This window comes from Glycine max, chromosome 6, assembly GCF_000004515.6.
Source record: "Glycine max cultivar Williams 82 chromosome 6, Glycine_max_v4.0, whole genome shotgun sequence".
Taxonomy (NCBI): domain Eukaryota; kingdom Viridiplantae; phylum Streptophyta; class Magnoliopsida; order Fabales; family Fabaceae; genus Glycine; species Glycine max.
This window is the reverse complement of record NC_038242.2, coordinates 15,811,114-15,874,788: the sequence shown is the minus strand read 5'-3', so window position 1 is coordinate 15,874,788 and position 63,675 is coordinate 15,811,114. Positions and strand designations below refer to the sequence as shown.

The window sequence follows — 63,675 nt, the reverse complement described above, 5'->3', positions numbered from 1 at the left end:
ACACTAGCAATGGGACGAAGAAACAATGCAATCGGATGAAGAAAGAATGCAAGCGCCCTGCATTAATGTTTGGGCACCCAGCAAAACAGTGAAGTGGCGAAACTGCCCTTCAGCAATTATTCTTCCGGAAAAACTCACAGACAACTTCCCGGAAGAACGTCATCCGGAATGTTTCCGGAAGAAGCTTCTTCCGGAAGACACTGGAATTCTTCCGGAAGAAGCTTCTTCCGGAAACATTCCGGATGACGTTCTTCCGGAAGTTGTCTGTGAGTTTTTCCGGAAGAATAATTGCTGAAGGGCAGTTTCGCCACTTCACTGTTTGCTGGGTGCCCCAGCAATAATGCTGGGTGCACGTAGCAACTCCCTACTTCACGATAGCTTAAATCTGATCCACCAATAGTTTGTGCGCTTGGGCCTATGCCAATGAAAAATATTTAATGAAGAAAAGACAAAAAAATTAAAATAAGTTGAGGCGAATAAGACTTGAGCATGTTGGGTTTATCATCTAACTTGGTGTGCACAAATTTCAAGACAAAATCCAATGGCTCTGGAAACTGAATACAAAACGAAGAGTGTAAATGTTTTTGTAGAAGTCCTTTTACTACTAACTACTCAGTTAACCGTGAGTATGCATGGGTCTGTTTTTATTTTTTATTTTTTTAATTAGATTAAAAAGTAAAATACTCTAAAAAGTATTAAAATTATAAGAAAAAGCATAAAAAGTTATTTATATTTTTTAAAATTATTTTTTGTGAATAAAAGAAGTTAGATCTTCTTCATTTCTACTACAAAGACTAACCTTCCATCATGTATAGGCTGTTAATCAATAAAATATTTCTCATCTCATGTATTTTTGTTCTATTTCTTTTTCCCGATTTTATATTTAATAGTATTTTTTTTCAAAATTCTCATTTTATCCCTGTTTATACCACATGTCAACAATATAAGATGTCTCAAAAGAGATATTAAAAGAGGATTTTCATGGTGTCCTAACAAATTGTGAGTATTTTGACACTGTTATCTTTTAATCAAGAAAATTATCATGCCATTTATCTTTTCATTGATTGATTTCTTTGTTTTTTTTTTTCAAATTAGTTCTTGATTAATCAAAATATTTTTTAAAAAATTTAAAATTACAACTATTTCAATCAAAATCTTTGATTAAATATAAATTTAAGTGATTGTTAGGCTTAAGAAAAATATTTTGTATTAATATTGGTGAAATAAGTTAGAGTTTATACTTTTAAAATTATGTTTAATCAAAGTTTTATAATTTAACATAATTGTAATTTTAATTTTAAAAAAATTAATCAAGGACTAATTTAAAAAAAATATAAAAAAAGTTAATTAATGAAAAAGACATATGATATGAAAATTTTATTGGCTAAAAAAATATAATATCCAAACCCTCATATTCTTTTGGGTACCATAAAAACTCTCGTATACAAATTGTGCTAAAAATTTATTTACCGACTAAAATTGGAAATGTTACTAGGGATTGCTTATCTTCGCTCGGTTATTTTTTTGGGTGCTTTGATTAAAAAGTAAAATATTCCAAAAAAGATAAAAACTGTAATAAAAAGTATAAAAAATTATTTGTATTTTTTTTTCAATCAACTTTTTGGTGAATAAAAGAAATTGGATAAGATGTCTCAAAAGAGATATCAAAAAAGAATTCCCACTCTGTCCTTAAAAATTTTGAGGATTTTGATACTGTTAATTATCTTCTGATTGATTGATTTTTTTTAATTAGTTTTTGATTATTTAAAATATTTTTAACGTGTCAATAATATAAGATATTTATTTTGAACTTTTTGATGCTCTATTCTTTTATATATATAGCTAGAAATTTAAAATTACAACTAAAATTTTTTAAGGGTCATTTTTTTCTTTATATTTAAGATATAAGAAAAAATTATCTTGATACAAATTTTAAAAAATTAAAATATTATTATGAGTCTAAAAAAATCGATCCAATTATGGATCAGTGATCAAACTAATAAATCAATTGACATATATATATATATATAACTGCACTCACACATGCGCAACAATATGAACAGATAGAACTGCACTAAGTGCACTTACAATATCAATTACATGTCCAAACCAATTCTAAGCAAATGGACAAAAGTGAACAACAAAATAATAATATTATATAACAGGAGATTAAATATAAATTTAAGTGAAATAAATTAGAGTTCCTACTTTTAAACTTATGTTTAATCAAAGTTTTATAATTTAAAATAGTTGTGATTTTAATTTTAAAAAAATTAATCAAGGACTAATTTGAAAAAAATGTATATAAAAAAGTTAATTAATGAAAAGACATATAATATTACAATTTTATTGGTTAAAAAAAATATAGTACCAAAACTCTCATATTTTTTTGGGTATCATAAAAACTCTCTCGTATACAAATTGTGCTGAAAATTTATTTACAGACTAAAATTGAATTTTATAGAATTGTTTAAAGATAAAAAAACATATTCAACCTTAATTTTTAATATGAATTTTAATCATTTTTTTGTTATTGATTTTTTAATTATCATTTTATTTCATATATATTTTGTGCATCTTTGTTTTATCTCTTGTGAATTTTAAACAATTGTATAAGAATAATTTTTTCAAACGAAAATAGATAAGTCAGAGATCTGTCTAAAGTACACACAATAATTTTTTAGGTGGAATCTGTGTGTTCTTGTTTTATTTTGCTGTATAGGACCGTGTCAATGCACGGTTTAAAAAAAAGTGAGAGAATGATGGAATGAGAGAGAAGGTAAAAGTGGAAGAAAAAAAATCTCACTTTTGTGTTCATAGCACGTGGCGGCAGTTGGCTGGATAAAAAGAAAGACGGATGAAAAGTTTAGATTGTTTCTGATTAAGCACTGTTAATAATATACATATATCTATAGATGTTTGTTTACAATGGTAAATCTGTTAGAACAAATCTCTTTTAACCTGTGATATTACAAACTACAAAGAAACACAGGTTATTAATAAAATGCGGAAATTACAGATCAAATCATACCTCCAGCCATTGCTATGAAGAGTTTCTTGTTTTGGTTCTTCCAAGCTCTCTCTCTTCCACTCTCTAGATGGTGTATAAGACTGAATTCGAAGGGATGAGCTCAGGGACCAAATTCATGTGCTTATATAGGCATTCTACCATCAAGAATGCATTTATCAGCCATTACCACTCATTATTGGTTGTTACAATTCTTTATTGGCCATTATCATCCATTAACAACCATTCAAAATGGCTTTCAAAACTGATGAGCGTTACAAAATTTCAAAATGTTATGACCATGAATTATTACATTCTCCCACTTGGTCCAAACATTTTGACTTAATGCTCAATCTTCTTAAGAAATGAATATATGAATCATAGTGATAGTTCCTCTTATAACGAGTAATATCATCTATGTATTACAATATACTCAATTTCCCAAGCAGTATACTTAAAGTGGTAATAAAACTTCATGAATAAACCCAATGTTTATTCTTGGTCCAAAACATAATTTTTCTCAAATAAATCAATGTGCACCAAAATATGAGAAAATATCATAATATAAAAGTTTCAATTTTTACATATATGTATACAATCATAAATTGGAACCAAGTCCCATTCTTTCTACATGATCCTTAAATTTAAACGGTGGCATGCCTTTAGTTAAAGGATCAGCGATCATCAACTCAGTGCTTATATGCTCAATGACCACTTTCTTGTCTTTTACTCTTTCTCTAATGGCTAAGTACTTAATGTCGATGTGCTTACTTCGACTTCCACTTTTGTTATTCTTAGCCATAAAGACAGCAGCTGAGTTATCGCAAAAAATTCTTAAAGGCCTTGAAATAGTATCAATTATCTTCAGCCCAGAAATGAAACTTTTAAGCCATACACCATGTGATGTAGCCTCAAAACAAGAGACAAACTCAGCTTCCATGGTAGAAGTAGCAGTCAAAGACTGCTTAACACTCCTCCATGAAATAGCTCCACCAGCCATCATGAAAATGTACCCAGATGTTGATCTACGAGAGTCAACACAACCAGCAAAGTCTGAGTCTGAATAACCAATCGCATCTAGATTGTCTGTCTGTCTATACATAAGCATGTAATCTTTGGTCCCTTGAAGGTACCTCAACACTTTCTTAGCAGCTCTCCAGTGGTCAATACCTGGATTACTCTGATATCTTCCTAACATTCCAACTGCAAAAGCAATGTCAGGCCTTGTGCATACTTGAGCATACATGAGGCTTCCAACAACTGAAGCATAAGGAATGTTTTTCATTTGTTCCCTCTCAAAGTCATTCTTTGGACATTGGTTCAAATTAAACCTATCACCCTTCACAATGGGAGCAACACTTGGTGAACAATCTTTCATCCGAAATCTCTCTAGAATTTTGTTAATATAGGTTTCCTGTGATAGACCCAAAATACCTCGAGATCTATCTCTATGAATCTTAATGCCGATGACATAAGATGCATCACCCATATCCTTCATGTCAAAATTCTTAGAGAGAAATTGTTTCACCTCATGTAGTAAACCCCGATCATTGGCTGCAAGTAAAATATCATCTACATATAAAACAAGAAAGCATATTTTACTCCCACTAACCTTGTGGTATATGCATTGATCCATGGGGTTTTCATCAAAACCAAATGAAGAAATTATCCCATGAAACTTAAGGTACCACTGACGGGAAGCTTGTTTTAAACCATATATAGATTTATTAAGCTTGCAAACCAAATGCTCACCACTATTAGAGGAGAAACCTTCAGGTTGTTTCATATAAACCTCCTCCTCTAAATCACCATTAAGAAAAGCTGTTTTCACATCCATTTGTTGCAACTCAAGGTCAAAATGAGCAACTAATGCCAAGATTATACGAAGAGAATCTTTCTTAGATACTGGAGAAAAAGTCTCTTTGTAATCTATTCCTTCCTTTTGAGTAAATCCCTTAGCAACAAGTCTTGCCTTGTATCTCTCAATGTTGCCTAATGAATCCTTTTTGGTTTTAAAGACCCATTTACATCCAATGGCCTTCGCCCCATTAGGCAACTCTACAAGGTTCCAAACTTTGTTACTCTGCATGGAACTCATCTCATCCTTCATGGCATCATACCATAAATTTGACTCTTTACAACTCATGGCTTGATCAAAAGTTTCAGGATCATTTTCAGCTCTAATATTATAGTCAGATTCTTGCAAATATACAATATAATCACTAGGAATAACTGATTTTCTTACTCTAGTAGACCTCCTTAATGTTGCATCAACATTTTCTTGGGAATCATGTTGTTCAACTGGTTGTTCATCATTTTCATGAATTTGATGATCAACTTGATCTACTGGATTATCAACAACAGTTTGTGGAATGCCAATCATGTGTTGTTCATCATCCATTTGGACTTGAGGGGTATGAATTACAACCAATCTTTCATTTGATGTGGAAGGTTGAGATTCTATATAATCAATTTCAGAACCTAAGTCCCTCAATTGATCACTCCCACTGATCAAATCATTTTCAATAAATTTGGCATTTCTTGATTCCACAATCCTAGTAATATGATGTGGACAATAAAACCTATAACCTTTAGACCTTTCGGCATATCCAATGAAATACCCACTAATGGTCCTCGGGTCAAGTTTCTTCTCTTGTGGGTTATATATTCTCACCTCAGACGGACAACCCCAAACGCGCATATGTTTCAAACTCGGTTTCCAACCTTTAAATAACTCAAAAGGTGTCTTTGGGACAGCCTTGGTTGGAACACGATTTAATATATACGCTGCCGTCTTTAGTGCTTCAGCCCACAAGGATTTAGGAAGATTGGAGTTGCTAAGCATACTCCGCACCATGTCCAATAATGTTCGGTTCCTTCTTTCTGCCACACCATTCTGATTCGGAGAACCAGGCATAGTGTATTGGGCAACAATCCCATGTTCTTGAAGGAACTTTGCAAAGGGACCAGGTGCTTGTCCATTCTCAGTATACCTGCCATAGTATTCTCCACCTCTATCTGATCTCACTATTTTTATTTGCTTGCCACATTGGTTCTCAACTTCAGCCTTAAAGACTTTGAAGGCATCCAATGCTTCGTATTTGTTATGAAGCAAATAAACATTCATATATCGTGAATAATCATCTATAAAGGTGATAAAATATTTCTGACCATGTGCATCCATATCTGGACAACAAATATCAGTATGAATTATTTCTAATATGCTTGAACTCCTATTAGCACCTTTCTTAGACATGTTGGTCTGCTTACCCTTAATGCAGTCCATACAAGTCTTAAAGTCAGCAAAATCTAGAGTATTGAGTACCCCATCTTTCACTAACCTTTTAATCCTCTCAATGGAGATATGTCCTAATCTCCGGTGCCATAACATAGAGGAATTCTCATTAATATTACACCTTTTAATACCAGTTTGAACATGCATAGAACTATAAGTGGCATTATTTTGTAAACCAAGAAGATAAAGACCATCAGACAATATACCATTCCCAACACATTCAGAATTATAAAATAACTCAAATGATGTGTCTTTGAAATTAAAGGAATATCCAAACGGTACAAGCCTTGAAATAGAAATCAAGTTTCGGGAAAAACTTGGTACATAAAAAGTCCTTTCTAATTTTAAAATAAAGCCACTACTTAAAGTCAAAATGCAAGTTCCAATGGCCTCCACATGTGAGCCTAGCTTATTGCCTGATAAAATGCTTTGCTCACTTCCCACTGGTTTCCTTAGGTTTTCCATACCCTGTAAAGAATTTGCAATATGAATAGTAGATCCAGAATCAATCCACCAGGTGTTAATATTAACACTAACCATATTAGATTCATAACATACTAATGAGATTGATTTACCTTTCTTCTCAAGCCATTTCTGGAATCCGGGGCAATTCTTTTTCATGTGTCCCTTCTTCTTGCAAAAGAAACACTTTGCCACCTTCTTAATATCAGCTTGAGGTGGTATTTTACCATTCCCCTTCTGATAAGCTTGAGACTTAATTGCTTTGTTCTTCCCATAAGCAGTAGTCAGTAGTGCATTCTCACCCATCTCCATTACAAGCCTTTCTTCTTCCTGAACACACATGGTCATTAATTCATTGATAGACCATTTATCTTTATGTGTGTTGTAGGAAATCTTAAATGGCCCATATTCATGCGGAAGGGTGTTCAAAATGAAATGCACTAGGAAGGACTCAGACATATCAACCTCTAGTTTCTTAAGTTGAGCTGAAATATCTCGCATTTTCATGATGTACTCACGCACACCTTTCACACTGGTGAGCCGAAGAGAAGAAAACTTCATGATCAAGGTGCTTGCTAAAGTCTTATCTGAAGTGATGAACTGGTCATCAATGGCCTTAAGCAAGTCTCGGACCTTTTCATGCTGGTCAACAGAACCACGTATCCCAGCCGAGATTTTAGTCTTAATGAACATCACGCTGAGCCGGTTGGATCGTTCCCACCGCTCATATAGCGCAACGTCAGCTGGGCTACTTTCATTTGTGATTGCAGGTGGTTCGTCTTTCCTTATAGCATAATCTATGTCCATCCACCCCAATTGTAAAAGAATTCTCTCCTTCCATATCTTATAGTTATCTCCTTTGAGTTCGGGAACATCACATTGAATATCAGAAAAACTAATAGTTTGAGAAGCTGCAAAATTCAAAGGCTTATGTCAAAATTTGAGGCATACTAATCTTAATTGTATCTTTTACCAATGTAAACATACCATAAAATTGAATCTTGTGACATAAAAATTGCCTGTGGGCTAAATTTTTAATTCAATAAGAAACAATTAAACCTTATGATAGAATAATCAAATTATTTGCTTAATATTCATGCTTTACGGGTACAATATGAAAATAATTTAATTTCTATCGTAAATTTTTACTTTATGATAAAATCGACAAATTATACATACATCATGATGCCTGTGGGTAAATCATGAAAAATAATACGTCATTTTATCCCAATTAATTATACAGATATAATAAAAATTCTTGTGAGATAAAATTCATTATATAAGTATAATTAATTACAATATTATGTCTAATTCCTTATATGATCTTTAACCAACTTAATATATAATTTTAATCAAATATAGATGCTGTGGCTAATCCATAATTAATCAAAATCATAAAGATCACTTAGACATAAAAATTTATTATATGAGAATAAATAGTATTTTGCATTTCAAAATCAAGATACAATATAATTATGAATAAGATTCTCATATAATTTTATAATTGAAATATAATATTATGCATTTGATTTCATATATATATGCATAGAATAAAATGTTCTAGAATATATTCATGCATAAATTAAATCAAAATTCAAAAAACTGTAAAGCACAATGTGTATATAACGTATTAAAAACGACAACATATCAAAAAAGCTTTACTGGTTTAGTGGTCTGCACATACATTAGTGTTCTCAGAGTCAAGGGTTCGACACCCAGCTAGCACAAAACGTAGGAGTTTTTGTCTTTTTTTTTTTTTTTTTTTTTTTAAACACTGTTCATCATCTTCAACCTTTAGCGGGTCAAACCCGACCCATACGCAGACCCGTTCGTTTTTCATTCATTCGGACACCATTTTTCACGATTCAAAAGCCAAAATTAAGGAAATCAAACGAAATACATATTTCTAATTTTATTTTTTAAGAAACAAGGCCCTTCATACCATAAACAAAATCAAATCGAAAAATACCGAAAAACGAAAATGGACAAGGCAGAGGCAATTCTTGCTCTGATACCAAATGTTAGAACAAATCTCTTTTAACCTGTGATATTACAAACTACAAAGAAACACAGGTTATTAATAAAATGCGGAAATTACAGATCAAATCATACCTCCAGCCATTGCTATGAAGAGTTTCTTGTTTTGGTTCTTCCAAGCTCTCTCTCTTCCACTCTCTAGATGGTGTATAAGACTGAATTCGAAGGGATGGGCTCAGGGACCAAATTCATGTGCTTATATAGGCATTCTACCATCAAGAATGCATTTATCAGCCATTACCACTCATTATTGGTTGTTACAATTCTTTATTGGCCATTATCATCCATTAACAACCATTCAAAATGGCTTTCAAAACTGATGAGCGTTACAAAATTTCAAAATGTTATGACCATGAATTATTACAAAATCAACACATGCATGCGTAGGTCTAATTTTTTAAAAAGAAATTCAAAATCCAAGCCTAATCTTTCATGGGTCGTAGGCTTTTCTTATATGCATAATTGACAAATGTTATTAACATATTTTTTAATACATTTTTTTAACATATTCTTTTCATTGATAACATAATTTTTAATAAATTTAATTAATAATAAGTGTGTATTAAGAAAAATTTGTTACAAAGTATACTACTAGCACTTCTCTACATAATATTACTATAATAATTTATATTCATGACAACGTTTGACTTTGTAATGAATAGAAAACAATTGTCTTGTTACAATGAATTGTGATTTTTATTATGTTAATTTTTTAGGTTAAATTATAATTTTTGTTCTCTTAAGACTTGTTTGGAGTGACTTTCAATTTTGAATTTCAAAATTTTAAAAAATAACAACCAAATTTTAGTTTTAATTTCAAAAAAATTTTAAACCAGTTTAAAAAATATAATTAGTTTTAAATAAACTCATTTTAAAAATTGCATATCCTATTAAAATTAGTTTAAGAGTTTTTTTTTATGTGGTGATGACGAAAATGGTGATGGTAGTGATGTCAACAACAATGACAGTGATAGAGATATCAGTGGTGATCACAGTGACAATGACGGCGGTGGTGGTAGAGGTGATATTGGTAGTGGTGGCAATGACGATGTGGTGGTGGTAACAGTGTTAGTGGTGACAACCAATGGTTGTGGTGGAAGCAACGTCGGTGGTGTTGGTGACGATAATGGTGGCAATGACGGTGGTGGGGTGGTAGTGGAAGCGGTGTTGGTGGTGGTTGTGGTGACAGTGATAATGGTGATGTGGGTGGTATTGTTGGTAGTGGTGGTGGTAACAGAGGTGGTATTATTGGTAGTGGTGATGGTGACAAAGGTGATCTAGTTGGTAGTGGTGGCTGATTGAACATTTGTAGTTTAATATTTTTCTATTTTTCTTAGCTCAATTGACATCTCTTTGACCCTTATTTTCTCATCTTAACTTAGTTTGGTATAAGGCAAATGATTAAGCTTAATTGAGAATTGTAGTTAATTTTTAGATTTCGTGCTTACTTGATCTATCAGTCTTGTGCAAGGCCTAGAGGACTCTATAGAACTACAAATGGAACATGTGAGTAGTCCCTCAAAGATGAGAAAAAGATCTTCAATTTTGTCATAAATAAGCTTTGGTCAATTCTTCCATCTCGAGGGTCAAATTAAGTTTGGAAGTTAGAATCTTTGCATTTGAATAATTGGGCTGCGAGTTGGGCTTTTGTTTGGTGTAATTAGTTTAATTAGATAGATTAGATGGACCTAATCAAGGCTCATCCATTCCTTCTGGTTAATGTTAGTTAGTAAGTTAGTTACTAGTCACTCTATATATTAGTGTTAGTTAATTAGTTAGTTAGAGGGGAGTGACTTCATTTTGTACAAAACTTATTGTGCAAACTTTCTCTTTTCTCTCTTTTTTTCTCAATTGTTCTTCATTCTTCTTCATCTTTTCAATTATGTTTTTCCATGCTGAATTTGAGTTCTGGTTTGACATCTCTAATCTTTGTGAATGTTCATCTTTCTCTTAAATCCTATTTTCATTTTTCATGATTATGATTAGGATTGAAAACATATTAGGTTATGGATTCATTTCCTAATTTTAAAATTTAATCACATAAGATAATTATATTAGTTATTTATCATTAATGAGTTTTATTTTATGTGATCAAATTAAGTGAGTCCGTTAGACAACTAAATTAGATGATATGGACTTAAATGAACAAATGTCAGTGTTGTCCCATTAGGGAATAATAAGAACCCTGTTAGGTTAACACACTATAAGAAGATTATGATCTCCAATATATCGAGTCGTTACATATAGTTTTTCTTTTTCCCATCTGAAGAGTTACGAATGTCCTATTAGGGAATAAAGAGGTTCCGATCGAGGAAGAACCATGAAGCCACCGGTTACGCTATTAGCCGGTTATCCATTCCGTAACAGATCCTAAGAAAAGTACATAGATCAGAAATCACTTATGGATTCAGATTTCACTGCGTTTGTTTGATCAATCATTATGGATCCAGGTATTCCTAAAACTCCTTTTGATAATCTAACGTAATGTGTTCCTGATGGTTATATTGATATTTTATAAGGATCCTTTAAAATTTCAACACGAACAACTTGCGTTGAGTTCATTTTCATATATAATGGTTGTTTCATTTTTGATTTGTTTTCGTTCACAAATCTAGTGATGGTGCTTGATGTTCAATGGTAAAAAAGAAGGAAGCTTTGTCTTCCTCCGTTGAATAGTGACAACGATGGTGAAATAAAAGTTACAGTGGTGGTGGTAGTGGTAATGGGTGTTGGAGAAAAAAGGTAGTTGGAGACTGAAGGGAGAAGTTCCAACGAGAGAGAAAAAAGAAAAAAAAATCTTATTTTTTTATTTTATCTAGTGTGGATAATTCCATCTTAGTCCATATTTATTTTAACAGTTAATTTTAATGCCAATATATCTAATGACTAAAATATCCTTTTGCATGATCCGTAAAAAGTTTAACTCACGCATCGTAGCCTTCCTCTTAGATGGGTGTCAAAGAAAGGAATTAACAAACGAACAAAGATAAGGACAATAATGGCAATGTAAAAAAGAATGAATTATTTTAAATGATGTAACATTATATTAGTGATGGGACAGGATAAAACACATGTTATTTGAACTCATCAGGAGAGAAAAAAGGCAATGTAATAATCGTATATTATATTGACTTAAATATATTTTTTTTTGCTGTAAATTAATGTTTTTTTTTATTTTTGTTCTTGTAAATTTATTTTTTTAGCTTTAGTTCTTGTAAAATATGTTTGTTATGTTTTTTTGTCTTTAAAAAATTTTAAATAATATTTTTTTACCGTTCAAAATATTTTTTCTATTTAAAATATTATCTAAAATTCCTTAAAGATAAAAAATAAAATAAATATATTTTGTAAGGAGTTAAAAGCGCTAAATTACAGGAAAAGATATATTTAAGCCAATATATTTAAGGAGAGGAGATCTAGTGTAATTAATTGTTAATTTTTTCATCCAACTATTTTATTATTTTTGAATGTAGATGTACCCAGTCCCTAGGCTGTATAAATAATTAACTCGTGTAACAAAAAAAAAAGTCGAAAAATAATAAACATACGGAGAGAGCTGCCCTATGCACTATCTGATGTATAGTCAACGATGGTCATTTAGATGTGGTGGTCAATCTCGAACACAAAATTGGGGAGTTGATTCCACGTTGTGTAATCATTGAGTGTTCCATAGTTTCAACTTTCAACCACTGAGAACATGTCATGCAAACCAACCTTAAAAAAGTTCAACATTTTCTCGTGAAAAGGAAGGAAAATCTTCCAGGAACATGCATTTCCGTTTGGGTTGAATTGTGTTTCCAAATTGCTGACTTTCATGGAGACAAACTAGCCATGATCGATGTGCTTATACTAATTTGAGCTAATTTTAGATATAGACACACACCAACCTCCCATGGGTTTAGGATTAATTGGGGGCATGCACATAGGTTGCAAATTCAGAGTGATTGACGTCAGCCCTAGTTGAAGTTCAAGTGTTCAGTAGCATACATACCTGTCGAATTCTGGGTTGGTTCTAATCTGAGGAGAAGCAGCCCTCACTGGTGAGAAGTTGGAGTTATACAGACCCGACATCGCTCAACCTAAACCAGACCAGCCGTTGTAGGTTTAGTTTAGTGTCTGTGTCGTCAAATGCAACCACTATCTCAAATTTACACCCAACAAAACAAATCCTTATTTATTTATTTATTTATTTCCCTTTTAATTAATTAGTATTACTTGTTTGTCCACAAGCTGCGTTGTATTACTGAAAAGGAAAATATAGTAGTGAGAAAATTGGAAACTAATGCTTGAATGAATTAAAGCGGTAAAAGATAGATGATGGATATTTGTGGTGCAGAGGATTATGACAGTTGTTGGAGAGAGGTAAGTAACGAAGCGAGGTGAAGAAGAAGATTTGACCGTGAAGCATGTGGAGACACTTGTTGGGCATGCAGAGAAACAACACCACAACACAAGGGGTTGTGGGTTGTGTTGAGAAATAATAAAAATGAAAAAAGACAAAGCAAAGGAAACTCCAATGGGCAACTATTATGATGTTTGCCAAAGATCCACCCTCTCTTTTATCCCATCCCCACCATGTCCTTTCTTTTATCCCTTCCCCACCATGTCCTTTCCCTCCCGTAAATATGCATTTTTCTACCTAATGTCTACATGATTAGTCTTACATGATAACTGCAGGAAAAGTTGTAAATAAGGTAATTAAATGCTACAATATAATGATTGACAAAAACATTATCTGTTTAGGAACAAATGGATTATATTTTATGAGACTTAAACATTGATGAAAAAAATGGTCAAGCATCAAAAGTTGTTATCAGTCAATATCTCTGTCAATAAATATCCAGGACAAGAGTTGTGAGCCAACAATGACCATTCGTTTTGTAATCTGTTATTATAGCATATTATTTTGCCCTCTCTATAAGAGGGATTAACTCTTTGACTGAAAATACAGAGAAATATTTTACAAGCCATAAATGCATTTATTTGGCCTAAAAAACTTAACACTTTCTTTTTGGCCATACTTGTCCGTGAAAAACGAAATTTGTTGGAATTTTTCAGGGCCAAAACTGAAAATTAAAAATTAAATTGAAAAAATGAAAATAGCAGATAAAACGATTTGAATGAAAGTAAAAATTTGTGAGGGAATTAGAGAATGTTGAGTAGAGTGAAAATGGATCACGTACCGAATAGGAATGAGGAACAAGAGAGAGCTCCGAGAATAACGAGGATCCCTTCGCCAAGAAACCCTTCAGGCTTCAGCCTTCACCGAGAAGCCGATCGAGGAACAGGAACCCTAGCTGTCGTGAACGAGAGAGAGTCCGCAGTGCAGTTCACTGAATATTCAGCTCACAACTTTTTTTTCCCGAAACGGGTCGGGTCGAACCAAACCGGTTACAAAACGGAGCGGTTTTTAACCCGTTTCACTGAATATTCGGTTCACTGAATTTGATTAGTTTGATCCCTAAAATTAAAGATTAAATTAATCACTAGTAATAATTGTACCAAACTTGACAGACACACACCCTATCAGTAAGAGCTAGTCTACCTCGGCCTAGAATACAGACTAATTACCCAAAGGTTCCAGAGAACAAATGAAGTACTGCAGTCCACAGAAGGATCAAATTACAAGGTAAATTCAATACAGCTTGGAACAGGGAAGTGCATCTCTGTACTTAGGGAGTAAACTAATAGCATATTACTTCTAAATAGATAAAAACTTCTCAATAGAGGCTTTTTGGACCTAAACAATCGATCTCAACGACTTCTCGATATCCTTATAATATAAATAGATTATTGTCGTGTTAGATAGGTATTTATTGAGAAATTATAAGGTTGATTTGATGGTAAAGAATGAAAAGAAAGAAAGATAGGTCGGTAATAAAGAATGAAGAAAAAGAAAAATAAGTGGTGGATTTAAATTTTTTACTAACAAAAATAAGTGGTTGATTTTTAATAATATAAAATCAAACAATTTAAAGCCTGAATTTGATTACTATTAATTAGTTTGATCCCTAAAATTAAAGATTAAATTAATAACATATTACTTCTAATAGCATATTACTTGAGAAATTATTGTCGTGTTAGATAGGTATTTATTGAGAAATTATAAGGTTGATTTGATGGTAAAGAATGAAGAGAAAGAAAGATAGGTCGATGATAAAGAATGAAGAAATAGATTATTGTCGTGTTAGATAGGTATTTATTGAGAAATTATAAGGTTGATTTGATGGTAAAGAATGAAGAGAAAGAAAGATAGGTCGTTAATAAAAAATGAAGAAAATGTTACTCTAAGATGAGGAGAAAATTAACTCATTTTATTTAATAATCAATCAGTCAATAAATAGGCAAGATACATCAAAACTGCAAAGCTACAAACTAGGAAAAATAAGTGTAACGTGCAGAGTGCTGCAACAACCTCCTAAAGACTTGATAAACTCAGTTAATATCTAAAACCAATCAAATAAAACAAATACATAACTGCCAGCTAATTAATTAATTTCAACAGTCTCCCTTACACTTAATGTTTCAAACATAAGTTTAATATACATACCTGTCAGCTAATTAATTAATTTCAACAGTCTCCCTTAAACTTAATGTTTCAAACATAAGTTTAATGAACTCAAATCTAAAACACATTCAAGTCCCTTGCACGACTTCTTCCATTGTGCATACTCCAAGCAAGGCTCTAAGTTTCTAGAATGACGCTAATTTGAGAGGCTTTGTGAACAAATTCAGCTACTTGATCTTCACTTTTGCTGTGAATAAGCTCAACAATTTTCTCCTTTGTTAGTTCACGCAAGAAATAGTATCTCACGTCAATATGCTTGCTCCTTCCATGTAGCACTGGATTTTTTGAGAGTTTGATAGATGAGTTGTTGTCACAAAAAACTTGTGTAGCTTCTAATTGTTTGAACTGCAATTCCTCCAAAATTCTTCTTAGCCATATTGCCTGACAAGTGCAAGCAGTTGCAGCAACAAGTTCAGCTTCTGTGCTAGACAAAGTGACTATCGGTTGCTTCTTGGAGGACCATGTAATAGCACCTGTTCTAAACATGAATGCATAACCCGAAGTGCTTCTCCTATCATCTTGATTTTCTGCAAAATCACTATCAGTAAATCCCAACAAATTTGACTTCGTACCCTTCCTGTAAAACAACCCGAAATCTCTTGTTCCTTGCAAGTAACGAATGATTCTTTTGGCAGCTAGCATGTTCTTCTGTAGGATACTTCATGTACCTGCTAACTAAGCACACAGAATACATTATGTCTGGTCTTGTTGCAGTTAGATACATCAAACTGCCAACAATTTGTTTGAAAAATGTGTTGTCAACCTTTTTCCCTTCATGATCTTTGTGCAACTTGCAACCAAATGCTGCTGGAGTTGTTGCAGAATTGCAATTCTGCATGTGGAATCTGTACAAGATTTCTCCCACATATTTCTTTTGGGAAATAAAAATACCAGCATTTGATTGTACCACTTCTATGCCAAGAAAATAATGCATCATTCCAAGATCAGACATTTCAAACTCATCCATCATAGACTTCTTAAATTCTTTAAACATGGCATCACAATTTCCAGTAAAAATAAGGTCATCAACATATAAGCAAATGATGAGAATTTTCCCTTCATCCCTAGTTTTAATAAAAAGAGGGCATTTTGAAAAACAGATTGAATGAAATAAGATTCAATTCGACTATACCAAGTCCGAGGGGCTTGTTTTAGTCCATAAAGGGCTTTCTTCAATTTGTAAACTTTTTCCTCAGTTCCAATCTTAACATAACCAGGGGGTTGATCAACATATACCTATTCTTCCAAGTATCCGTGCAAGAATGCGGGGAAAATTTGCCAGGATTGTTGTGCTGTCAACGTGACCACCAATCTAATTGTGTCATGTCTTGCAACCGGGGAAAACACTTTTGTGTAATCAGTCCCATATTGTTGCTTGTATCCCTTAGCAACCAAACGAGCCTTGTACTTGTCAACTTCACCGTTCTCATTCAACTTTGTTTTGAAGACCCATTTCACACCAATTGTTTTTTGTCCTCTTGGAAGATCACACAACTCCCATGTGTCATTTCTTTCAATAGCATCAATCTCATCGTTCATGGCTTTGCCCCATTTTTCTTCTTTGACAGCACTCTCAAAAGTTGTAGGATCGCAATCTGCAAACAAAGAAAAGTGAGTAATTGGATTTTGAATTTCAGTTACCTCGTAATCTTTCATCCACACTGGCCTTCTTCTAACACGGGAATGAGATTGAGCTTCTTCTTCGTTGATGCTAGTGGTTGTTGGTGAAGTTACAGCTGCTATAGGAGTTGAATTTATGGAGTTTTCGGGCATGTAAGGTGCTGATATTTGCTCGTGTTCAGTATCGTTGTCGTAAATGACTTGACTAGGCTGCTGCCTTTCCCATTCCCAAGTGTTTTCTTCATAAAAAACAACATCCCTGCTGGTCACAATCTTCTTTGTTAATGGGTTAAACAATTTATATGCTTTTGAGACCTCACTTACACCAAGGAAGACACATTTTTCAGCTTTGTCATCCAGTTTCTTTCTTTTTACCTCTGGTACATGAGCATATGCTATGCATCCAAAGATTCTGAAATGATCTACCGCTGGCCTCCTCCCTTTCCAAGCTTCTCCTGGTGTCATATTTTGAACAGAAAAGGTTGGACTTCTATTCAAAACATGAATGCTCCAATTTACTGCTTTCGGCCAAAATGATTTTGGGACATTTCCTCTTGCTAGCAAGCTTCTCACCATGTTGAAAATGGTCCTGTTTTTCCTCTGTGAGACACCATTTTGTTGTGGTGTATATGCAGTTGTAAGCTCTCTTCGAATGTCATGTTCTGCACAAAAAAAATTCAAATTCTTTGGAGCAATATTCACCACCTCGATCTGTGCGAAGAGTCTTTATAGACTTTCTTGCTTCATTTTCAACACTTGCTTTGAAGCTTTTAAATGTAGAAAACGTTTCTGATTTTTCCTGTAAAAAATAACCCAAGTTTTTCTTGAAAAATCATCAATGAAGCAAATTAAGTATCTTTTACCTCCATTAGAAGATGGGTTTATTGGACCACAAATATCAGAATGCACCAGTTCCAAGACATCTTTTGCTCTCCATGACTTTCCTTTGGGAAATTGAGATCGATGTTGTTTGCCAACAGCACATTCTTCACAAACTTGGGAAGGAATAGTAATTTGAGGAAGGCCTGTCACCATGTTTTTCTGTTGCAGGGTCTTTAGTCCACTAAAATTCAAGTGACCATAACGAAAGTGCCACAACCATGATGGATCTTCCATGTCAGTCTTGAAGCAAGGCTGAATACTTTCAATTTTCAATGGGAACAATCTGTTTGAACTCATTTGAACAATTGCAATGGCACCTCTAACAGGATCATAAATTTCACATACTCCCTTCTGAATTGTAATGACATAACCTTTCTCTTGTAATTGACCCGCGCTTAATCAATTGCTTTTTAAATCAGGAGCATACAACACATTTGAGATTGTTTCCACAAAGCCATTCTTGGTTTTTATCTTGACATCACCTTTTCCCATTACTTTTATAGAAGAACAATCACCAAAACTCACAGTAGAATGAAAATCTTCATTTAAATAAGAAAAAGAAGACTTACATCCACTCATGTGGTTACTGCAACCTGTATCCACATACCATATATCTGACTCAATTTTTCCTCTTTCTTGAATAGCCATTAGTAGAGTTTCAACTTCCTTATTTTCAGTAAAATTTGAACTCTCTCCCTTTTCTCTATCATTAGGCAGCCTAGAATAACATTCAGAAGCATAGTGGCCAAATTTGTGACATCTAAAGCACTCTAGCTTGGATCTGTTAGAGTATTGTCCTCTGCCTTTGCTTGTAGTATTAGCTCTGGGATTCTTGTTATCTTCTCTGCTTCCACGTTCTCCTTTTCCTCTACCCCTACCTCTACCTCTCCCCCTTCTCCTTCCTCTGAAATCGGAGGAATGAGTATTGGTAGCGGTAGAGGCCTTTAGTGCTCACTCCTCTGTGGTAGAGCTTCTGTGTATTTTCTGTTCATGAACCAACAAGGAGCTTTGCAATTCATCAATAGACAACACATCTATGTCTTTTGACTCTTCAATTGAGCAAACAACATAATTGAAATTTGTTGTTAGGGAGCGCAAAATCTTCTCAACCATAGTGACATCTGTCATCTTTTCGTCATGGAACCACATCTTGTTACTAATCTCCATTGTTCTTGCAAAATAGGTTGTCACAGATTCTCCATCCTTCATAGCCAGTGTCTCAAAATCTCTCCTCAAGGCTTGAAGCTGTGCACGCTTCACTCTGACAAAGCCTTCATATTTTCTCTTCATGGATTCCCAAATATCCTTGAAAGTTTCTTTGCAAAGAATAGTTTCCAAGATTGCACGATCAATTGCCTGAAAGAGGTAATTTTTTGCTTTTAGGTCCTTCAGCTTTCGAGCTTCAAACTCTGTGGTGATTCTTGAATCCCTGATTCAATAACTGACCAATATTCTTTTGATCGTAAGAAATTTTCCATGGCTGCTTGCAACTCAGTGGCCATGGGAAATGAACCAGGCTCTGATACCATTACTCCAAGATGAGGAGAAAATTAACTCATTTTATTTAATAATCAATCAGCCAATAAATAGACAAGATATATCAAAACTACAAAGAAACTACAAAGCTACAAACTAGAAAAAATAAGTGTAATGTGCATAGTGCTACAACAACCTCCTAAAGACTTGGTAAACTCAGTTAATATCTAAAACTAATTAAATAAAACAAATACATAACTGGCAGCTAATTAATTAATTTCAACAGAAAAAGAAAAATAAATGATGGGTTCAAATTTTCTACTAATAAATTAATAATTAATAATTATTATATTTACGGTTATCTATCAAAATTATTGAAGTGTCTTTCCATATATTTCAACCCATTGTCGCCAATCTCAGCCGCAATTAGAAAGAAAAACTATTGCGAGAATATCCTGAAACTTGGTCAAAGTCAAAGTTGGTCATCCGACACGAGTTCACTACCAAAGTCATGGACAAAATTAATTGATAACCAAATTCAAAGATTGAGTTGCTTTCATGTAATGCCAATAACTAAATTGATTTAGATTTGTCGAAGTTAAGGATTAAATTTAATTTTTCTTAGCATTAAGGACGCGAGGTTACAAGAACTATTGATGTTTTACTTAAAATAAATGAAATAATAAAATATCGATTCTGTCTGCATAATCTGCATAATGGCAACATATATGAAGTAATTATTTTTGAATGCATAACACACTTGAACGTTTTAAGCATAAGAAAGTACAAAATTTTCAAAAATATTGGCACAATAATGGCATCTATATGAGTTTTCAAAGATTATTGTCGGAATGGGTATGAATGAGGCATGCAGTGTTGCCGGTATCAGCACACATGCTTGGAACTATGTGAACATGTCTCTGTCCTGTTAACATTGCGGCCATTTAGCGGTGCTCTTAGCTTTGGAATTAGAGAACCTTTTGGCAAAAGATGGCAAGCAAAACGCAGCCGAATGAACCTGAAACGGATACACAACATGTAAGAGATTTAAAGAAACAAACGAAAAAACGGTGTCAATTTTAGATGGCGTATATCAACAAGTTATTAATTCAAGTATTATTGGACTTTTTAAGTAATGTGTCATATTTGAATTTTGTGAATAAAAATAACATTGAGAAATTCTACTAAAAATGATAAATCAAACTTTCTTGACAAAGATAAATCCTTCATAAAATTAATAAATACTTCGTACCATAGTATAGTAATTAATGAGAAAAAATTAGATGTAGTATGTTTGTATATGCTTACTTCTGAGTTGTAAAACTTCAAGGGTTGCTTTGATATGCCATAATTTTCGGGATCGATCGGGTTAATTGGATTTCTGAAGTCGACAAATGGACCTTCGGTGGAACATAGCAAGAAACCAATGACCCCACTAGAAGAAAGAAACCAAAGATATAACATTTGGTAGACATAATAAAACAGGAAGAAACATAACATATAATTAGTTTTAGAAATATAATAGAGTAGGATATGAGTTATAATGATACACTTTAGTTTTTATTAAAAATGGTGAACAAAAACAATGGAATATAGAACAGGATGTTCGGTCTCGTTTGTGTCTGCACATCAAATACTACCAAAGAAAAATAATGAACGATGAAACCCTTTTACAAGCATTTCTATCATTTTTCTGTCACATCAAGTACTAAAGAAAAAGGGTTTGATGAACCTATGTCAATTCATGTCATTTTGGTAGTATGTCATGTTGATTTAAGTCTTCTTATTTGAATACACTTTTCATTAAGTAATTGTAAAAAAAGAAAATTAAACGATAAAATAAAATATTTTTTTAAAAAATTAACTTATACATAAATTAATTTATTAAAACTCTCTGTTTAACTTATCTAAAAATTGAGTTTAATTTATGCATAAATCAATTTTAACTAAAAAATAATTTAGTTGTTGTAGTTTCTTATTTCCTTTTCTTACAAGTATTTATTGAAAAATTTATTCAAATACAAACGTGAAACAGAAGGATTGTTGAATGAAGCTTGCCTTGGATATGCAGGGACAGTTGTCCATGCATAATCAGAGGAGCCTTTGAAAGTTTGGCGGCATTTGGTGAGGAGTTCTTCGATATCCAAGGAATGAAACCAAATACTCTCTGCTTGGATGCACAATACTCCTCCTGGACGAAGAGCCTTTGAAACCAGTTCAAAGAACTCAGATTCAAAAAGCTCATGATCAGGCCCTGGAACCATATATAACATTAGTATAACATAATAATTAACTATCTCTGAACAAGAGTTGTCGAGATTCAAAATCAACACCTAGAAGAGATGTGACATACTTATTGGGTCGAAGGCATCCACTATTATTGCATCATACATCCCTTTTGGGACAGAATTCAAAAAAAGAGTTCCTGCTAAGAAAAAAACACATCACACATGCAACTGTAATGATTAAGAATAACAAGATAATACCAAGCTATATATTTTGGAGATAATGTACCATCTATAATATGAAGCTTGACTCGAGGGTCCTTGTATCCAACAGCCACGTCTGGGAAAAATTCTTTATAGACCTGAAGTCATTAGTTAACACCCTTTGTTAATTAAAGTCCACCAGTTCACCATGTTTTGTGTAATTCATTTCTGAATTTAATAAAAAAGCTTGAAATGGATCTAAGTTTTATCTTATACTCCAGATGGTACTTTTATAAGAGTCAAATAACTAATTCATCACAATGAAAGAAATTAAAATAGTTTATTTTTTATATTTTATATATATTATATATATATATATATATATATATATTAAATTTGTACTAAAATATTTTTTCCCCTAAGATTATCACTAATATTAATGAGGATACTTTAATTTTTTTTATTTTTATTAGTTTTAATTTTTTAAGAGTTTAATAACTATCCTCGGATACTATAAAACAATTTTACACTATCACTCAATTACAAAAATTTATTTAACTTTTAAAACAATTATTGTAAAAGTTAATAAACTTATTATATGTAATAATTTATGATTAAATGATTAAGTAAAATTATTTTATATTGTTAGTGCATGACATTTTTTCTCATTCTTTAATCTCTCTCATTATTAATATATTTATTGTTTTATTCTTTTTATTAACTATGCATGTGAATAGTCAAAATAAAGTTATCAAAAAATTCTTTATATAAGATAAAGTTAGACTCTCAAAGAACCTAAGGCATTAATGTATTTGATTTGTTGCTTATTGAACTAAAAAAATACTCAAAGTTAAGGATATTTTCATGAAAAAACAGTTATGCAAGAGACATTTTAAATTGATTCTTATAAAAAGATTAAGTCAAATTTTTAATTTGATTCTTATAAAAATGACAAAAGAGGAAGTTATATCAAAACTTAAATGTAGTTTTTTTAAGTGTTCTTCCTTAAAAATTTTAGTTTTACTTCAATAATTTGGGTAATAAATTTTATATTAAAAATAAATATAAATTATTAAATTATATTTCTAATTTTAATTAAAGAATATTACTAAAAATACATAAGAAATGAATAAAAAATTTATATCCGTTATACAAGCAGTTAGACACTTTAATTACGCGATAAGTGTACATAAAGTCAAAGTTTGACTCTTTGGTTAAGGGAAAGGAGGTCAAACATTTTGCTTACATCAATCAGCATTGTGTCTATTTCACATATGTCGATTTGTTCAACAGACGAGTGGCGGGAAATTTCCCTTAGGATACCACCATCTCCACCACCAATAAGCAGCACCTAAACATATATGAGAAGAGACGCTAATTAAATAATATCTGAGATTTCCACATATATATTATGGTTAGATCGACATAGTTATAGACTAATATGCATTTAATTAATATTGAAATGGTTTGAAATGTACGTAAAGCTATATAATTGTCTCATATGAAACCTTTTTTGGGCTAGGGATAGAGCAAAGTGGAAGGTGAGTCATCATTTCTTGGTAAGCACATTCGTCCTTCTCTGTGAGTTGGAGGGCTCCATCAAGGACAAAAACCTTACCATATGTTGATGACTGCAATGGAATTAATTAACATTTCACGTTTAATAAAGCACCAATAACCAAAAACAAGTTATATAGTTATAAATTAATATGGATCAAGAACCAAGTAATCCAGAAATTATGTTTTACAATTATTATCACCTGAAAAACTAGCATATTCTGGTATTCAGATTTCCCTTGGAAACAAATCTTTTCTACCTTCAAGAAGTGTGCTTGGCCTGCAATATATACACGTAATTTGGTTAGCTTTATTGAAATATGCATCGGTGAATATTATATATAGAAACATGATCAAACTCTCTACTTAGAATATTTTTGTTTTAGAATTTTATTTACTTTTAATATGCTTGTTAGAAAGTGTCTCAACTGGAAGCGTGACACGTTTGATCTTTTTGGTTATTTATTACATGAAAATAAATTTGTTAGGTTGATTACGTCGGCAATAATCTACACTTACTGCATTTCTTATTCCATGCGACAACATATTTAGATTGTTCTTTAAGGAAGGTCTGTGTGGGGGAGGGGAAGGATTAAAATTAATATGAAAAGTTCATTAACCTGACATGCATGTATTATAGTATTATACACAACATAATGACAAAAATATTATTACCCTTGCACTTGAAGCATGGTCGATCATATGCCCAGAAAATCTATTAAGGGGGCCGGGCATGCAAAATATTTTATAATTTTCACTTGATGGGGCAGGGAATTTTTTTTACAGTAATAATTAATTCAAGGATATCAATAAATGTATCAAATTTAAATTCTTAAAAAAATAAAACAAGCTTGACAAAATTCAGGTAATTTAATTCAATAATTCCCCTGCATTTCCTTTTAATGAATGAAGGATACATGTATATATGTTCGTATGTAGAAGTGGATCTCAAGGGGATAGTGGATATAACGCAATATATGTCCTTGATCATCGAGCATCTGAAAAATGATTTAAAAAATATATAAATAAACTTCATTCATCTAAATCTACCTGGCCATAATGGAGAATTCTCTGAAAACCACTCTGGAATTTGTGGATGTACACGAATTTCAGGTTCCTCATCATCTCGTTCATGTGTGCAATTTGGAGTAGAGAAACCAATTTTACCATTGCTGATCACACGGCCTGAAGGATGATTCTCCATCTTCTAGGATGATTATACTAGGACTATTAATGGTTGGCTTGTCCTTTAACACGATCACTATGAGACAACCAAAAACGTGAGAAAACTATTAGAAAGCCGGGGAGATATATATGGAGATCCAAGTGTGTATACTTTGTACTAAAAGTTAAAGCATTTTGATTATGTTCGCATATATATACATGCTTTTGAAATAATACAACAAGGCAAGACAAGGATCAAGATTTGATAGGAAATTAGGATTCAACGTATCAAAGAAGAAGAAAACTAATAATTGGCTGACAGCTTTAATGACGAAAAAAAATTAAACATGTCGATAAAGACCACATGGCGTTGCTTGGTTGTTAGAAGTTTTGATAATATAGCCTTTGCCTATGTCTTGCACCATGAAGAATATTTAAGGATTTACTCTTTTTTTTCCAAAACTTTTTTAGACTTTCACGAAGAATATTTAAGTATTTACTCTTTTTTATTCCAAAACTTTTTTAGATTTTCACTGTTAATGCCTAGTCTAAATTTTGATCGGTCAAAGTTTTTTTATTTTTAGTCTATATTGTCGAGTAATAACTTTAATTGATTACGTAATAACGACGTTGACAATCTAATGATTTGTCACATCATTAAAAATGTTTGATACTATTATTACTATATGAAGCATATATTTTATGTTGTTATTATTACATCAATTTTTCAAAAACTGATGTAATAAATGGTGTAGTGGCATTTTAAAAATTAAATACAACATTAATTGTTTAAAAATAGATGTAAAAAAACATGATTCTACATTGGTTATTGTTTGAACCGATGTTGAAATAATACTCTAACATCGATTCAATTTGAAATGATGTTGAAATTGAATTCTAACATTGGTTTAAATTAGAATTGGTGTTGAATGATTTTCTTTCTTATATTAATTTGAACTCCCTCTTGCTCTTGCCTCTTATACCTGCTAACCACAAGCCTTAGTTTCTCTCTTGATCTTGCCACCACCATGAACCCAAACCCTTCACCACCACCTCGCCTCCACCATGAACCTAAACCCCTATCTCAATAATTCCCGCTCCCTCACTTTACCTTAAAATACCCTAGATCTTACAATTGCGATCACAAGCACGACCAAGCAACCAAATTGATGTCATTGTCACTATCGTTAAACCTCTAGTGTCATGTCACCACATTTACACCACCAATGCAATGGTAAGTGTCTTCTCATCCTCCTCTTCTTTTGTTCCCCCTTCTCTTTATCTCACCCTAGCTCTCTTTGTAAGTGAGTTTGTCCGTTCACACTGGAGTTGATGTTTAGTGTTGGTCATCGTGCTTGGTTCTTATAGTAAGTGATTTTTTTTTTACTTATTACTTGGGCCTAATTTCATCTATTTTGTGTAATTGTAATGTCTATTCTTGGATTTTTGTGTTATTGTATCTATATTTTGGTGTTGCTTATGTTTAAGTACCTAATATTTTAAGACCTAATTGGTGTTCTTAGTCTAAGTTTGTTGTGATTTAGAGGACTTTTAATTTAGGTTCTTATTGTGAGTCTGAATATATATATTGTGGTTTGGTGAATTTCCAATTCACCTGTGGCTTGGTTTTTTAATTAAAAAACATGATGGTTTAAGTTTGTTGTGATTTAGAGGACTTTTAATTTTGGTTCTTTTTGTGAGTTTGGATATATATTTTGGTTTGGTGCACTTTCAATTCATTCTTGGCGGCTTGTTGCACTTTGTGAGTGACGCGTAAAATATGTACTGATAGGACTATGTGTAAAAATTATGAGACCTAAGACTAAATTTATTTCAAAATTTAAATAATACACTTTGTGTTAATTTTTCTAAAAATAAATTGTTATTTTATATTTTAAATATTATTCAAATTTCAAAATGACTCTCAATTAAAGATTTTAATTAATCTCTACATACAAAATGTCAACATGAAATGAAATTTTAGCTAAATAGGCAATCTTATAATCAATATTTTTCGCCAAAATATCTTTTTTTATATATCAATCATAGACTCACTCATTAAATTTAAATTTTATACTAATTTCAATAGATTTTTTAGGTAAAGGAGAGGTTGAATCTAAAATAGATATAAAATAATTTTCTTTAACATTTTGAAATAAAATTAAATTTTTTACGATAACCATTACATTCATAACTTAAGATCATGTAGTCTTATTAACAAAAAAATAATTACAAATAATAAATCATATCTTAATAAAATTTACCACTTAATAGTTTAAATTGACAAAAAAATATTAAAAATATAAAAAAAATGAAACCCTTGGGGGTCTAAGGGAAAGGCCTCATTGGCCTTATGGTTTCCACGACCTTGTGTACTCACACAAGGACAAGTGAATTGTGGACTTGATAGTTTGGTGATCGGATCCTAGAGACCAATTGTGTTCTTGAATAATTCAAATTGCATAAACTAAATAAATTTTTTTTGGGAGGGGGGGGGGGGTTATCTTGAGTTTGAAAGATTTGAGTTCAATTACTTTATAGAAAACAAAACTCTAGAATGATAAGAGATAGTGCAAAGAAATTATCATATTAGAAGGCCTAGGACTATGATTGAATCTAGCAATTGAATTTCCCCAATTCTGCGTTAATTGAATTCTCAATGTTTATCAATTACTAACTTCTCTTAAGGTTGTTAAAAGGTTTTGGCCTAACACTTCCAACAATTCTTCTCTTAATTTAGTTCTAATTTAGTCAACTAAGAAATAAATTACAAGAAAGCGTAACATAAAGAATGATAATCAGAAATCTCTAAAATGTGTTTGGTCAATCGTTATTCTAAAGGATTCATTTGTTCTATGATTCTCTTATTCATAAGAAGCTAATCACAAACACACAAATAACTAAAATATAGATTGATCAAGTCTAATGAGAAATTAGGCACAATAGAACAACATAATTGTTTAAATAAAGACAATTTCAATTAAGTAAAACTGGGATTCGTCGACAGATTACATCACAATCCTAAAAAGAGGGGTCTATATAGCCAACCATAAGGACAAACAAACAAAACATTAACCTTGTATACATGAGAAATATAGGGGAATAAGAAAAATTACAATTAGAAGACCCAAAGTCTTCCTCACGTTCTTCACAATCCAAAAAAACTCTCACACTATGCCTAGATCACTCAGAGTCCAATTTCAAAAATTAAGAAAAAAGTTCTCTACAAATAAAATCTCAACTATTTATAGGCTAATGGACCTTTTCAGTCTTGTAAGGATAAGCATGGCCCATGCCTAGCTAAGCACGGGGTCATGCCTCAAGTTCGTAGCACTCCTCAATTTGCATGCCTCTGGTTCATGGGGTTGTGCTTGGGTAAACACGACCATGTACTTAATTAAGCACATAGTAGTGCTTCATGTTGGTAACATTCTCCATTCTCTATTCTACACGTCTCGTGCATGGGATTATGCTTGGGTAAACATGACCATGTGCTTAATTAAGCACAAGATAGTACTTCAAGTCACTACTTATAATTTAAAATTTCTTTGGGTCCCCTGCCCCCATTTACCATAGAAAAAGGAGTGGATATGTATTTATTTAAAATTTTAATTAGTATAACATACCATGAGCTACTTATAAGTTATAATATCTTCAGATTTTCTAAGTTTAATTGAACTTTTTAGTCTTTATTCCCAACCCTCATTTCCATTCTGGTCCTACATAAAAAGTTTTCAAATTGGTTGCAAACATGATGCAAGCTTGATGTACTTGTTTTACATGTATAATGGAAGCTGAAATGACATAGACTTGTATGGTTAAATTTTCATTTTAGTCCTTATATGTGACATTCATTTTTTATTTGAGCCTATACATAGTGTTTTTTTTTCATATGATCCCTAGACGAAAGTTTTAAATCTGTTCATATATACATAAGATAGATTTGCGGTTGAAGATGGAAGAGAACTTGTAAGTTGTTCTCCATATCTAATACCATGATGTTTTGAATGAACAGGTTATTTTTAAACTTTATGATACCAACACAATCAGAATAATTAGACGAGTTTTAACATTTTGACTCATTCATTTTTTAGACATCAAATATCTGAGTTGAAATTTGTTTTTTTGTTACTTAATTTTATGTTAATTTTATACCTTTTGTGTGTGTGTCGTGCATGCATATTAAGGTCTTCTCTAACAGTCAATCAAATTAATCTCTTTCAGAGTATGAAAAAACACTAAAATGAATTGTCTCTTTCAAAAGTTTTTCTTTCTTCCTACTTTTATACCTTGTATTATACTTGTATCATGTCATAACTATTAAAACTTGTAACATTTACTATGTCTCATGTCATGTTTATGCTTTTTAGGGTGCTATCTAGTGTAAGTTTTTATACGTGTTCACATAGGAAAGGGGAGTCATAGAACTGCAGTTATTATAGTGACAGAAGAGGAAAAGTCACCACGACTCATATGTAAAAGAAAAGATAGAAAATGATGAAAGGACAAGGGAAAAACACTACACTAATTAAGTCAATTTCATTACATCATTAGAAAAGGACATGAGGGGGGAAAAGAAAATGTTGTGAGGCAATTTACATGGGTATTTGAGGTGGGAACATAATCTTTAGTACATACCAAATTTCTGTGTATACATTATTGCATGTCCCTTTTTTTTTTCTATTCTCAAGTTGAATTGGACAGTAATAGATTAATGTTGTAGGATGCCAAGCACACAAACATTGAGAATATATTGATCTTGGCTGGAGATCATCTATACCGAATGGATTACATGGACCTTGTGCAGGTAAACATGTTAATTTTTTGTATCAGAGCTGTGTAATTATCAAGACAATTAAGGCAATTATATTAGGCTTTAAGTTCTTCTCACTACTTGTTATTGAAATTTATTACTAATTGTATTCTATGAATATTTTTCATCATTCACAAAATCAAGGCAATTAATTAACACAAAAAAAACTAGTTCTATGTTTCTTTTCTCTTACCCTTCTTATGTTCATACACCAAGTCTTTTGAATAATTTTTGCCAAAGGTTCCAAAGTTTTTAGACACACCGAGTTCATACATGGAGTGTTTCTTAATTTTATTTTCACAATTTTTGCTGATTATCTATCTTTTATAATTAATCTGCAGAGTATGTTGAAAGAAATGCAGATATTACATTATCATGTGCTGCTGTAGGTGAAAGGTGTGTTCAGTCTTCTTTTTACATGTGTTTCTTTTTATTGCACTTTTGTTTGTTTAGTATCACTGTGATGCTGGGAGAATATATTCTCTTTCATTCAGAAGAAAAGAGTCATTATAGAAAAAGAGTAGAGACACACTAACTTCCTCAACTCAAAACATTTTAAGTTTAGTCTTTCCGAGTATGGAGGCTTGTCGAGAGTACAGTCTTATTTAAGTTTCATTTCCAATTGCCTGTTTTTCAGCTATGCATCATATTATGGATTGGTCAAGGCAGATGCTAGAGGTTGCATCATCCAATTTTTAGAAAAACCCAACGGTGTTGATCTGAAAGCAATGGTAAGTCCAAAGACCAGTCAACGTTCAACAACTAAAATTGGTTATTGGTCACTATCAGAAAGAAAGAAACAAAAAAAAAAAAAAATACTCAATTTCAACAATCTTCCCTCATTTTTCTTAGAGTGAGCAATCGAGCATCCTAGCACTACAGAAATTCCTGTGAAATTCATATATTTATCCATAATGACTTATCAAGTTATAATGGATCATAGGGTAACATCACAAATTGATGTGCTAAACATATGAAGAACGTGCATATATATATATATATATATATATATATATATATATAACATACATCTTATATAGGCTAAAGTTGCGAACATCTACATTTGAATCCTAAAGTTGCCTTTTAGACTCTTATTCTATATTTTTACCTTTCTACGAGTATGAAATAGTCCTGCAAACTTGCAGGACCAAATATTTGAAATTATATGCTGTATTATGGCATGATAATGTGATTATAATATATTTATCTCTACTCTCAGGCTAAATCATGTTTTCTTGTTGCTTCTCTGTAGCAAGTAGATATCTTTGTGCTCGGGTTGTCACCCCATGAAGCAAAAAGGTCACCATATATTGCATCTATGGGAGTTTATGTATTCAAGACAGATGTTTTACTCGCTTATGAAATGGAGATATCCTACACCCAATGACTTTGGATCCGAAATCATTCCTGCAGCCGAAGGAAAATAATGTCCAAGTAAGAGAAATTGCACTAAATATATCTCCTTTCAAATGTTTGATCGATTCTAGAAGTAGTCTTATTTTACATTTACAAGGAACTAATGTGAATGGTCTTTGTATTTTGTAGGTATAGACACTATAGAAGGACCATTGACATATTATGAATGTTTTTTTATTTATATAGTATAATTAATAATTATATTTACAGTTGATAATTATTAAGCAGATCAAAATGAAAAAATAAAAAAAAATATAGCATATTTTCGTTTAGCAACCGAATTGGTGACCAATTTATTTTATTTCAAAATTCATTACTAAGTAGCGATTGAATTGTATTTTTAATTTATTTTATATTTAAAAATCAAATATTCAATAGTGACCAAATAACATTTTTAATTAAATTTATATTTTAAAAATAATTGGTAAATAGTGACTGAATTGGCCATCGATTTTTTTAATTCATTTTATATTATAAACTTAGCGACCAAATGTATTTATTTTTAATTTTGCTTAAAAATGAATTATTCGATAGCGACCGACTTCGCGATCGAGTTTTATTTAATTTATTTTATATTTAAGTTTAATTATTTATTAGCAACCGAGACTTTCAGTTGCTAATATGGTCCCAAGCAAAATAGCAACCAAACACGTAGTGACCGAATTGTAGGTACTTGCGACTGAATATCTCGGTCTCTAAAGTTCTATTTGATTGCTTAGCGACTAGGGTTTTTGCGACACAGAGTTCAATTGTTATTGTGGTCACTATCAGTTTTAGTGACCAAATATATCAGTCGCTAAATCATTTTTTTTAAGTGAGTTCATAACGCTCTTCATTCTGCATGCCTCGTGCATGAGATTGTGCTTGGGTAAGCACAACAATCCTATGCTGAATTAAGCACAAGGTAATGCTTAGTCTCTGGATGCAATTTCACTATTCTTGCTCTCTTTTTCCATTTTTTCTGCTTCCTTGCTAAACTATTCTTCCAATTTAGAAAATGTTATAATATTGCTTCCAAGCATGCTTTATATGATTGCTCCATAATTTTATGTTGGTAAAGTATAATGTGATTTGGGTACGTTTTTCACGTTCTAAATGCATGATTTAATTAGGAAATGACATGTAACTATCGGTACTCATCATTAAGATTAAAAATGGTGCTTAAAAGTATCTATTTTTTATTTAATGTCTAAATGCTTTATTTTTTTATCTTGTCTGTGAGTGAATTGTGACACATTCTATCTCGACATACATATAAATAAATAAAACATATAAAAATAAAGGTAAACAAATTCACGTGGATAAAATATTCACATTCACTTCAATATTACTAAATAAAATATATTAAAAACATATATGGCTCAGAACAAGGCCGTCAAAGTTTACAAGAGAAATTTTATTAAATCGGTGAGGTAAAATAAAATAACATCATCTAAAATGTCACATCCTATCAGAGCATTGTGTCACAACATTTTCTAGCACGAGATTCTTTAAAGTTATCAACCTAGTCATCTGTTCCCACAGACACAAGATTTGAGATCATCACAAGATCCAAACACAAATAACACACAAGGAGTGAGTTATCACATTTCTAAAAAAAAAATACAAATAAACAAAGACATAATCAAAATAAATTATAGAAGTATTTATAACATAGTTCAACTTAATACAATCCACGTCACTTTACCATTTTATCATTTAAAATTCATTTTTCAATCACCAATCACATTAGACATGAATCACACACTCGGGTCAAGACGTAATAACACTCATCAATTTCATAATAAACAATTAGCAAGCGTTATGCAACAATTATACTAAGACTCAAGCCTATATACAATGTGGTACCATGTCACTGAAAAACCATACTGGGACGCTTAGGAGTACATAACAAGATACACCATACAATGTGTATGTCAGGTCACTCTCACTAAGTAATATCATAAGGCGACCAGTCAAAATCACTCTGTTTTGCGAGAATGCTCCAACCATATGGTATCAACATAGGCTTAAAGGAGAACTCAAACCGAGTGCCTTTACCCCCAAGGCCTAGACTCCAAAGGATCTGTTAGGACCTCACCTTCCTGCTCAGGTCCAACCCTTAACACAATTTTTGCACGCAGACACTACTCATGAATTATACAATACCCACGACCTCACACTCGTGTTTCAAACACGTTTAACACTTTGCACTATCATTTAACACTTTAGTTTCCTAACTAGGAATCCTACAATTTCCTTTTAACACTGCGCATAAACACTTTTCTCAAGGTAAACACCAGTCAGGTTATTGTATAGTTCACAGCTCACAACACAAGTATTGTCACATCAAGTGTTAACCACACACTTATTCACAACCAAATCTCATGTCCACAATTTAACATCTCATAATGTCACAATTCACCATCACATATTTATGTATATCTCACAAATTAACGCATGATCAATTTTGCACTTATACTCAGTCTCAATAACAATATTATGATCTCAATGCAACATGTTATCTAACAATTAATCACATATTCAATTTATCACTTATACACAATTTCAATCACAATTTCATGATCCCAATATAACAATCTCGCAATTATAATCATACATGAAGAATTACAATACAATAAACATTCAAAAATAAACCCTCAATTTGATCCCCTAAGGATCCCTACATATGTTCATTTTAACCCAATTGCGATAAATTTATCATTTACCTCTAAGCGGGCTCACGTGTGTAGTCTGGGAAGTGATATCGGTTTCTCTAGTAGTCCCTTAAGGTTCCTCAAGTTTTTTCTATGTTTGCTCTGTTAGGATTTCCAAGCATTAGAGAGAAAGAGAAGAGATTATAGTCTCTATTTCAATAACAACGTGAGAGACTAATTTCTCTCTGTAAAAGCATTGTTTCGCAAATTCGAACGGTGACCATGTTCAAAAATGGGTTTCCAAGGTGGTGTTCAAATTTCACAATGATCCAATGGTTGACGAGTCTAGGATCATAATTTTACTTGAACAAGTTTGAATATATGCAGGAAAAGAAAAAATTCAGTGCGAGGGGCATTTATTCTACCAACGACATTGACTCAAAAATCCCAACGGTGGGTATGTGGGAAAATTAGTTCTGAATCTTTTGCTCAAATTTTACGACGATCCAACGATTAACTTGTCTGAGATCATTGTTTTACTAAGATATATTTGAGTGTATGTGGAAAAAAGAGAGTGTTTTGGGAAAGGAAGAAGGGAACTTTTGTTTGGGATCATTGTTTTACTTTTGGCCTTTTACTTATCCTATTTTTCTTTCTTTATTTATTTTATAAAAAGGAACTTTATTTTATTTCCTATCAAACCATTAATTTAATTAATAAATTTATTTTTCCTCATTTATTTAATTATAAAAATCTTATCATTTTTTTTTCTAAAACTCTATTTATTTTTAAATAAAAATAATTTTTAATTTATTTACGAAAAATAGGGTGTTACATGAATCATAAGGTCACTAGAAGAGGAGTTGAATAATGACACTTAAGTGACTATGACTTTTTTCTACAAAAGAGCACTTAGCTTCTGAAGTCTTAGGATATATCATAGTACCAATTTCAAGAAGCTTCCTTGAGAGCAAACATTACCCTTTGATAGTATTTTGTTTAAAATATTTTTTCTATAACAACCATACAAAAATACTCTCGTATATTGCTTCAAAAGCTACTAATAAATATTATATTTAGGGTAGGTAGAACATGTTTTTGTCAATTCAAAATGTTATTTAAAACACTTTAACATCAAAAAACAAAATAAACACATTTTGCAAGGATTAAAATGAAAAAAATAATAATTGTAGGTACAAAAATGAAAAAAACACTAAATTGTAGGCACCCAAAATATATTTAAGCCTAATTTTTAGGTTATTTCTATTATGTTAGGCAGGATAGATGACAAGATCATACGTGAAATCAATTGCTTGGATCATCATTCGGATTAGAGGCTTGGAGAGGGAGATCAAACAATTGTTTGGAGTACAAGATATGTTTTGAGTTTTTTTTTTATGTTGTATGTTTGTCATTTTATAATTAAGCTTTATGCTACTGCTTGGCATAATTTTGAACATTTGTATGAATTGATTGTGCACTTGGAGACTCTCTTGTATTTGTAAAATATGTGCCAATAAATACAAATCAAAATGCTATTTTTTTAATAAAAAAAACTACATTCTACATCAAATATTACTAAAATCGATGTAGTAGAAATTTTTTTCAACATAAGTCATGTTAATAATCGATGTAGGATGTGGCTTAACTCATCTAGAATATCCCATTTCCTACATCTGGTTTAAGAGTAACCTATGATGGATTTCACATCGATTTGGAATTGATGTCGGATATGTATGCATTTAATATTGTGCTGAATAACATTGGTTTTGAAACCTAAGTATCATGTGTTCTAGAATCGATGTAAAATGACTTTGTTGTGTAGTAGTGTTAGTTTTTTTTTTTCAGTGACATGGCAACCTAGAGATTTATCAAGATAAAAATTATTATTTCACAATTCAATATAAAAATTAAATTAACACGGTCACACATATATAAATATACACGTGACAATCACACGCGTGTATAATATAATATTAGTGTCCCATGTGATTTTTTTAATATTTTTTAGCTTAACACTAAGTAAAAATTCTGCTAAAAGCTTCAGACAATATTTTTTATAAAATATTAGATAAAAAAGTGTTACTAAAAGTAGTCATATGCATGGATAATAGTGTGTGGTTAATTAATTTCCTTATCTATAAGACATAATGTTAATTGTAATATATTAACCCTCCGTACATATGCATATTACTATTATTTACTTAAGTAAAACCCTTTTTCATCATAACAAGGTGATAGTATATGGTATTAAAATAAAAATCTGCACTTAATTATAATAGCTTCTTTTACATGAAATAATGTCTTTTCAAATAAAATAATTATAATTTGTCACATAAACTATTGACTATTATTCATAAAACAATAACTTTATTATAAAAAGAACATTTTTCCTTATTTTATAACAATTATAAAAGGCTTAATTATAACAATTTTTATTTTAAAATTATAAATGATAATTATATGAAAGTTGGAAAACATCAAGATATCGTAGAAACATTAAATCTTATGTTTTAAAATCCGATCCTCATACTCAAATTTTCAATTAAGTCCATAAATTATTTTTTTCATGGGTCTTTCCATCTAATTTTTTGCTATAAAAAATTAACTACAAACACCTAATTAGAAGTGCATATAGTGGATTGATGCTTTTAAAGTGTGTTATAAACACAATTAAATCAATTGGAAGAGATTTTTATAGAATTTTAATCTTTACATATCAATTCAACTCAAATATTTTTTCACAAGCCTTTCAATTATACTTACAACCCACCCTAAAAGCACCCAACATCTTGAGTCTTAACCCTTTCTTTGAATCAGCTCACTATAAGCTAAAAAGTGAAAAGGTGAAAAAATAAAATGAAAAAAGGAAAAAAGAAAAGAGAGAAAAAACTAAAAAAATTGTTGTGTTTTCTTGATGTTGGTGTTTTTGTATTGTTGAAAACAATTGGGGGCGGAAAGTTGAAAGGCAAAAATAACAATAACAATGAATGATCACAATGATGACTAACATATAACTGCATGCCACGAAATCATATATATGCATGCACATAAGATGAAGGTTCCTATATATTTTGGCATTCCCTCCTCATTTAACGTCCATCCACATTTTCTGAATCCTTTTCTCTCTCTCTATTCCTTGGTGATTTTCAAGGAACTCATTTGTATTGGTGATGAGAGAAGAAAACAAGCTAATTAAGAAGCAACGATGAGCAGCGATTTGTACCGATTCGCAGTATCATCCCACTTCAGTAGTTTTCCAAAATCGTTCTCCCTCCGTAAGAAAGTTCCATGGTGGTACCAGATCCTGGACCCGCGGTCGAGGTTCGTGGCGCGATGGAACCGCACGTTCCTCTACGTGTGCATCGTGGCTCTCTTCCTGGACCCTCTCTACTTCTACTTCCCCATCACCGGGGACAAGGCCTGCATGCAGACCGACATTGTCCTCGGCGTCTTCGTCACGTTCTCCCGCACCATCGCTGACCTCTTCTTCCTCTTCCACATGGTCCTCAAGTTCCGGACAGCTTTTGTCTCTCCCCTCTCCAGCGTCTACGGCCGCAAGGACCTCGTCACCGATCCTCGCCAGATCGCTTCGCGCTACCTCCGCTCCGATTTCGCCATTGATCTCTTCGCCACCCTTCCTCTGCCTCAGGTGTGTGTGTCAAATTTTAATTCCATTAATTTCCAATATCAAAGTGTTTAGGGTTTCTGAACAGTATGATACATAAATTATCTTTTGTTTTAAATATCTTATCAATATATCTTTTATTTATCTTTTTTTTCCTCCAACATTATAAATTCTATCATATCTTTCATTTTTTTCTTAAATATGTATAGTTATGGTTATATATGATGTGTCGATCACAGCTTTTCCTTTTGAATATATGTATAGTTATAGTTACGTTTGTCATATTTATATGAGGTAAAATTCATAAAATTTTATTATTTTTAATAAATTTTAATGAACAAGAGAGAGTTGTTAAAAAAAAAGAAGTATGTTTCTTACCATTTCTGTTAAAACTCTGTGTGCAATAATAACTCTAGGAAGATACAACTTTGTATTTCTTGTACTTGAAGCATGATGGAGCTGAATTGGTCAAAATTAATATGAAACACGTGCATTTTCGAAGGAAAAAAGATGAAATTACGCCCCATTTTTTAGATGTACTTCGTGAAGGGAGAGAATAAATATAGAAATTAAAGTGAAATTACGTGTAAGCATAACAAATAATGTGATAGGAAATAAAGAAAAAAAAAAGAATGGAAATGAGACGAAAAATAAACTTAAACAGATAGAAATCACTAGTTCATTTCTGCTGTCTCGCTTTCTCTCTAACCACTAAGAAAGTGACATGTCAATTGAAAAAATTACATATATTTATATGACTTAATGCAGTTAAAAAATACCATAAATGTGTCAATTTTTTTGTCGAGTGACAGAAAGTGAGGCCAAGTATGAGACACGTACACCAGAGACAAGTGATTTCTATCCACATTAGCTAACCAAATAGGACGAGTGATTTGAAATTTTAGAAACAGGGTGACAAAAAAATTCTTAGCGGGGTTCCTTTTTCAATTGAAATGAAGAAAACGGAAGAGAATTAGAAAAAACTAATAGGTGTGATTTGATGATTTGATTTTATAGAAACAGGGTATTAATAGAAGCTTCTCCGTTGATAATTTTTTTTTTTCATGTATGCAATTGCAGATAGTGATCTGGTTCGTGATTCCGGCAGTGAAAGATTCAACGGCGGCTCATGTAAATCATACCCTGTCCTTGATTGTTCTCATTCAGTTTATTCCTCGGTTGTTCCAGATTTTTCCTCTGCAACGGAGAATCTTGAAGACTAGTGGGCTTATTGCCAAAACTGCCTTGGCAGGGGCCTTATACAATCTTGGATCCTACATGCTAGCCAGCCATGTAATTATTCATACATAGCACTTCCAATTTCCAAATTAGAAATTAGTAAAAAAAATAATTCATTTCTTGTTATTAAAAATGAAAAGTTTTACATTAAAATAATTTACAAAAATTTTGCAACCATGAGGAAAACATGTGATAAGATAGGTATTTCAACAGAAAGAAATAGAAAAAAAATATATTTTACAAACAAGAGATGGAGATCACTTTTTCAGTTTGGTGGACAATCTTCCTTAAAGATTCATCCCTGACCCCTAAGAACTAATTGAATAGTTACAATTGGATGGAATTACTTGTGGTACAGGCTAGTGTAGCTAGTGTAATAATATTGGAAGTGTCTCCTTGTTCTACCATTTTAAATATATATATTATCTTTTAATCACAACTATTATGTATATTTGTTTTTACAATAATTATCTTAAACATTTAAGATATTTTGTAATTAGTTCACAATTTATTTCTTTAGAAAGTACATAGAAATTAATCTCAAAACATAATTAATCTCAGTTTAAAACAGGTAGAACATGTTGTGAGTGCAGGTTTTAGGAGCTTCGTGGTACGTGTCATCGATTCAGCGGCAGTACGAGTGTTGGATAATAACATGCAAGAAGGAGATGAACAGAACGCACTCTCCATCATGTAACCCTTCCTTTCTCGACTGTGGCACCCTCGCCGACCATGAAAGGCAAGCTTGGTTCAAACGCACCAGAGTTCTCACCGCATGCGATGCCCTCAATGATAAAAACGAGTTTCAGTTTGGAATGTTCGCTGATGCTTTCACTGATCACGTCTCCTCATCAAGATTCTTCCAGAAATACTTTTACTGCCTCTGGTGGGGTTTGAAGAATTTAAGGTATATTTTCCATATTTGATATCAAGTATAATTGGGTGTTTAAAGTTTGGATTGAAATTGAAAGCACAATGCACACAACATACAAAATATATTTAGTATATACCTCTGCTATTTTTTATTAGCAAGTGCAGTATAAAAATACACTAGTTATTAATTATAAAAAAGGACCGGAGAGATAGTATTTTAGTATTGATCGAGTCCTAATTATTTTAAAAATTATTTATGAATACTCATTATGCTATGAGCTAGACAATATATATGAATATTATAAAATTTATGATATGAAAAAAAATATTAATGAAGAGTTTAAAATAAATGAATGTTTATGTATCATTATTAACTTTTTAAGGTTTTCTAATTCGTTTTGAACTTTTGTTTTTCTATGTGTAGTTCGTATGGACAAAATCTTCAGACAAGCACTTACAGTGGTGAAACATTGTTTTCAAGTTTCATATGCATCGCAGGTCTAATCCTGTTTGCGCATCTCATTGGTAACATGCAGGTAAAATATTAAAAACCCTACTCTATCAATGTATTGTAGTCATTGAATTGGAACATAAAAAAAAAAACACAAAATAAAATGCTAACAACATATTCCGTCTTACATATTATTCTGATTAAAATTTATTAGAAATTACAAAATCTTATAATTTCAATAAACTCCTGTCAATGACAAAAAAGTGTATTAAAAAAAACTATTTTAGACTAACATTTTGAAAAAGAAAAGGTTGGCAAATTTTTGTAACAATGTGTCTTGATTTTTTCCTTTTTAATCTTTGGAAAAAAAGAATTATCTGCAATCTTCAACTGCAAAAGTTGAAGAGTGGAGACTTAAACAGAAAGATACAGAAGAGTGGATGAATCACCGGCAGCTTCCACCAGAACTGCAACAACGTGTTCGACGGTTCGTTCAATATAAATGGCTTGCCACCAGAGGAGTGGACGAAGAAGCCATTTTGCGCGCTTTGCCTTTGGACCTTCGCCGCCAGATTCAGAGGCATCTCTGTCTCGACATTGTTCGCCGAGTAAGTATATATCATCTTCTTATCAGATGAAAATAATGTGTAAATATACCTTAAATTACAAGGGGTCAAGGAAATTTGGTTGAACATTATGGTTATAATTTCTCTAGTACTTCTCTTTAATTCTTAAGATAAAAATTAATGATAGTACATATCAAATGATTTTACATACGTCCTAAATTTAACTTAGTTGGCACTCAAATCACCTGTCTAGTTTCCAATTATGTTTTCTTTAATAAAAAATATTATGAACATAAAGGTGTATGATTTTTTAATTCTTGGGTGTCCAGGTTCCATTTTTCGGCCAAATGGATGACCAGCTTCTAGATGCAATATGCGAACGTCTTGTGTCATCGTTAAACACAAAAGACACATACATCGTTCGCGAAGGCGATCCGGTGAGAGAAATGCTCTTCATCATCAGAGGGCAAGTAGAGAGTTCCACAACCGATGGTGGAAGAACAGGTTTTTTCAACTCCATCACCCTCAGACCCGGCGACTTTTGCGGCGAAGAATTGCTAACATGGGCCTTGATGCCCTCTTCAACTCTCAATCTCCCATCTTCCACTCAGACAGTGAAGACCCTCACCGAAGTGGAAGCATTTGCCTTAAGAGCCGAAGATCTCAAATTCGTGGCCAGCCAGTTCAAGCGCCTACACAGCAAGAAACTGCAACACGCTTTTAGGTACGACTAATGATATTTGAACACTTTATTATTTTGAACACTGCATCAATATTTTTTATTTATCTTTATGTGTATCTCTTTTTCTATTAGATCATATATCACCTTGAATGTTAGATTTAATCTTAAAACTAATTGGCTTTAAGTGAAGTTGTTTAACAGATATATAAACTGTACTCCAAGGATTGAGGTAGCCGATGTGAAAATTGATATCTGTTGGGCAACTTCACTTAAAGTCAATTGGTTTTAAGATGAAATCTAACATGGTATCAGAATCCTGGGACCTCGTCTTTGCTTTCGTTGCGACGAGCACCCACCATCTGTGGTTCATGCACCAAGCCCAATAAGTGTTGGACATGAAGGGGGCGTATTGGAAAATACCCAAGTCCCACATCGACTACCTCAATCCTTGGAGTGCAACTTATATATCTGTTGGACAACTTCACTTAATGTCAATTGATTTTAAGATAAAATCTAACATGCACTTCATTATTTTGAAAACTACATCAATATTTTTCATTTATCTTTATGTGTATCTCTTTTTCATATATCACCTTGAACACTTCATTATTTTGAAAACTACATCAATATTTTTCATTTATCTTTATGTGTATCTCTTTTTCTATTAGGTCATATAACCTAATTGTCGATCGTACTTGTATTTTTTTTTTCTCTCGTGTTAAGTAACAAATATGTTTTTCGGTTTAGGTACTATTCACATCAGTGGAGGGCTTGGGGGGCACATTTTATACAAGCTGCGTGGAGACGGCACCGCAAGAGGAAATTGGCGATGGAGTTGTTGAAGGAGAACTTGTACTACACGAATGTGGTGGAAGATGATGATGATGAAGAAGAAGGTAGTGCAGGAGAGAGTTCAATGGCGGGGCATACTCAGAATTTTGGGGCCACATTTTTGGCTTCGAAATTTGCTGCAAACACTAAGAAAGGGGCAATTAAAAAGGTGGCTATTAAACTTCCTGATGCTGATAGTTTGAAGATGCCCAAGATGTTCAAACCCACGGAACCTGATTTCTCAACATTCCATGATTAGTGGAGTCTATTGATCAGGATGGAATTAATTAATACTGGGGATATTAACCAATCTTTATTCCCTTTCTTCGTATCTATCTAGTTGTACAGAAACAAAGAATTTTCTTAGTAGTTTAAGTTATGTTCGTAATTAGTAAATTGTTGAAAAGCACTAATTTTCTAGCTTGGCAAATTTAGTTTGAGTAAGACGGAGTAATTCTAATTAAGGACTAATTATGTGGGCTATATATTGGGATATAGGCTAGCACAAGTTGAATTCTACATGGAATTAAGTTGCCCAAAAATTTGAAAAATTAGAATTCGGTCAGTTCGAAATATATTCCTATAGTGTGTCTTTGTTTGCCTACTGTTCAATTAATTAATTCCTTTTTAGTTTTTTTTCCCATTGTTTTTGTGTAAGTTGAAATCAACTGATTTATAATCCCAACTCCCAAGAGATTCTAGGAAGAATGAAAGGAAAATATAAATAAAGCATCCTTTTGCTGCTGCATCCAGCATCATTTCATGTTTGCTTCTCTACTGCCCATATCTTTTCGAGTTATGAAATTTACACACTTATTTAACTAATTATTGTTTGCATATGTATATGTACACAATAATAATAAACTAGTAAATGTTCTTGTACGATGCAGAGGACAAATTATTCATGGGATAATCTTTTTTATAATTTAAAAGAAAAATAAAACTTGAAAAAAAATAAAAATATATATAACTTTATATGGTGCGACAATATCAATTAATTAATTTTAGTTTATCATATTCAAACAACCTCTAAGTTATAATTTTATTGAAAACACTGACGAACTCTTAAATCTAGCATGTTCGAGAAAATATTTTTGTGAAATTTATTATTTATTAAAATTTAATATTTAAATAATTGTATATAAAAAAAATCAACCCCTTTTATTGCATTTCTAGATCCATTCCTGATTTAAATTATATGTTTTCCTTAATAAAAGGATAAAAAATGGCTTCTGAACAAAAAGTAATTTTTAGGCCTATGAAATGAAATAAGAGCATATTCTTGAACTGAAGAATTAACGATAATATAGTGTCACCAATGGATGTATATAATTATTCAACTCTTTTTGTGATGGGTTAATACCGTGAACGAGGAAAGATACATACTGTACATAAAAGAAAGTAGTGAAGACAGTCGAGAGGGTAATAACGGAACTTTTGAATTCCAAAAAACATCCTTTTTTATGTGATATTAAAATCAAGTAAATATTAATGAGTATTTTAAAAGTAATAGAGAAGAATTTAAAAATAAATAAAAGTTTGAATATATTTAACTTCAATATTAAATGCTATTGTTGAATAGCACTAAACATACATGTAAGTTAACTTCATGAAATTATTTCAATTTAATCTTAAATCAAATTTGATACTTGAGTTGCAACTACATTAAATATAATATTAAAAAGAGTTTTATAAAAAAATTTATCCGTGAAAATTAAAGATAACATTAGAGGTTAAAATAATTTATGCACCATATTTAATCAATTGAACTAAATATATAATAATCCTATCTGAGTAAAAGATTTGGTTTGGAAAAAAAAGAAATTAACCTGTGTTAAAATGTTAAATTGTTGACTCATTCTCAAGAATCTAAACATATATCTTCACAATCCAAAAGTTTGGGCAGTATCATCCACAAAATGAAACGTCAAATGTTGGGCTCACTGACAGTCCATTTATTTGTTTCGTAAAATTTTGGCAAAAAGGACAGTTGACGGTTACAGACAGAACTTGAAGCATTGTTATTGTGTGAAGCTCCTAATCACAAAGTAGAAGAAATAATAAACACCCTTTGGAGATATTTGCTTAGGCCATTGGTCATGGCAACTCGAAGACTTTCATTGCTCCTCTCTCGCTCTCTATCTTCCACTTCTTTTCAAGCTGCTTCTCTACTTCACTCACTAGGTAACCAACCTATTCAGTTCTTTTTTTTATCCACAAATGTTAGTTTGTTAATTTTTGTTAAAAATGTTAGTGGTAGGAATTCGAACTCATGACCTATTCTCTTCCTCATATTCTTCAAGCTTCTTCTTCTTGCTTTTTGGTCACTATTAGTTTATGGGATTTGGCATATTTAAAGTGGTGGATATAACCAAGTGTTTTTCAGTTTGCATTTTCTGCTTCTCTGCCTTCATCAAAGTACAGCACAGGAACTGTGTGACTCTAGTACTGTTAGGCTTAGCATATGCACATATAGTTAGCTTCCATTTTTAGACCCAACTAAAGTTTTTTTTTTGGTATGTTTGAATAAGAGGAAAGAAAACACATATAATGGTATTTTTAGTTGTTTGGTTGGAGAGGAAGTGAAAAGAAGAAAGAAAAATTGACTTTTAAAAACAAAAATTCAATTTCTTTTCTCTACTTCTATTCCATCATTTCAACTTTCTATCTTAATTTTTGTCTGGCATACCAATGAAACCAGTTTTGTTGGTTAGAATATGGATAGAAAAAGAGGGAAAAGAAAGAAAAAAAGTTCAATATTTGAATTAGCTAGAGAATGAGAAGGACAAAATTTCTGAGTTGCTGTTCTTAAAAATAAATTTTCTCTCTATTTTCTTTTCACTTTTTTCCAACTAAACAAAAAAAAATATTTGGTATCTTTTTCTTCTATATTTTATTTCTCTTTCTTTCCAAACATTCCAAGTGGTTATTAACTTACCATCCCCTGCTTTTAATTTTTTTTCCTTTTTTCTTTTATAATTTATCTTAGCTTTAGTATGTTAACTTTTTTTTTTGTTCCCTAACCAACATAGGGAGTGCTTTGAAGTTACTATCACTTATCAGAATGCTATGTTCAATTCATTGCATAAAACTTCCACATGATTTTTGTTCCCACAGGGAGAAACTCTGGCAAGTGGGGAAACTTTAACAGATTCAGCACTGCAGCAGCAGTTGAGGATTTAATCACTCCACAAGTTCCAATAACATACACTAAGCATCTGATAAATGGACAATTTGTGGATGCTGCTTCAGGTTTGTCTAGTTTGAATTTAACAAGGTTTTTTTACTTTGCCACTTTACAAAATTCTACAACGGTTTCATTTGCCATTTCTTATTGTCTCAGGGAAAACTTTTCCAACATATGACCCACGCACAGGAGAAGTGATTGCTCAAGTTGCTGAAGGTGATGCAGAAGATATCAACCGTGCAGTATCGGCAGCTCGCAAGGCCTTTGATGAAGGACCTTGGCCAAAATTGACTGCTTATGTAGGCATTTAAATTTTCCAATCTTCTCCCTTTGCTTGAAGAGAAAAGAATTAGTGTAGAGTAAATAATTTATGTACTGACAATGTAAAAGGTTATTACATTATCATTAGATCACAAATTTACATGTAGGATAAAGTGATTGAGAGTAAATAATCTATATGCACTGACAATATAAAAGGTTATTGCACTCACAGATTGTCACTTACGATAAAATAGTTGACTTTTATTATAGTTACCTTAAAAGTCAAACTTACTATGATTTTTAATTGATTGATATTTTATACTGATAGTACATAAATATTAAACTGTTAAATATGACAATGATCTGTTAACAACTTCTTCAGGAAAGATGCAAGATAATACTGCGCTTTGCTGATTTGGTTGAGAAACACGGTGATGAACTTGCAGCTCTGGAGACATGGAACAATGGAAAGCCTTATGAACAGTCTGCCACTGCTGAATTACCAACGTTTGTGCGTTTGTTTCGTTACTATGCTGGTAGGTTCAGTACTAACAGCAACCAAAAGTTAAGTGTTTGTTTTATTTTTTCAAGACAACTTGCTGATATGTTGCAAGCAATTTTCTTTTGCAGGTTGGGCAGATAAAATCCATGGTCTGACAGTGCCTGCTGATGGAAATTATCATGTGGAGACATTGCATGAACCAATTGGTGTTGCAGGACAAATCATACCTTGGAACTTTCCTCTCCTCATGTTTGCTTGGAAAGTTGGACCAGCTCTTGCATGTGGAAATACTGTCATCCTTAAGACTGCTGAACAAACACCTTTAACAGCTCTCTATGTAGCAAAACTTTTTCATGAGGTAAGTTCATAAGCTTTGCTCTCTCCCCTCCTTTTTAATAGACAATTAGACACAACTAGACTGCTAAATGCTAATCATCAAGACATCAGCCATGTAGTTGCTACTAGCTAGTTTAGTCCATTGTTGCATCTATATCTCCCAAAAACATTGCTCTGGTGATACTTCATTTTATTTCTACAATTTTACCTACTTATGGAAAAATGAATAAATAAATGAAAAATTAAACGGAATTCTACTTCTTTAGTACATCTTATTGACTTAATTTGGTCAAACTATCACGAGTAATTGATAAATAATGTGTTCAAGTGTTCTTCCTCTTTAGATTCTGAAGGAATATTTCAGTTACATTTGTGTTTTCTACCTAGTTTAAACTTAATGTGAACCCTTTTGGGCAGGCTGGTCTTCCACCAGGTGTTTTGAATGTAGTTTCTGGCTATGGTCCAACTGCTGGTGCAGCTCTAGCAAGTCATATGGATGTTGACAAGGTATTTTGGAGAACCAAGCTTCTTACACTTCTCTTGCACAGTATGAGACATTGTAGAGCAACAAGAATGAACCTGGTTTGATATCTCTAGAATTTCAGTTGCTAAAAATATTTTGGAGAACCAATCTTCTTACACTTCTCTTCCATATGCATAATATTTGCCTGTATGATTGGTCAGTAAACCAACATAAGGTACTGTCCTGTTTTGACAGGGACGAGTAGTACTTATCTGTGCACTGGTGTATATAATGTATGGTCAATTTGGTGTACCCTTAAATTAGGAAAAAAAATTCGAGATAAATTTTATATGAATAAAATTGTTTGAAAAATCCTTCACCCCAATTTAAGGGAAAATGAAAAAGACTGTCTTCACCTTGAAATTGATCAATGCGAAAGAAGGTAAGACACACAATCATATTCTACCTTTTTCTTTTCACTTTTAAGATTCATAATTTGATTCATCTTCCTAAAATTCTAACTATTTAGTTCCTCTTAATAGCTTAGATATTAAGGCATCTTATGCAAGATAGTGCCGGCATGCCTTTGCTTATCATCAAATTACCTTTTCCTTTACATAATGATATTCAGATAAAATTTAACCAATTATGTCAAAATATCATATCAATATTTAACATCTTTTCTTCTTTCTTTGCAGCTAGCATTCACTGGATCTACCGAGACTGGAAAAGTTGTGCTTGGATTGGCTGCGCAAAGCAATTTGAAGCCTGTGACATTGGAACTTGGAGGGAAATCACCTTTCATAGTGTGTGAGGATGCTGATGTTGACCAGGCTGTAGAACTTGCGCACTTTGCTTTGTTCTTTAATCAGGTTTGTTCAACCAACTCTCATCAACTTTGAAGTTGAATCTTGATATGCATAGCATATGTGATGAACATGCTTATGATTTATGTTGGATTTTTTACAGGGGCAATGTTGCTGTGCTGGGTCTCGTACCTTTGTACATGAGCATATCTATGATGAGTTCTTGGAGAAAGCAAAGGCTCGTGCTTTGAAACGTGTTGTTGGGGATCCCTTCAAAAAGGGTGTCGAACAAGGACCTCAGGTGCTTTTTCTCTTCAAAGTAGACAACACACAAAATATTAGCAACATACTCTCTAATATTCTTTCAAAAACACTCTTGTTGTGTGAAATTTATAGTTACTCTACATATGTAAGTTTCATTCCCCATTGATGGGTATGATTCCCAAACTAGTGAAATTCACATGACTTTTAACCAATTAGAGATAATGTGCCAAAAGAAAACTAATTAAAGGAGTGTTTTGCTAGTACTCTTAGGCACCATATTATTGGTTGTGTTCTTTCTTATTTTGTTTGTTCCTTTTACAGTTACTAGTGAGTAGTATTTGAGTTCAATGTATTTGAAAATGAGAAATTTACGTTTGATAGAACACCTACTTTGTTGTTCATTAATCAATACATTCTTGATCTTACTCTATATAACAAACTAACATTGTATTTCTGCCTTTGGGAAAAATGCCAGATTGATGTGGAACAATTCCAGAAGGTCCTTAGGTACATAAAGTCCGGTATTGAAAGCAAGGCCACCCTTGAATGTGGGGGTGACCAAATTGGCTCAAAGGGCTTCTTTGTCCAGCCCACTGTCTTCTCAAATGTTCAGGTATTGACAAATTAGCACAAGTGATTCGCAGATATTTCAATAATTTGAAACATTTACTAACCCGTGCTAATAATCAGGATGACATGTTGATAGCAAAAGATGAAATATTTGGCCCTGTACAAACCATCTTGAAGTTCAAGTGAGTGAAACTTCAATTCTCAATGGCTTGTTTTCCATGTTAATGCACTCTATAACACTTATCATTGGGTGATATTCATGAAGATTTGATTAAGTATATGTAGCCTGTAGGTAACCTTCCTCATTTGGTGGGTCCCTTTTTCAAACTAATGAGACTCGCATGAATTTTAAACAATAAAAAAAAAAACAATGTGTTGGAAAAAGAAAATATTAGCGAATGTGTTAATGACACTTTGTTTTACTATGTTGCAACATTTGATTAAAACTTCCCTGAATCACTTGTTTAATGTAGACCAAGGCAAAATGTTACTAGACATTATTGAGGAACAACAATGAATATTTCATTTGAAAATTATTCTAATTTTGTTCAAATATTTTTTGCGTTATACTAGGGACATCGACGAAGTAATTCGAAGGTCAAACGCAACGCACTATGGTCTAGCTGCAGGAGTTTTCACTAAGAATGTGCACACAGCCAACACTTTGATGCGAGCACTGAGGGTTGGAACAGTATGGATCAATTGCTTTGATGTTTTTGATGCTGCAATTCCCTTTGGAGGGTACAAAATGAGCGGCATTGGCAGGGAGAAGGGTATCTACAGTCTCAACAATTACCTGCAAGTGAAAGCTGTGGTTTCACCAGTGAAGAAACCTGCATGGTTGTGATTTGTGAATTGCTCAAACTGCTATGACCGAAATCCTACGTGGCTATCATCTTTTTCCGCTGAGGCAATGGCATGCAATAAATAATGTGATGTTACTAAGATAAAACCTGATTAGGTACCTGAACATTATACCAGTTGAATTTATGTATTTTTCACTTGTTAATTGCTCAAACACAAACTTGGATACTGTAATGACACTGTTGCTGTAGGATATAAATTTTGCACCATTCACACTTGTGTGGATTACTGTCAAGTGAAAAAGTAATTAACATAAATTAATTAGCATAAAAAATTTGCTAATCCCTTCCTGAAAATGAACGTAATGTATAGTGGAAAGAAGGAATCATGGACTGAATTGATGAAATTGGACTTGGATAAGTGTGGAAGATTAATTTAGAAAAGTGTAGATGTATAATTGGTGGTCCATTATCTAGAGAGTTCTACACCTATGGAGATGTTGTAGTGTGTAGAAACTTCTTGATGGATATAGAAAAATATCTTATTATCTAAAGTCATAGAAGCACCTAGAACATTATAGAAATGGATGGTAGATGATGGATGAGTCTAGAAGACTCTAGGACTAAGTAGTATAGAAGTGTGTAAAATCACCTATGTAACCTATATAAAGGCATAAGTTGTAGCAAGCCATGTAATGTAAGTCAAGAAGCTAATAAGCACAATTCAAGTTAAGGTGTCAATTTTCTGAAAACTCATCCTCTTCCTACTCCCATCATTTCTATCATACATTTCTACCATATCCTTCCATAGAAAAAAGGCATAATCACGTCCCATATCCTAACAGTGGTATCAGAGCAATGTTGATCCTATGGCCTTTGCTACATCACCTAGCCCACCAACCTTCAACTATAACCAAACCTTAGTTCCCATATTTAATGGGGAAGCATATGATTATTGGAGCATCCAAATGCAAACTCTATTCATCTCACAAGACTTGTGGGATGTTATAGAGAATGACTATCTAGTCCCAGAAAGCCAAGAAGAATTGGCTACGTGGACAGCAACAAAGCAAAAGGAGTACAAGCAACATGATGCTAAGGCTCTGCTATTCATCCAACAAGGAGTTAGTAGAGAGATCTTTCCAAGAATCATGCAAGCAAAAAATGCATAGGAGGCATGGGAGACTCTGAAAAATGATTTTAAAGGCACAAACAAGGTAATTTCTATTAAACTTCAATCTTTGTGGAAGGATTTTGATACATTAATAATGCGGGAAGATGAATCTATACAATCTTTCTCCTCTCGTGTCTCTAATATCTTCAATCAAATTAGAAGTTACAGGGACACGATTGAAGACAAGAAAATAATACTAAAAATATTAAGAAGTCTTCTCATAAAATATGATCATATTGTGGCTGTCATAGAAGAATCAAAAGATTTATCTAAACTCACTCTAGTAGGATTAATGGGCTCTTTAGAAGCACATGAAGCTAGAATGAAAAGATTTGAGCAACCACTAGAGCAAGCATTCCAATCTAAAATTAATATCTCTAAAAATGATGAAGATAAGAAAAATAACCATGGTAAATTTCCTCAAAAAAGAGGAGGAGCATTTACTAATCGTGGTAAAAGGAGCGGAAAGTAATGGAGTAATAATGCTTCAAGCTCCTATTTCAAATTATGCAATAAAAATAATCATGATACAAATGATTGTCAGTACAAATGCAAAAAGTGCAAAAGGAACCTACACTACAAAAAAGATTGTTTTTACCGACAAAAAGAATAAACAAATTTTCTAGAAAATAAAGAATCCCTTGAGCATACTTTGTACTCCGCTTTATCTTCTCATGAATCAAGGGATGTATGGTATGTTGATAGTGGTTGTTCAAATAACATGACAAAAAACAAAAGTTGCTTTGTGCAACTAGATGAGACAATTAAATCCAAAGTTACACTTGGTGATGGAAATGTTCAAATAGTTGAAGGAAAAGGCACCATTGTTGTTAAAACTCAAAATGGTAGCAAAAAATATATCCATGATGTTTTTTATGTGCCAGGTCTTACTCAAAATCTTCTAAATGTTGGATTTTTTTCCTGTGAACCTCAAAAGTTTGAGGAAGCATTGAAAGAAGAAGTTTGGAGAAAAGCCATGGACGAGGAAATCAAAATGATAGAGAAAAATCATACATGGGAGCTCATGCAAAAACTAGAAGACAAGGAGATCATTGGCCTGAAATGGGTTTACAAAATTAAATATAATGAGGATGGAACAATCCAGAAACACAAAGCACGACTTGTCGCTAAAGGCTATTCACAATTGCCAGGAGTTGATTTCAATGAGACATTTTCTCCCGTGTTGCGCATGGAAACAATCAGAACTGTACTAGCCTTAGCTGCACAGTTGAAGCTACAAGTCTACCAGCTAGATGTAAAATCAGCTTTCTTGAATGGAGAGATTGAAGAAGAAGTCTATGTGGAACAACCACAAGGATACAAAGTTCAAGGAGAAGAAGACAAAGTATATCGCTTGAAAAAGGCGCTTTATGGTCTCAAACAAGCTCCCCGAGAATGGAACAACAAAATAGACAAATACCTTGTCGAGCATAGATTCTTCAATAGTCCAAGTGAGTCGTCACTATATGTGAAGATGCAAGGTAATCATTTCTTGATTTTGTGCCTATACGTAGATGATTTAATCTACACCGGCAACAACTCACACATGATGGAAGAATTCAAAAAGACTATGATGCAAAAGTATGAAATGACCGATCTTGGACTCATGAGATATTTTCTCGGCATGCAAGTCAAGCAAAGACCTGAACAAATATTTATCTCGCAAGAAAAATATGTGGATGACTTACTGAAGAAGTTCAACATGCAAGATTGCAAACCACTTGCCACACCTATGGCGATGAACGAGAAGCTTTCAAAAGATAATGGGCAAAAAAAAGTTGATGCAACAGTTTATAGAAGCTTAGTCGGTTCGCTAATCTACTTAACCAACTCAAGGCCAGACATCGTACATGCAGTTAGCATCGTGTCTAGATTCATGAGTAACCCAAGCAAAACACACTTTGCAGCAGCCAAGAGAATCCTAAGATATGTCAAAGACACAAAGGATTTTGGCATTTTGTACGAGACAGATAGAGACTTTAACTTGACAAGTTATACAGATAGCGACTGGGTAGGAAGCACAAATGATAGAAAAAAGCACAAGTGGATATGTGTTTCTTCTAGGCAACAAAGCAATATCATGGGTGTCAAAGAAGCAAACGAAAGTTGCTCTATCATCAGCAGAAGCAAAATACATGGCTGCAACAAGCGCTACGTGTGAAGCGACATGGCTCAGAAAAATTTTGCAAGACGTACAACAAGACTCCAAGACTCCAACAGTTATTCATTGTGATAATATATCAGCTATTGCAATGACTAAGAATCCAGTATTCCACAGCCGTACAAAGCACATTGAGATTAGATACCACTTCATCAGAAAGCTTGTGGAACGTGGAGAAATCAAAATGGAGTTCTGCAAGACTGAAGAACAATTAGCAGACATCTTCACCAAGCCAATTGCAACAGAGAAGTTCATCAAATTCAGAGACGTGCTTGGAGTTCAAGACTTTTCTAGATTAAGGGGGAGTGTTGAAGATTAATTTAGAAAAGTGTAAATGTATAATTGGTGGTCCATTATCTATAGAGTTCTACACCTATGGAGATGTTGTAGTGTGTAGAAACTTCTTGATGGATGTAGAAAAATATCTTATTATCTAAAGTCATAGAAGTACCTAGAACATTATAGAGATGGATGGTAGATGATAGACGAGTCTAGAAGACTCTAGGACTAAGTAGTATAGAAGTGTGTAGAAATCACCTATGTAACCTATATAAAGACATAAGTTGTAGCAAGTCATGTAATGTAAGTCAAGAAACTAATAAGCACAATTCAAATTAAGGTGTCAAATTTCTGAAAACTCATCCTCTTCCTACTCCCATCATTTCTATCATACATTTCTACCATATTCTTCCATAGAAAAAAGGCATAACCACGTCCCATATCCTAACAGATACATTAGCTTTCATCATTGCATCTGTTGAAATACTAAAAATTCTACATGTCAGAGACATAGAACTTAGGAGTGTGACAAGGAAAACATGATACAACAAACAAGAATTGTTTTTTTGCTACATATGATCCGCAAACCGGGGAAGTGATTGCTAATGTTGCTGAGGGTAGCTAAGAAGATATCAATCGTGCAGTATCTGCAGCTCAAAAGGCTTTTGACGAGGGACCATGGCCAAAAATGACCCCTTATGTATGAACTTCCCCTGCCTCCTAGTCTTTTACCCTCCTTCTTCACATCTATGGTTTCAAATTGCAATTACAATTCTAATGCATTGATAAAAAAAAAACTTCATGGTGGAAAGATTTGTATACTCTCAATCAATTAGAAAGTGTTATTGATATAATTTTAAAGTAATTATAAAAAAAATCAATGAGTTTATCATATATAACAATTCATAATTGAATAGTATAGCTGATCAAGCCACTATATACACAGTGAGCACATTCTAATTGAATTCTTATTAAAATTATAGAAAACTACAGATGACGAAGCAACTATTGCGGTTACAAACCAAAGCACAGATATTGCAAAGCCATTTGTTTTAATCAGCTGTTTGATATTTATGTGCTACCCTGCAGGAAAGATCACGAATACTAACGCGCATTGCTGATATGATTGAGAAACACTGATGAGCATGCAACACTGGAAGCATGGAATGATGGCAAGCTTTTTGAACAGGCAGACAAAGTTGAATTACCATTGGTCATGCGTCTGCTTCATTACTATGCTGGTGAGAGAGACCAGTGAGACCCATATAATATGTTTATTTATGTACTTATTTATGAGTAAATGTTGTATGCATTGACAGTGTAAAGACTTTTTACACTATAATTCAATCGTAAATCACCATGAATGATAAGTTTATTGATTTTTATAATAACTACTTAAAAAAAGTCATATCAACAAGGATTTTAGATATGTATAGAAATTAAACTTTGTTCATTCAGATATACTCAATTATGTGATTTTTATGATGATTTCCGTCCTTCATTAATTCAGGTTGGGCAGATAAAATTCATGGTCTAATGGTTCCAGCTGATGGGAATTATCATGCACAAACATTGCATAAACCAATTGGGGTTGCAGGGCAAATCATACCTTTGAACTCTCCTCTATTTATGTTGCTTTCAAAGTTGGTCCTGCACTAGCATGTGGTAATACTCTGGTAGTAAAGATTGCGGAGAACGCACCTTTGACTGGTTTATTTGCAGCACAGCTATTTCATGAGGTACCATTAATGTTGCATTGGATTTTAAGAAACATTGATAATCAATGTTGCATTGGATTTTATTCTATCTCAAATGCATATTTTGTCACTGGCTGGTCTTCCACCAGGGGTTCCAAATGTTGTGTCTGGTTTTGGTCCAACTGCAGGTTCAGCTCTTGCCAGTCATATGGATGTGGACAAGGTGATCCTTTAAATACATACATGTCCATCTGAATAACAATGAACTTGTCTTAGTTGATGAAAGATCCTTATTTTCTTACTACAACATGCTGGGAACTGTATGAACAATTAATCCCTTGTGCCACCAACTGCCATCAGGGATTTATTTTAGAACACCCAGATGACCTATAGAATCTTATACCATGTTTGATTCCACCTTAAAAATAAAATCAATTGACATTAAATGAAATTGACCAACAAGTAGGGTATAAGTTGTATCTTAGGAATTGAAACAGGTGATGTGGAACATTACAATACATCCAATGCATAACAAAAAGAAACAGAAATATTGTTTGATTGGAATGACTCTTTGTGAAGTGTTGAGAAACACCAATGCAGTTTGATTGGAATGGCTCTTTGTGAAGGTGTTGAGAATGACTTGGGTAATTTTTAGATAAAAGTTGAAAAAGTATTCATTTTGCGAATTTCAATGTACATTTTCAATTTCTAATTCACAAAAGTTATGAGAAGAACTAAATTATTGCTTTAAGAATAAAAAACTTTTCAACTTTGCCAAATGAAATCCAAGCATGTATGTACTTAATCCATTAGGAGAGGAACGAGTGAATAAGTGGAGCAATAAGAAAAAGTTGTGATATATATTTTTTTAATCACATTATCAGTTTTATATTACATTTGTCTCTCTTTCTATCCCTTGTAAAAAAAACTAAAAAATAAAACATATATATGTATATATATAAAGAATGATTTTCAAGATTCTTAGAAAAGAGATTTTGCACTTTGTTTTCTTTATCAACAAACATTATATAATTTATTAGTTTGGTTAGAAACATCAGTTAGGGATTCGTTAGAAATATCAGTTAGGAATTTCAAATCGTAACCTCTCATCTTCTTTTTCCCTTTATCTTTTTTCAATCACTGTACTACTTTTATAGCTTCTTTTTTCTTTTTTTTACTTTGGTGTGTTTGACAAAAAAAGATTTCTTTGTACCAATGAACTTTTTTGCAAAATGATCAGACCATGCTGATTAGGGCGATCGACAAATAATCATTTGTGGATCTTTGTAGCTCGCTTTCACTGCATCAACCGAAACATGAAAAATCATATACGAATTGGCTGCGAAGAGCAATCTTAAGCCTGTGACATTGGAACTAGGAGGAAAATCACCATTCATAGTGTGTGAGGATGCTGATGTTGACAAGGCAGTCGAACTTGCACACTTTGCTCTGTTCTTCAATCAGGTTCATTCCATTTACGCTATCTACTTTCAATTCGCTAAGTGATAGGGCCAGCACATGTGAATAATTAACGTAGTTATTACTATAATGTTATTATTAGGGTCAATGCTGTTGTGCCGGGTCACGTACTTACGTGCATGAACGGATATACGATGAGATTTTTGAGAAAGCGAAGGCAACTGCTTTGAGACGTGTTGTCGGTGATACATTTAAGAAGGGCTTGGACCAAGGTCCCCAGGTAAATATCTATCTATCTATCACATTAATGCTATTTTTAGTTCATAAAAAATTAGGCATTTTTTTAATTTTGATTATTCACTTTTCAAATCATGAGATTTTTCTTTTTTGTTTTTTAAAGAGAGTTAACAAATATATTATTTAACATGTTCTTTTTAATATTTTTTTTATTAATGGTTGGAATGTATTGAAAATTATTATAAACTTGCGTGGTTTTACTTCTTGTTTAGTGAATCTATCTTGATTTAGCTGTTTTTAACAAATTTAAACCTACAATAAAAGTGTTAGAAAGTGTATTAAAAAGTGTGTTAATTACTAGCATGTTTCATCTTGAAATACTCAAATTTTATTCCCTATAATATCATAAGTTTTTCATCCCCTACACACTGAGTTTAAGTATTCGAAAATATAAGGATGAAAATTATATAATTTTAAAAAAAGGATTAAACAAAAAAAATGTCAATTTTTAAAGGGCTGAAAATATCATTAATCCATCTCTTTTTCTTGGATTGATTAGTTTCCATTCACGGATATAAGGCTTATAGATTTATGGGTTTATTGTTGTCATAATTCCCATGACATTATTCTTTTCTTTTTTTCGTAATCATGGTGTTGGTATGAAATTTTTTTTGCCAAAAGTAATGATAGATTTTCGTCAGGGACATGAAACACACAAGATCAATATTTCTCTTCCTAATACAATTTACATTCTTTTACTCTTTAAACTTTAGGGAAAAAAAATATTTCTTGAATAAGCTTAAATTGTCCATAACTTCAAAGAAAAAGGAAAAAATGAGTGATAAGTATTTGATTTGATTGATGGCATGATAGAAAGAGAGAGAAAGAGAATTATTAATTGAATGTTTAAAAAAATTTATTGTGAAAAAATAATCACTCTAAACTTTAAACGATCAAACTCATCAACGTTAAATGAGAATTACACAGCCAACCAAAAATACAATAAATGAAATTGAAAAAAAAAAGCTGAATTTCATATATATTTTGTTATGAAATTATTTAATGAAAATCAGCCGGATGCAAGAAATTAATCATGATTTGATATGTTTATCTTTTACTGTCTGTTATGAGAATCCCAGATTGATTCAGAACAGTTTGAGAAAATCCTCCGATGCATTAGATCAGGTATCGAATCCAATGCTAATCTGGAATGTGGTGGTGAAAGAATTGGCACGAAAGGCTTCTTAATTTTTCCAACCAATTAACGGTCTTCTCAAATGTTAAGGTGGTGTTGATATTTCTTAGTGCTTTACCAGACATATTGATAAGGTTTTTTGACAATGATTGCTTACTCAAGTCATTGATCAGGATGATATATATGCTGATAGCACAAGATGACATCTTTGGCCTAGTCCAAACTACAGAACTTTAAGACTCACCTTTTCACATGTGTAGTTATTAATATTAATATTATATTTAATTCCTCAATAACAATATTACTATTTCATAACTAACCTAACTAAAGGGTTATGTATAAATAATGTAAAGGATTTTATATTATTATTTAATTACAAATTATTATATGTATGTACAGTAAGTTTATTACATTAAGATTATTACATTATTATGTTTTTTTATTAATTGATCGTGTAATTTTTTTATACTGGTGATGTATACAAATTAGAGTAGTATTAATAATATAATTTTTATTATTGATTAAAATTTATTAAAAAAATAAACAAAATCAAGAGGGTGATTCATTAAAAATAAGTGAGACTTTAAAAATGTAATTTTTCAACAGATCGATTTCAGCTAATGATAGAGAGAGGTTAGAGAGAGTTTACTAGCAAAAAAAAATTAAAAAGTAAACTCAATTTTGGTTTACGGTATAGATAGTATAAGAAAATTGAATTACTTAAACTAACCTAAATAGTTGAATTCATGACCCTTTTGTTTTGGCTTTTGATTCATTACAGCGACAATTTTGAAATAATAAGAAGAGCAAACATTACACGTTATGGTCTAGCCGCGGGCGTGTTCACAAAGAACTTCGATACGACCAATGAGATAATGCGAGGACTAAGGGCAGGAACAGTGTGGGAATAATTGCTTCAATGTGTTTGATGCAGCAATTCCTTTATGGGTGGGGTAGGGAGAGAAGGGTATCTACAGCCTTCAGAATTACTTGCAGGTTAAGGCAGTTGTTACACCTCTCAAAAATCCCTCACAGTTGTAACCAGAAATCTAGGTAATCCATTCATTTGCAGTGAAATAGAGTTGGAAAAAAAATGAAATAAACAAATGAGACTCACACTTTTAAATTCTATCTTAATTCAAAACTCATTTTAATTCATTTTCATTTCATTCTATAGTATAGAGTGTATGGTGGAGATTAATTTGATAATAGTAATGTTGTGACTTGCAACTGCCTAATAGGAAGAAGATAATGTTCTTGTTTTTGTTATTAATGATGAGGATGAGATCCACGCATGAGATGCGGGTCGTGTTGGAAGTTTGCTTGACATTGAGCTAGTTATTTGTTGAATAAAACCTTTTTCTCTCCTCCCAGATTTGACTTTTTTATGGACATTCCAATAGTACTGGGTGAACCTTTTTCACGTATGACGTACTCCCGAATTTGACTTTTTCATGAACATTTCCTATCATATTCAAAATGGAAAATATATTTGGAAACCCATTTAATATGCTAAATAACACCTAATGATAGATAAAGAAAAAAATATAGATATAATAAGTGATAGTAATATGATATATATGATAGAAATAAAAAGAAAAAAATAGGAAGAAATGAAGGATATTAACTGGGTATTTTAAAAATAAATAGAACATTCAAATATCATTTTTTTTTTAAACTCAATCTCATATTCATCAAGATTAGGGAAACTTGCGAGAATCTGCTACCTTTTTAAAAAATTTATTTATTTATATAATTTTAAATAAAAAAAATATTGAGTTATTAATTATATTTTAATTCAAATAATATATAAAATTTATAAATGACATGAATCATAAAAATAAAAAATTTAAGAGTTAGATTATATTTTTAATAAATTATGTAATTTAATTTTAATATTTAATTAATTAAATTATTTATCTATTGAAACTACATAAAATCTATTGAAATAAAGTCTACTATCAACACCTAGAGAAAAAGGATTTAAAAGGGAAATTCACTCCATTACCTCATATGCCGATTAAAAAAAACTCTATTACATCATGTATTCGTATGGAAAATTTGGGAATTTCTTTTATTTTCCTCAACATACTAGTTAAAATATTATGAAATTTCAAGCGAGTGTTTGAAGCCACACCCACTCACAGCCTTTAACTACGCGCGAGTGATAAAAATGATTCATCTGCAAGCATGTGGAGGATTTCAAATCCACTAAAATATGATTCTTTTAGTCAATTAAACATTAGTTTAATAACTTTTTTATTAATTAAGACAATTTCGCATATCTCTCAATTATTTTTATTGTAATAAAGAAAAAGTTTGTAGAGGTTTTGACCCCTGGAGGCACTTGCCAAATTCTCATTATGTACTTGGATAAGTGTTTCGGAAAGAAGCAACTTCCCTGTGACGAAAACATATTAATGGCCCTAAAATAATGGGATGAACCGAAAGTGGCAGCTCTGGAACTTTGTGTTTGTGTCGGTATATAAAGGAACTACGTTTGTATTTAATATCGATATTGATATTTGCTTCGGTATGAAGGATTGGATGCATTTGGACCAAGTCACTCATTTACATCGAAGTAAAATTTAAGCTAATTTGTAAAGTGGCTAGTTTAAAATACCATTAGTATATAGTATTAATTAATAATGTTTCTTCTAATCCAGTTTTTTTGTCTTCGTGGCATCCGAAGAAGCAAAGTTTCTGAGGAATGTTTACGTGTAGATTATATACAAATGATTTGACAATGACACTACTTATTATAAGCTTTGATTTCCAACTCCCAAGCATGAAAGCAATACACGTATTGTTGGGAAAGGTTACAAAAACTCTCACAGTGGGGTGCAATTATTTGAAAACAGCCAAATTAAAAAGGACTTTTAATAATAATAAAAATGCCATTTTAAAGAACTTAAAAAAAACAACAATTGGTACGTAAATAAGTCCTTTTACGAAAGCCACTTCGGATGTGGAGAGGCTTAACCTTCTGCGTTGTGAACCTTACTTCGTATATTTAGTTATTTTCTTTCTAATGGGTTAGCACGTGTCCAATCCATAATCCTTAATGAAATGGACGATGACTTCAGTTTCGTCCTTCCTCTATTTTAATTTGAATTTTCAAGTGCCAACTTTATTTTCCTTATCCTTTGATTATTAGATCTTTGTTATTTCTTGTTAAATAATTGTGATGTAGATGGAAACGCGTTAGATTGGGCATTATGTTATTGGTCCACGTCAAGAATAGTGCTTTTCCAACGACTTCATAATTTGATTAGTAAATAATACCAGAAGCTAGCCATTGCATGGAATATGAACACCAAGAGGGATTCCTAATGGGAAAATACGAACAATGAGTTGGGAATTCGGATATGATTTTACTTGTGATTGGGACCTATTGGCATTCATGTTAGACCATATATACGTAGACATCTATACTAGAATTGAAGAAAACCAGAAAAATCTAGATATATCTATTTTTTTAAGATCTAGATATATCTTAGTTTCTTAATTTCTACTTTTTCCAATTGGGTGTACGTAGGAAACATATTTTAGCAATAATCTTATTTAATGTGGGTGTTTCAGCACCCCACCAAGTTTGGCCCAAAGTTCATTTAAGGTTAAGACGGTATTTAGAAAAATTTAAAAAGCTTATTTGAACACGAAAACTGCTTATTAGTTTCTTATCTTATTTCAATAAATAAAAAAAATAACGTAACCTATCAAAATTTTATTTTTTAGTGAAATATTTTAGATGTTTTTTTTCCTTGTGTTTCATAAAATCGTGATCCCGTAAGTACAAAAGTACAAATAATTTACACTTAAAAAAACTACTACAAATACTTTTTTCTTTTAATTTGCTGCAATAAATAATCGTACTTTTACGTAAATCATTGCCTATAGCATTTAATATGTCTCATTGAATATTTGTAAATAGACAAATATCAATTAATAACTTTAAGATATTGATTAAAAAATTAAAAGGAGATTTTTTTGTTTGTTGAAATACACAAAATAGCATTGTTTATAACTTTTCTTTTGTTCTCTTGTAATTTGTATAATAAATATTTTCTTTCTTTAGTTCCATAATCAATGTCTTAAGAATATTCTGATTAACAAGACTCATACTTAAAAATAGTACAATATTTTTTTAATTTTATGTTACAACGTGATCCAAAAACTAATGGTATGTTTGCTGTAAAAAAAAACTAAGTGTTTTTGGTTGGAGAGAAAGTGGGAGGAAAAAAAATAGAGAGGAAAAAAAACACAAATAACAAAGTATTTTCTTTTGTTTAGTTTTTTTAAATTAGAGAGAAAATATAAAGAAAATGCAGAGAAAAGTTGATTTCTAGCTAGAAACAAATTTTATTTTATTTTTACTTGAAGGAGAGATAAAATTTGAAGGAAAAATGTTTTTGCATTCATGTATTTTCAATCAAACTTCGTCTTAGTTTTGTATGGTTATTATGGTCACATAATGAAGATATATGGGAAGTTTTAGTTAATCCACCAACAGTGACTAACGCAATAAAAAAAAATATGGTTCGAACACAAATGCTTGACAATGGTCACATTCAACCCTAATTTTGAACATGTCATAGATATTAATTGTGTTAGTCAGATCTATATGATGATTTGGTAGTTGTTACGCAGGGAAATGCCAAAACAAATCTAGGCATGGTGATAACGGCAAACACAGAGACAATATAATGATGAGGGCATTAATCAAGGAAGACAGAAACGAAAAATCAATCTATTGAATTTCAATGATGAGGTCGTTAAGGAAAGAGAAACAAGTTTTATTTTTGAAACAAAGAAAACTAGGTCAATTGAATCCCAAGATAATGAGAAAGAGTTAAAAAGAAATAAAATATCACATAATAAAACGAGAAAAAAATCTAGATGCAAATATTCAACATGTGCAGGAAGCCAAATTTATTGGTTAAGATTCTACAATTTTTACTATTGGACCACAACTTATGTTGGAGAAATGATTGTTGTGGCTCTTAAAAACACCACCATGGTATCAGTGAGCTCCATGCTAATGCCTCTTGGTCCAATGCAAGTTTTGCCTTCTACTTTACGCCCACGTGGCATCTTAATAGCCATGCAAATCAAGGTTATGGATTAAAAAAACAAACTAAAACTACTACATTATCTAAAACCTCTAGATATTTCTCAAGGATGGAGGGAGAGGTTGGATCTAGTGCCTCAATTAAATGGATGATTTGGATGGAAGAATGAGATAGACAATGGTATGCTTGTTGAAGCTTTCTCAAGAAAAGGAGATTAAGGAGGCAGCATGGGATTTTGATGGAAACAAGAGTCCCGAATCGAATGGTTTTAATTTTAATTTTATCAAATCATGTTGGGAGATGGTTAAAGTTGACATTGTAAGGGCTTTTAAGGAATTCCATTTTGACCAAAGACTCCCAAGGGAAACTAATGCATCATTCCTTACTCTTATTCCTAAGAAGGAAAATGCACTTGGGTTGGAGGAGTTTAGATCGATTTTCCTTATTGGATGCTTATATAAAACCATTGCAAAGGTGTTGGCAAATAGGATGGGGAGGGTGTTGGGAAAGGTGGTGGATGAGAAGCAATCGACATTTTTTAGTAATAAGTGAATGCCATTTTTTCTTCCGATGTTGTCGGAATTATTCATAATAAGATATTGATTATAATTGAAAAGGTTTTATCAACAGAATCCAGTGTGGAGGATAGCTGACAACAGAATCCAGTGTAAAGCGAATCTGCATAAAAGGAACGCTCTACCTACTGTTGTTAGTGTCAATTGTGTGTTATGCTCATCATCTAAGGAAACAAAAAAATCATCTGTTGTTTGATTGTCCCTTCTCCCTCGCGATTTGGTCAAATTACTACTCTTAGATAGGAGAAGTGAGGGTGGTACCAGCTGATTGCAAACCACACTTCTGTGGATAGATTGGTGGAGCGTGTGGGTCTCGGTCATCTGGACAATAAGGAGTCTAAGGAACGCTATCATATTCAAAAGTGATGTAGTGGATTTTGAAACTGCAGTTGACGAATTTAAATATAGAGCGTGAAACTGGTGTAAAGCAATGGTAAAAGGTTTTCATTTATCCCTATATGTTTGGAAAATAGATCTCCTGAATTGCTTGAAGCAATTGCGTTAGTTCAAAAAGGGAAGTATGGGGTAGTGAATTGGTAATGGGAGTGAAGGAAACTACCATTGTCTTCATGAGTGGGCAAGGTTTAATTGGTTTAGTGGTTATGGGACTGATTTAATATAGTTGATACATGGGTGCAATATTAGAGCGAAATCTTAGTAGATCACGTTTGCAGTATCACACTTACTGTGTTGTGTTTGTATAACTCTGTGATGGACACATCTTGTGGCAACCAGTTTATTAATTCCTTATAAAAAAAAATACTTCTTTGCTGAGCAAAAAAGAAAAAGTAGCTACAACACTTGTACTATAGTTCCAATTTACGCTATGTTCCTTAACCAACATGTATATCTTGATTGGCTTTCTTGAAATAATTTAGGCTTTTCAAAATAGTATGTTATAAACACAAGCACAAACTACTTTGAAGATACAAACCAGAGTGCTGGTTATTCCTATGCAAAACTCAAACCCAATTTTGTACAATTAAAAAATTATATATGGAAAAAGGAAGGTTATAGGATGGTTTACTTGGAGGAGGTGAAT

General features: G+C 32.3%; 4 protein-coding genes, 1 long non-coding RNA gene and 1 pseudogene across 6 annotated transcripts; 3 read left to right on the top strand and 3 right to left on the bottom strand.

The window, feature by feature from the left end:
- Positions 1 to 8,968: 8,968 nt before the first annotated feature.
- LOC121175065 (uncharacterized) lies at positions 8,969 to 14,196 on the bottom strand. Of its 2 annotated transcripts, XR_005892042.1 has the most exons (3): positions 13,985 to 14,119; positions 12,793 to 12,880; positions 8,969 to 9,010 (listed from the first exon to the last, which is right to left on the bottom strand). It is a non-coding gene; the product is annotated as an uncharacterized lncRNA (long non-coding RNA). The 2 variants fall into 2 exon arrangements; XR_005892041.1 differs by lacking the exon at positions 8,969 to 9,010 and having other exon boundaries at positions 12,224 to 12,880; positions 13,985 to 14,196.
- Positions 14,197 to 18,822: 4,626 nt separating this feature from the next.
- On the bottom strand, positions 18,823 to 19,161 carry LOC102662940 (uncharacterized). The gene has a single exon (XM_006582465.1). The coding sequence runs from the start codon at positions 19,159 to 19,161 to the stop codon at positions 18,823 to 18,825; it is 339 nt and encodes a 112-aa protein (XP_006582528.1).
- An 810-nt stretch (positions 19,162 to 19,971) lies between these two features.
- LOC100785862 (spermidine synthase 2) lies at positions 19,972 to 24,707 on the bottom strand. The gene is made up of 9 exons (XM_003528108.5): positions 24,384 to 24,707; positions 23,537 to 23,613; positions 23,285 to 23,407; positions 23,023 to 23,127; positions 21,862 to 21,934; positions 21,701 to 21,772; positions 21,406 to 21,601; positions 20,656 to 20,782; positions 19,972 to 20,365 (listed from the first exon to the last, which is right to left on the bottom strand). Exons 1-9 carry the CDS (start codon positions 24,535 to 24,537, stop codon positions 20,276 to 20,278), a joined length of 1,017 nt encoding a protein of 338 aa, XP_003528156.1. The 5' UTR covers positions 24,538 to 24,707; the 3' UTR covers positions 19,972 to 20,275.
- Positions 24,708 to 36,774: 12,067 nt separating this feature from the next.
- Positions 36,775 to 42,127, top strand: LOC100785326 (probable cyclic nucleotide-gated ion channel 16). The gene is made up of 7 exons (XM_003528107.4): positions 36,775 to 37,014; positions 38,071 to 38,283; positions 38,823 to 39,136; positions 39,527 to 39,638; positions 39,925 to 40,161; positions 40,449 to 40,843; positions 41,549 to 42,127. Exons 1-7 carry the CDS (start codon positions 36,790 to 36,792, stop codon positions 41,889 to 41,891), a joined length of 1,839 nt encoding a protein of 612 aa, XP_003528155.2. The 5' UTR covers positions 36,775 to 36,789; the 3' UTR covers positions 41,892 to 42,127.
- Positions 42,128 to 43,539: 1,412 nt separating this feature from the next.
- ALDH2B4 (aldehyde dehydrogenase family 2 member B4, mitochondrial) lies at positions 43,540 to 49,120 on the top strand. The gene is made up of 11 exons (NM_001367179.1): positions 43,540 to 43,816; positions 44,750 to 44,884; positions 44,976 to 45,118; positions 45,463 to 45,616; positions 45,711 to 45,940; positions 46,336 to 46,425; positions 47,080 to 47,253; positions 47,351 to 47,488; positions 47,927 to 48,064; positions 48,142 to 48,203; positions 48,595 to 49,120. Exons 1-11 carry the CDS (start codon positions 43,732 to 43,734, stop codon positions 48,866 to 48,868), a joined length of 1,623 nt encoding a protein of 540 aa, NP_001354108.1. The 5' UTR covers positions 43,540 to 43,731; the 3' UTR covers positions 48,869 to 49,120.
- Positions 49,121 to 52,250: 3,130 nt separating this feature from the next.
- Positions 52,251 to 58,027, top strand: LOC100784798 (benzaldehyde dehydrogenase, mitochondrial-like; annotated as a pseudogene).
- Positions 58,028 to 63,675: the final 5,648 nt, after the last annotated feature.

What these genes read in the sequence shown, in the direction of transcription:
- LOC102662940 (XM_006582465.1), bottom strand. Translation starts at nt 19,161, where the DNA reads ATGAAGAGAAAATATGAAGGCTTTGTCAGAGTGAAGCGTGCACAGCTT.
- LOC100785862 (XM_003528108.5), bottom strand. Translation starts at nt 24,537, where the DNA reads ATGGAGAATCATCCTTCAGGCCGTGTGATCAGCAATGGTAAAATTGGT. An exon ending in CTATCCCTAGCCCAAAAAAG is followed by an intron (nt 23,128 to 23,284) that starts GTTTCATATGAG and finishes ATATATGTTTAG; the next exon opens with GTGCTGCTTATTGGTGGTGG. An exon ending in GGATGCCTTCGACCCAATAA is followed by an intron (nt 21,602 to 21,700) that starts GTATGTCACATC and finishes ATATGGTTCCAG; the next exon opens with GGCCTGATCATGAGCTTTTT.
- LOC100785326 (XM_003528107.4), top strand. Translation starts at nt 36,790, where the DNA reads ATGCAGACCGACATTGTCCTCGGCGTCTTCGTCACGTTCTCCCGCACC. An exon ending in CCTACATGCTAGCCAGCCAT is followed by an intron (nt 38,284 to 38,822) that starts GTAATTATTCAT and finishes TTGTGAGTGCAG; the next exon opens with GTTTTAGGAGCTTCGTGGTA. An exon ending in GTCTCGACATTGTTCGCCGA is followed by an intron (nt 40,162 to 40,448) that starts GTAAGTATATAT and finishes TTGGGTGTCCAG; the next exon opens with GTTCCATTTTTCGGCCAAAT.
- ALDH2B4 (NM_001367179.1), top strand. Translation starts at nt 43,732, where the DNA reads ATGGCAACTCGAAGACTTTCATTGCTCCTCTCTCGCTCTCTATCTTCC. An exon ending in TTCTCTACTTCACTCACTAG is followed by an intron (nt 43,817 to 44,749) that starts GTAACCAACCTA and finishes TTGTTCCCACAG; the next exon opens with GGAGAAACTCTGGCAAGTGG. An exon ending in TTGCTTTGTTCTTTAATCAG is followed by an intron (nt 47,254 to 47,350) that starts GTTTGTTCAACC and finishes GATTTTTTACAG; the next exon opens with GGGCAATGTTGCTGTGCTGG.